Below are 72,089 nucleotides of genomic sequence, written 5' to 3' on the forward strand. Positions count from 1 at the left end.
CTAATGGAAATCCTATCTGAAGAATTATTATAGAACAGTGCAGCTCATACTTTAATTTGCACACAAATAACGTGGAGATCTTGTTAAAATACAGATTCTAACTTAGGAGGTCTGGGGTGGGGCCTTGGAGTCTTGAACTTCTGACAAGCTCCCCATCGATGCTGATGCTGCTGGCCCATGGACCACACTGCAAGCTGCCAGGCTCCAGAACACTGTCTAATATGACTACTGAGCACTTGCAATGTGGCTAGTCTGAATAGGGATGTAATGTACGTGAATGAATGAGAGAATCTAAGTGATGTCAGTGTAAAATATATCATAGTTTTCAAAGACTTAGTACAAAAAAAGAACACGAAATAATTTTTATATTAGTTGCACATTGGCATAATAATATTCTGTGCTGGGTATGGTGTCTCACGCCTGTAATCCCAGAACTTTGGGAGGCTGAGGCAGGCGGATCACTTGAGACCAGGAATTAGAGACCAGCCTGGCCAACATGGCAAAACCCTGTCTCTACTAAAAATACAAAAATTAGCGGCCGTGGTGGTGCACGCCTGTAATGTCAGCTACTCAGGTGGCTGAGGCACAAGAATCGCTTAAACCCAGGAGGTGGAGATTGCAGTGAGCTGAGATCATGCCACTGCACTCAAGCCTGGGCAAGAGAGCAATACTCTGCCTCAATAATAATAATAAAAATATTCTGGACACATTAGATTAAATAAAATGTATTATTTTTAAAATTACAAGTTTTATTTGTGAAAGAGACTGGTAGCACCCCTCTCTCAATTATTCAACTCCCCTTTTTCCTTAATAACAGATTTCCAGCTGGGCAAACGGTAGCCACATGGAATAAAGACTATATTCCCCAGCTTCCCTTGCAGCTAGGTGAGACCATGTTATATAGTTTAGACATTTACCCCAGCCCAAATCTCCTGTTGAATTGTAATTCCCATTGCTGGAAATGAGGCCTGGTGGAAGGTGTTTGGAGCATGGGGGCAGATCCCTCATGGCTTTTGGTGCTGTCTCCATGAAAGTGAGTTCTCACGAGATGTGGTCATTTAAAATCATGTGCTCCCCCTCCCCCCGCCCACTCTCTGTCTCTCGCTCCTGTTTTCTCCATGTGAAGTGCCTGCTCCACCTTTGCCTTCTGCCATGACTGTAAGGTTCCTGAGGACTCCCCAGAAGCAGGTGCTACTATACTTCTTGTATAGCCTGCAGAACCATGAGCCAATTCGACCTCTTTCCTTATTATAAATTACCCAGTCTTGTGTATTTCTTTACAGCAATGCAAGAACAGCTTAATACACTGTGTGACTAATCACTGCATGAAACGGAGGGAGAGAGTTGTGCAGCTTCCAAGAACCTTCCTTAAGAGATTACGTCAGTTCACCCCTTGCCTTCTTCTTCTTCATTCCTTCCTCCATCCTGCTGACTAGAATGAAGAGATGTTGTCATCTTGGACCATGAGGTCAAGGCCATGAGTGGACCAACAGGATGTAAATGTCATGAGGGCAGGGATTTTTGTCTGTTCCCCACTCCCCAACTGCCGTGATCCCAATGCCTGGTTGGTGCTAAATAAATATTTGCTAAGTGAATGAATGAATGAACAAGCCTGGGAGTCCGATTCTGGGGAGGCAATGTCAGCCCCAGACCACCCACCTGGACTTTTACATGAGTGAGAACCAAACTTCTACCTTGTTTAAACCAACTCTAATCCTATCAATACAATTTTTAAAAGTCCTATAATTGTTTTAGGCCATATAAAGTTTACCTAAAATGTTAAGCTAAACCTTGGTAAATTGAATCACATTTCCAATGCATTGTGATATTCATTTTTTAATGTTGTGGATTATTTTACAGAGCCAAAAACCATCCACTTTTATGTTTAATAAGTTGAAGTTTTAGTAATTTGGGTTTCTAAAACCAAAATACACTTCCAAGAGTACTTTCTTACTAACAGTGCAAAGCACTGTAAAAGTTTAATCCAGCAATGATTTTCTTAACAGCCCTAGAATGTAATATAAGTGTTATTAGAATGTAATATAGGAGTTAGTATCAAAGGCAGCATCTTATAAGATAGAGATGAGCTAATTTCCTTTCCCAACTCAGGGAAAATTTTCCGTTTTCATTCTGTGCCCGTTACACTTCACCGCTCTTCAATTGAATAGGAATTTTACATCGGAGAGGTTAGGAGTGGCAGATTTTAAGCAAAAACAAGTGTCTTTTTCTACTTTTTAAGAAAAACATTTCATTTCATTCTCTCAAGTTTTCAGCCCTGCTGACCTCTGAGAAGAATTACACCTTTATACATTGCTTTCTTAAAGGAAAAAAAAAACTTTAAAAAAAAAAAGGACTTGATTAATTAACTTTGGTATGCAAACAGGTGCGGGTAAAACTTCAGTCAACACTGTGCAGAGCACCATGTCCTCGTCTCCTATTCTCAGAACAAGAGGAGCCGGCACGATTTCAGTGAACCTGCAGAGGGCAGGTTGGACCTACTGGCAGGGCTGGGGGTGGGGGTGGAGAGACGAAAACAGAGAGGCCAGGATGGACCAACCCTAGGTGTCTGCACTTGCGACCTTTCTCAAGGGCAATGAGAGTTACTATCACCTGTCATAGGAGGACAAAGAGGACACCAATGTGATTTTTCACCCTTCCTAATAGCCTGGAGGCCTTGTTCTTCATTCCAAACTCACTGGGCTGAGGGCTTTGAAGTCGCAGAGGCCAAAAAACAGCTGTGGGTCATGTTTGTCTCATGAGTGGTCACACAGTGACACGCCAGTGAATGCCAGCTTCCACTGAAGGCTCCTGGGCCTTCAAGGCTCTGTTCTGTGACACAAGAGGAATTCCGGAAGGCCACTTGACTCCAATACAGCATCCTTACTTGCCATGCCATTACTCTTCCAGGCTGGAAGCCTCATGTTTGCCATGAGCCCATTGCCTGGGTATTTCTGATGAAGGAAGCTTTTTATCAGAAGGCATCTGATACCTAAGTTTCCTTTTAGTTGAAAAAAAAAAACTTTTCTCAAAATATACCATTGGTACAGATTTTCAGAGCTGAATTCCAAACAGAACTGAGTAACATGCCTTTAAACAACGTGTTTAAAAACTCTGGAGTCACAAGATACATTTAATGACTGATTTGTGATATCTTGGAGAAGACGGAAATTCTGGAAGGGAGACGAGACATAAATAGCATTAAAGTGCAAGAGATAAGAATGTATATAGTGAGATACATCTGCGAGGCTAAAAAACATGTGCCAAGCAAAGAATGCCAAAGGATGGAGCTGGAAAGACCAGTGGAGAAGGCTCTGGACATGAAACTGGACATTGGCCTACTGTGAGTGGGGAGCCATTGATGATTATAGAAGCTGAGCAGGATAGGACCAGATTTGTTTATTGAAACATAAATCAAATGACAAAGTGGATAAATGGATGGCGTAGAGAGCTACGAGAAGCAGCTACTGCAAGCGCACAGATGCAAAACTCGGAGCAGCCAGGATCATGGAGCTGCTCGGAAATGGTGGCTACTTTGATGGTTGCTGGTCCTGAGGTGGAGGGAGCAATTCTGATGCTGAGGACATTCCGGTTTCTGGCTTGAGACCTTGGGAGATGGAGAAGAAAGAGCAGTTTGAGAGGTGGAGCGTGGAGATGAAGAGGTTACTTTGGACAGTGTGTTTAGGTGCCTACAAGAGTGGCAATGGAGGAGACACTTCTGTAAGACTGGATTTATAGGAGCCTCCTTTTTCCAGATTAAGGGCTATCTTTCCACTTATTCCCACAGTATCTTCACGTGTCACAGGGCAAGAAGATGCTGAGGCCCAACCTGGAACTTGACCCTCAGCACAAGTGGCTTTCAGTAGTAACAATGCATTCTTCCAGGTGGCAATTCCCACCATCTCATCAGCACCTACTGTGCACCCAGCCCTGGGCCCCAAGCTTTCCACTCTCTGTTTATCCTGTGACAACCCTTTGAGTGAGGTATCACCGCATATCTCAAATGGGCAAACTGAGAGCTAAGACTGAAAGAGCCAGTTACATGCCCAAGTTTTCACAGCTAGAAAGTAGCAGAATTGGTGCTCAAACCAGGCCTATGCGTTCCCTTCATGAGACTGCACTCACCACATTATATCACCGCAGGCAAAGGTCAGAACTGAAGCCTAACCAGTTCTATGACGGTATCATTTGCAAAACTCATTCATTCATTCATTGAATTAACACTGAACTCCTATTAATATATAGGAGCTATAAGGGTATATGTACTGATATATATACAAAATATAAATGTGGTCAACCTGACATGGGTGCTGGGGTAGAGATAATGCTTGCAGTTGCATAAGCAAAAATAACAGTTTTGGCCTTCGAGGAGTTCTAAAGCAGTGGTCAGCAAACTATGGCCTGGGGGCCAATTCTGGCTCATTACCTGCTTTTGTGAATAAAGTTTTATTGGAATCATAGCCATGTTCATTCATTTACATATTGTCTATGGCCACTTCTTTACCACAATGTCAAAGTTGAGTGGATAGTGTCCCACAAAGCTTAAAATATGTATCTATCCCTTTATTTTAAAAACTGCCGATTCCAGGCCTAGAGTCAGAACCACAGAGGCTATGGAGTACAATAAAATGTAGATTTTTAAAAAGGCACAAATAAAGAGCTGTGACCAAGTCGAGGAGAGTGACTAAAGTCACAGGCAGGATGTACTCAGGAGGAGGTTTTCAAACTGGGCTTTGACAAATGAATGGGGTGTTAGCAGCAGACTCCAGTCCGGAGCGCATCCTCCAGGCGGGCCGGTACACGAGCCAGAATAAGGTGGAGGATGCTCAGATGCGTGGGACGCAGTCATTCAGTTCTCTTTCCAGAGGAGCGGAAGTCATTGTGGTGGGCGGGACTCTGCCACCACTCAGCTATGTGACCTTGAGCCAACCCACTTACCTCCTTGTCCCCTGACACCAGCCATCTCTCACTGGCCTAGCAGGCTGTGAGAAGCAAAGGTGAGGGAAAAAAATACCTGAATGACTTGTGAAAAGTTTAAGCTGTCTGCAAACCTGGGGGGTGTTCATGGTGGTTGTATGGGCTGTATGTGCACAAGACAGCCTCGAAGATAATCATGCATAGAACCTACAAGCAAAGGCCGAGTGTGGTGGCTCACGCCTGGAATCCCAGCACTTTAGGATGCTGAGGTGGGTGGATCAACAGGTCAGGAGGTCAAGACCATCCTGGCAAACATGGTGAAACCTTGTCTCTACTAAAAATACAAAAATTAGCTGGGCGTGCTGGCGCGTGCCTGTAATCCCAGCTACTCAGGAGACTGAGGCAGGAGAATCTCTTGAACCTCGGAGTCAGAAGTTGCAGTGAGCCGAGATTGTGCCACTGCACTCCAGCCTGGGAGACAGAACGAAACTCCGTCTCAAAAAAAAAGAACTTAAAAGAAAAAATGTCAGCCCTGGATGGAAAGCTGCGTTTGTCCCTGGCTGAGCACATACTATTTTAAATAAATTCATTCAGTGCAGCTCGGTAAGTTTCAAAAGCGTCCTCCCTGCAGAGGAGCCGTCCTTCAAGCTGGGCATGTGTGGATGTCCTGCCCCACAGGACCGCAGTGTGTGCTCCCTGGCCCGGGGTCTATGCTGGAGGACTGCAGTGTGTGCTCCCCAGGGTCTATGCTGGAGGACTGCAGTGTGTGCTTCCCGGCCCGGGGTCTATGCTGGAGGACTGCAGTGTTGCTCCCCGGGGTCTGTGCTGGAGGACTGCAGTGTGTGCTTCCCGGCCCGGGGTCTATGCTGGAGGACTGCAGTGCGTGCTCCCCGGGGTCTATGCTGGAGGAATGCAGTGCGTGTTCCCCGGGGTCTATGCTGGAGGACTGCAGTGCGTGCTCCCCGGGGTCTATGCTGGAGGACTGCAGTGCGTGCTCCCCGGGGTCTGTGCTGGAGGACCGCAGTGTGTGCTCCCTGGCCCGGGGTCTATGCTGGACGACTGCAGTGTGTGCTTCCCAGCCCGGGGTCTATGCTGGAGGACCGCAGTGTTGCTCCCCGGGGTCTGTGCTGGAGGACTGCAGTGTGTGCTTCCCGGCCCGGGGTCTACGCTGGAGGACTGCAGTGTTGCTCCCCGGGGTCTGTGCTGGAGGACTGCAGTGTGTGCTTCCCGGCCCGGGGTCTACGCTGGAGGACTGCAGTGTTGCTCCCCGGGGTCTGTGCTGGAGGACTGCAGTGTGTGCTTCCCGGCCCGGGGTCTATGCTGGAGGACTGCAGTGCGTGCTCCCCGGGGTCTGTGCTGGAGGACTGCAGTGGGTGCTCCCTGGGGTCTGTGCTGGAGGACTGCAGTGTGTGCTCCCTGGGGTCGGTGCTGGAGGACTGCAGTGCGTGCTCCCCGGGGTCTGTGCTGGAGGACCGCAGTGCGTGCTCCCAGGGTCTGTGCTGGGGACTGAGGACTGGACCAAGGAACACATTTTGTCCAGCGCCATCACAAAGGGGTCTTTGCGCATTCTCAGCCAGCTGGCTTCGAGCTGGTAAACGCTGTGTACCCTGCTCCCTCGCCTTTCCTCCAGGAAGCACCTCCTTCTGCCCCAGCCTGGATGATGCTTTTCCGCTCACACCCTTGAACCCACATTCCCAGCCCAAGGGGGAGTCCGCGGCCCCGGCAGTGCAGCCCGCAGCACCTGGCTCGCCTTCCTCTGCCCTGGGCCAAACCCTCAGACGCAAGAGAAACCAGAGCTTGCTCAGCTGGCCAGCACTCGGGTTCCTGTCCAAGTGTTTGTGGCTGGGCTTCCTGCTGACGGAAGGGCGGCCTGCAGCTCTCCTCTGACATCCCGAGAGGTGGCTCCCAGGGCCTGGCCGCCAAGCACGTCCAGCTGGCACCCGGCAGAGCTGCCGCGGCGGCTGCACTCTGCGCAGCTGTCCGTCGACATTCACAGGGACGCTGAGGTCAGGCTGCGAGAGCTGTAAAGGGGATTCCTTTGGGAAGAAAGGAAGCTGTGAATCAGAGCAGAAATGCTGGAGCTCAGGCTTGTCCTGGGCAGATGGCCAGAGCCTGCCTTACATACACCCCACCTTCAAGACCAAGGGACCCCCTTGCTCCACTGAAGCCCGCCTCCCTCACCACCTGAGAACCTTTGCCGGTGTCCCCTCACGAGTGTCTACCACACAGCTTCCCTCGGCCCCAGGTGCACCAGAAACAGAGCCCAGGCACCCACATTAGAGCCTGTCCTGGGCTATCAGGACCTCACGAAATTTAACTTCATGGAGAACCAGCTTCCCTTTCATAAGTGCAACTTGGAGAGTGAGAATACTTGCTGGGTATACTGTGTTTATTTTCCCATGTTTCAAGGGCTGTGACATAGGAAACGGAGTCAGACTTATTCTATATAGCTCCAGGGGTCTGAATAAGCATAACAGAGACAGAGTTTAAATAAGGAAAAGCTAACTCACAAAATAGGCTGTCCCAGAAGGTAGTGAGCATCCTGTTATCAGGGGTATTCAACAGAGATTGCTTGCAGAAACTTTCAAGTGCTAGACTGTAAACTCTGTGAGGGGAGCACCCCACATCTGTCTCCATTCACTGCTGCAGACACAGCACCCAGCGCAGTGCCTGACAGTTGGTGAGCCGAAGTATGTGTGGAAGGGAGGAAGAAAAAGAGGGAAGGGGATAGAAGATAAAGATGGAGGGAGGAAAAGAGTCTGAGTACTTTGGAGAGCAAACCCTTCCTTTAAGGGAGAGGTTGGACAAGCTGGCTCTTGAATCCAGCTGTCTCTGATTCCATGGTTATGAGGTAAGGTTTATAGGTGTCCCCTCCAAAGGGTGTTGTGATATTAGCTGCAAAACAGAGCTTAGCAACTCTCCTCAGAGAGTGCTTGTTTCCAGGCAGAAGCCTTCTATCAGAGCACTCTCCATCCGCAACCTCCCTGTCTTCCATCTTGTCACTCACTTCTACAGAACCCTGAAAAACGCAGAGTCCCCTTTGAAAGATGCAGAGCCCGAGGCTCCAAGAGGACTGAATGGTCTGAGCTGGGACATCCTCAGGCTCTGGGTTCCAAGTCCAGCACCCCCTCGTCCCATGCCTGTCAGTCTGTGTCACTGCTGGCCACAGGTCCTTCATCCTTGAAGACTGATGTTGTGGTATAACAGAATACCTGGTGTTTGCTTAAGCACCAGAAGTTCCCCTATCTTTTGAGAAATGCACAGAAAACAAATAATCCTCCAAAAATTATCCTCTTTCTCTGCCTCACTCTGGACAGAGAAAATGTTTGGACGTTACCACAAATTGCAATCACCAATAGAGGATTTGGGACTATCTCCAGAGGTAAGTTTCCTTTTCAGGGGCTAGTCCTCTGGATCGCCCCATTGGAGGGATGCGACATTTTTTTCTCCGCCCTGGGACATTTTTCTTTTTCTTTTTCTTTTTCTTTTTTTTTTTGAGACTGGAGTCTCACTCTGTTGCCCAGACTGGAGTGAAGTGGTGAAATTTTGGCTCACTGCAACCTCCACCCCCGGGTTCAAGCAATTCTCCTGCCTCAGGTCTTTTGTGAAGGTCTGACTAGCTGACGATTAGGTAGCTCCTGTGCTTGTTTGGCCTCAGATCCATGCCCTACCTTCCCTCTGCTCTCTTTCGTCACAGGGGACCCACCCCTGCAAGCTACATTTGCCAAGGTCCCCATCTCCCACTGCCAGGAGACTGTGAGGAGGAAGAGGGAAGAAGCTCTCTCCATTTATCTGACTGCTCCTCCTCTGGGGTCCCAGCTCCTGCCAGGGAATCTCGTCCACGGTTTTAGCTCTCACTGGGTTCTGAAAACACCACCTCCTCTCTCTGTCCACAGCCCAGGAATAGTGGCTGTCCTGTGCTCTCTAGGTCACCTTTCCCCATGTTTGCACTTTCATCTTTCAGTACCTTTCCAAGCAGTTTCCCTCTATTAAGGTCTCCAGAACGAATTATGTTTTCTACCTGGACTCTGCCTGTCTCCGTGTCGGAGTGAACTTGTTGAGGCCCAGCCCAGAAAGGGTTAAAATGGCAGAAGTATGGGACAGTTCAGTCTGAACCACTGCACTGAGGGTCAGAGAGGCAGGGCCAGGAAAGAGGTTCCAGGAAGGAAGATCAGGTCTGTGTTGGCCTGTGCATGCGGAGGCCGCCCAAGTGCAGCCTTGGCTCTGTGTGGGGACCAGGGGGCCTGGAGCCGGCCCCAGCTGTCCTCCCACAGGCCCCTTTCCTCTCACGCTCAGCTGCACGAGGCCCCACCAGGCCTGGCCTCCTCCGACGCTATGACGCAGTGTCGGTGCCTCTCACGTCCATGGGCCAGACCGTGTGACTCAGACTCTCAGGGCTCTGCGCGGGCCAAGCTTCCAGGTCCGCGTCACCTCCATCAAGGCAGGAGAGGAAGGCCAGGTCCGCGTCACCTCCATCAAGGCAGAAGAGGAGGGCCAGTCCGCGTCACCTCCATGGAGGCAGGAGAGGAGGGGCTTCCTCAGCGACGTCAGCAAAGGAAGCAAGTGTCCTTCCTCTCCACTCCCAAACCCAGGCCATCTGGGATGCAGGGGAGAGAGCCACAGGCTCTGCCTTCTCCTCTTCCACCCACCCCTAAGGCCTTTCACTCCCTCAAGCTGATGGGGTCTGACTGAGACTTTTTCCTCTCTCCTATTTTTTTTTTTTTTTTTTTAGGTGGGAGTCTTGCTTTGTTGCCCAGGCTGGAGTGCAGTGGCGTGATATCGGCTTACTGCAACCTCCAACTCCCAGGTTCAAGGGATTCTCCTGCCTCAGCCTCCCAAGTAGCTGGGATTACAAGCACGTGCCACCATGATCGGCTGATTTTTGTATTTTTAGTAGAGACGGGGTTTCGCCATGTTGGCCAGGCTGATCTCGAACTCCTGACCTCAGGTGATCCGCCCGCCTCGGCCTTCCACCGCACCCAGCCCTGACTGGGACTTTTAACAACTTTACCCAAACCGGGACCCAAGGAGAGGCTGACAGTGTTATTCAGGAGCACAGATGCACCAGGTAGGAGGGAGGAAAGCTGCACCTTGGCTTCTGCTACGTGCCAGCCACTGAGCTAAGTTCTGGCACGCATTTCATGTCCTTTCATCAGTCTATAATGGGAGAGAGTCAGGCCCCTAAAAATGCAGCAGGCCCCATTCAGTACATCTTCACTGGCTACTATGCATTCTGCAGGGTTGAGTAAACTATGGGTCCTGCCTTCCAGGAAAGTTAAGGACATAAAGTTTGAAATCACCCAAACCTGCCTGGGTGTGAATCCAGACTCCTACAATTAGTGTTTACGTGACCTTGGGCAAGTGATTCTTGTCCCCCGAGCCTCAGTTTTCTCATCTATGAAATGGGCATCATCATAATCTCATCTCATTGAGTTCTTGAAAGATTCTCTGTTTTCTCATCTATGAAATGGGCATAATGTTCTCATCTCATTGAGTTCTTGAAAGATTTGTGTAAGTAACAAGCTTAGCATGGTGCCCAGCACATAGTGAACACTCTTCAACAAGTCTGGGCTGTTTCTTGTTGAATTAATGAGTCTAGGATACACGTTCAGTCCTACGGTAGCACCTGGGAGTAGGAAAGCATTCGGGAAGGCTACCCCACTACTTCTGTCAACCCTGAGAAGCCTTCTGATCCTCACATAGGATAAAACGCAGCTCTTCCTTTCTTATTGGAAATCTCCAGTGACCTGACCTGAGAGGCATCCCACACGCCCTCAGTCCCCCGGCGGGCCCTGCCACCACCCCTCAGCATTGCCGGATGTGCGGCTGAGGTCCAAGGTTTGGAGAGTTTCCGGGACTGGCCGGGTCACCCTGCGGCTTGGCCGTGTCTGGCAGCCCCACCCTTCCTGGCAGCCAGGCCCTCTGAAATTCTGCCAGCGCCGGGGGACGGGGAAGGTCTTGCTGGGATGGGGGAGGGCGGGAAGAGGGGGAGCACGAGCCGACTTTGCCCTCCCATCCAGCCACGCCGAGAATCCATCCCTGGCAGTGCCGACTGCTCCTCCTAGTGGGGAAGGAAGCTCTTCCCGGCACCAGGACAGAGCGCCTCCACCAGGCCTGCTAGAGGATCACACCTCCATCTCATCATAAAGCCCCCCACAGCCGAAAAGGCCCTCCCACATCCAGTTCCCCCAGACACTTGGTGGCTTTTCAGGAGACACGGTTCTAACACCCATTTCACAGATAAGAGCACTGAGTCCATCTCTGGCCGTGAGGCTATGGCAGGGCTGGGACTGGAAGCAGGGCCTTTCATTTGACTTCTCGTAGGTTTCTTCCGGGGCACCACTTTGTTTTTGTTTTTTGTTTTTTGTTTTGTTTTGTTGAGATGGAGCTTCACTCTTGTGGCCCAGGCTGGAGTGCAATGGTGCCATCTCGGCTCACTGCAAGCTCCACCTCCGGGATTCAAGCGATTCTCCTGCCTCAGCCTCCCGAGTAGCTGGGATTACAGGCGCCCGCCACCACGCCCGGCTAATTTTTTTGTATTTTTAGTGAGACGGGGTTTCACCATGTTGGCCAGGGTGGTCTCGAGCTCCTGACATCAGATGATTGTATTTTTAGTGAGACGGGGTTTCACCATGTCGGCCAGGGTGGTCTCGAGCTCCTGACATCAGATGATCCACCCACCTTGGCCTCCCAAAGCGCTGAGATTACAGGCGTGAGCCACCGTGCCGGGCCCAGGGCACCACTTTGAAAACTGTCATAGAGGAAGAAATGGCCACCTTCTCACCCATTGCCCACCCCTTTCCGCCCCCACCCCTCACACAAGCCTGACACCACCTTGACAAGAGGACTGCTTCATTCCTTTGCCCTGGGTCGCTAGAGCCGAGTGCCCCAGGGTGCCTGATTAAAAGCGTGTTGACTGGCTCGCTCCTTTCCTGCCGGATCATCCTGCTTCTTCAAGCTCCACCCATCTCAGGATCAGCCTTCCCTTCCAACCGCAGGCCTGACCCCACTGCTCTACAGGAGGAAAAGGCGCTCTGCGCTTTGTGGCCGGATCCGGGGCTCAGCAAGTCTCATCCTGGAGCTACCTCCATCAGAGACAAGCTGTGCAGAGGCCCGGGGCAGCTCAGATGCTTGGGTAGGGGTGGCGAGGCACGGCTCCTGCCCTGTCAACAGAACCCGCAGAGGTCTTCAGGCTGCCCCCTTGAGAGCAGACTCTGTCACCCCTGCCCTGGCAAAGACCAATTGGAGAGAAGCCATTTTGGAGCCAGTCACTCATTAAGGAGGGGGAGGTGACCCTTGCCCTGACTTCTTCCCTGAAAACAAAGTCCTTCCTTTGAGCTCTCCAGAGGCTGGCCTCCTGCACTGAATGCAGCCACAAGCAGCCCCCGGGGAGCCCCAGGTCCTGGGGACAGGCCCCAGAGACCTGGCTTGGAGACCCTGGCTTGGAGGCTCTCCCAGGCCTTGGAGCCTGCTCTCTTCCCTGGGATAGAGGGGAGGGCCTGCCACCCGCCACCCACCGCCCGGATCCTGTCATGGGACAGAGCTGGGCCTGAGCTCAAGGACAGAACAGGCAGACAGTGATCTGTGTTTTCTGGGAAGACAGCCAGTCCTCGTGCCCTCAGGCTTCCGGGCACCGAGGAGTGTGGCTGAGCAGTCACCCGCCGCCCTGGCTCAGCCCCCTCCAGGCCCAGGCTGGGTGGGCACACCCCGTCCCTGGTATCCAGGCCAGAGAGCTGCAGCAGGAGGGGCCATCATGCTGCTCTCCCCCTCGCCTGTGTCTTCATAAACTAAACAGTACAGCATCAAGGGGAGCGGGCAAGCAGCCTGAGCTCTGAGCCGTGCCAGCCTGTGCCCCAGGACACACAGAGGCATCGTTTGGTGGGTGCACCCTGAGCATGTCTCATCTTTTCCCCCTCGACAAGGCTGAGCTGCTCAAGGGCATGGGAAAAGCACTGATTTGGCCTCAAAACAGCACTGGGTTCCAGTTCCTGGACAGTGCTGCCATCCACCCGTGGGACCATGGCGAGTCATTTCATCCCCTGAGCCTGTTTCTTCAGCTGTGCCATGGGGTAGTAACCTCCGCTGTGCACCTTCCTAGTTGCTCAGTCTTATGGTGTCAGGCAGCTGTGAGAGCACCCAAGGCATGATACTCCTACGAGAACTTCTCCCTACTTTTTTTTTTTTTTTTGAGACGGAGTCTCACTTTGTCTCCCAGGCTGGAGTACAGTGGTGTGACCTTGGCTCACTGCAACCTCCCCCTCCCAAGTTCAAATGATTCTCCTGCCTCAGCCTCCCGAGTAGCTAGGATTACAGGCACCCGCCACCATGCCTGGTTAATTTTTTTTTTTGTAGAGACAGGGTTTCAACATGTTGGCCAGGCTGGTCTGGAACTCCTGACCTCAGGTATCTGCCCGCCTTGGCCTCCTAAAGTGCTGGGATTACAGGCATGAGCCACCACACCCAGCCTCTCCCTACTAGGGTTTCATAAAATCTTATTGACCTGGTTTCACAATTCAATTTCACATATCAGGAGAAATGAAGGCCAGGGAGGGTGTAAGTCACTGGCCCGCAGATTGGGACTGTCCTCAGGCATCCCTGGAGGCCCAACGAGCAGCCCGGCCAGGCCCGTTGTGGTTGACAGAGTTGGTGTCTGCCCACCTGAGGGCAGGACAAGTGGGTGACCCCGAGCAGAGCCCCAGGAGGGAACTGTAGGGGGCCTGGAGCTCACCTCTCATTCTCTTACTTAATGGAGAGACCTGCCCACCTCTCAGAGGAAGCGAGGCACTCTCCTGTCCCGCTCTCCCTGTGGGCTACTCAGAGCAAACCGAGGGAACCATGTTTCTAGGAAAGTAAATGGAGCTTGAACAGAATGGGGAAGGGGGTCAAAACCAGGCTCAGGAGAACCGTGTCAGGTGGTTCAACCCTGATGGCGAGAACTATCTTCCAATAGCCAAGGGCAGTCCTATAAGAAGGGATTGGACTCGATCTGACCCCAAAGGGTCTGATGAGGGCCCTAGAGCAAACATCTATGGAGGGCAGATTTTGACTGCTATAGGAACTTTCCAACAGAGGACGGACTGAGTCCTTGGCCAGCACAACTCCAGTCACTAGAAGTGTCCGTGCTAGATTGGACACACATGGTGGTGGGGAGGTGATTCTGGAAAGGAGATCATGAGTTAAGGATATCAGAGGATCCTCCCACTTCCTGAAGATTCCAGGCTTCTCTGTTCACCACGGGCTGTGAGGTTATCCCTGGTATTAATTAGCAAACGCTGCCTAAGAGGGTTATTTAGAACGTAAGTGCTTGGCCAGAGAGTGCTGCTGGTGCCGCCCCAAGCGCTACACATCTTGTACACATTATCTACATGTAGGAGCGGCCTGGACGTCCATCAGGACAGGCAGTTTAATGGGTTATACATGGTTCTGTTCCCACATAACTTTCTGCGTATGCAAAAAAAAAAAAAAAAGCATCTCTTTACCCTCGCTAAGAGCCCACGGAGGCGCCTCACACTTACTGCTACGAAGTTAGCATGTGGCCTTGCAGTGCCAGGAAAAACAAGTCCGCGCAAGAAAACCACCACCCTGAAATGCGGCGGGCCGACTGCTCAGGGCTGGGTGGTCCCCAGCTGCCACACACGAGTTTGGTGCGTGGCATTCACTGGCCAAAATCCACACCCCAGCCACCCAAGGCAGGAGGGGAGGAAGGTGCCAGGCAGTGGCCCGTGCCTAGGGAGGCTGCCATCAACTCTTGAGGCTGGAACTGCAAGGCTGCTGGAGCTCCCTGCCTATCCAGCCACCCCATCGGCCTGGAGCTAGGCCAGCAGGCGGCCAGCTGTGGACCGGCTGCAGGTGTGAGGAAAACCAGCAAGCAAGTGTCAGGAGCGTGGAGGAGCAGCCTTCGTCTTAAAAGGGGGCCCAGCCCAGGCCCCCAGGAAAATGCAGCTCTAAGCCACAGGGTGCTGGGCTCCTTCAGGCAAATTAATGTCGTCAGACCAGGTTACATTTCATCCTGTTTTCATCTGAACCACAGTGGATGTGCATGGGAAGGGCTGCAGGTGCTCAGATGTCACCCGGAAGAAGTGAAGGACAGTATCTCACAGGACCTGGAAAACAAGAGCGGGAGAGCATTGTGCCCAGGGCCTGTCCTGGGACAAATCAGTGGCAGAACTAGATCTAGAGCCACATCTCCAGAGTCCCCATTCACTTTTCACCAAGCTCCATGCCACCTGAATGACAGGCTGGAGGAGGTAAGCCCAATCTGATACCTGCTGCCTCTGGGACCCACCTGATGTGGTTCTCTCTCTCATCCCTCTTCAGACCTTGGAGCCAGTGCTGTGCCCTCTGCCTGGGATGCTCTTCCCGTCTCTGCAGCCAGCTCCTTGGAGCATCTCCACCTCCGCTCTGATGTTGCCTCCTCCAGGAGGCCTTTCCTGACTGAGCTCTCTCTGCATCACTGCCTCATGCTAATTTTCTGTAGAGCACTCTCTGATGTCTTCTTGTTTGTTTCTGTGTGTGTTTCATCTGTCTCCTTACCTGAAAATTTAAGTACCAGGAAAGCAGGCACCAGTAGGGGCTCAACAAATATAGTTGAATGACCAAAAGAGAATTTCATGTTGAATTGCCGATGGCCCAGAGTGCATGGGGATTATGAATACTGGTGGAGATATTGTTAAACCTTACATTTTGAACCATGCGAGTTTCTCCCTCTGGTGACTCACAAGGTCCCTGCCGGCACCTCCAGGCTTTGTGCTCACAGATCCTGAAACTTCACAGGGAAAAGAGGACAAAAGTGGTTTCCTGGTCCCTTAAAGAGCAAATGGGATTTTCTGAGAAGAATCTTTCTTTGTTTTCCTTCTCACTCAAGAGAGAGGGTTCACAGCCTGCTCTCCCCTCCCTCCCGCCTCTCATAATTGCTTCCCTCCCTTCTTCTTCTTCCATCCTGAGTATTTGTCATTCTCTGCTTGTGGCAAATTGCTTTTCACCTTTGAAAACCAAGAGTGGTTGCTACCCAAGACAGCCTGGAAGTTTTTTGCAAGCAGGGAGGTGTTTAGCAATAGAAAACACTGTTGATGACTCTCCCCAGTTGTGGCATCACTGGAATTCGATTTACTAAGCATTTATGGACAGCCTATGAGATGGGTACGGTGAAGGATAGCCTGGTGATGCAGAGGTGGGTCCTGCCTCTTAGGGACTCTCAGGCCAGTAAGAAAGAGATCATTTTTCCTCAAGAGATGTTTTATTAAGTGCTTGCTAAAGGCTAAATACTGGTGGGCCTACAGTGAATGAGGACTCGCCTTGCCCTCGAGGAGTTCATTGTCATGTGAAGGAGAAATTACGGACAATTTCAAACTTCAGTTTTACATTCTGTGAAGGGAGGCATGCGGATGAAAGGAGAAAGTGGCAGGGAGCTAAGGGAGCAGACGGGAAGACCAGCTGCACGGGGAGGTGGGAGCTAGGCAGGACGAGGTGGGGGGTCGTCATTAGTGGGAAGGGGCATCACGCAGAGAAACTCCAGACTCCTATTACATCTTCCACTGTGCGGGGCAGAGGTGGGAATGAGCTTGCTTGGTCCAAGGACTGAAAGGAGATTCGTGTGGCCGGAGAGGAGGGAGGAAGTGGACAGCATGAGCCAAGCCAAGGCTGCAGAGGCTGGCAAGGGAAACACGGAGGCCAGGAGGCCGGGAGAAGGTTTGCAGAATGGTTAGTGTTCTATCGCAACAAAAAGCCAAGGGGGCGGTGAAAGACAAGGCTGAAATATCTGTTAGGCCCAAGATCACACTAGCAAGGGGAGTCCAGGGAACCTGAGGCTGAAGGGGGAAGGCTGTTGGTGCGGACCCCAGTCTAGAGGCTGTTGCAGAATAAGTGATAAATGACAAAGGCCACAGCAGAGTGGCAGGGGTGGGGTGGGGGTAGGGTGGGGGTGGGGTGTCATTGGCAACTGCAATAATAGTAACACCATGTCCACCACATGAATCCCCCATTTCAAATGCCCTTTCAGACCCCTCCCCAGGTCTTCCTGACTCCACTCCTCTTTCTGCTCCCCACTGGAGATGCTGCCAGGAAAACAGAGGTTCTGGAGAATACGTTCACTCAGCTACAGGGAGAGGAGGAGGCTGAGAAGCCAGAACAGTCAGCTCATCCTGAAAGTAGAGGCCTATGAGGTCCCTTTCTGACCCAAAAGATTCCCACCCCGAATGAGTCTGAGCACACACACGTGTGATCACACACACACACACTCATCCACTCACTCATAGCCCAGAACTTGCCCCTTATTATTTTACCTGAAATTTTAGCATCTGGAAATTAACTGGAATAAGAAAATCCTTTCAATAAATGCCCATCCTGACTCATGCCTTAGAAAGGAATGGTCTGGCCGGGCGTGGTGGCTCACACCTGTAATCCCAGCACTTTGAGAGGCTAAGATGGGCAGATCACTTGAGGTCGGGATTTAGAGACCAGCCTGGCCAACATGGTGAAACCCCATCTCTACTAAAAATACAAAAAAAAAAATACCTGGGTGTGGTGGCAGGTGCCTGTGATCCCAGCTACTCCGGAGGCTGTGGCAGGAGAATCCCTTGAACCTGGGAGGCAGAGGTTGCAGTGAGCTGAGATCCTGCCATTGCACTCCAGCCTGGGTGACAGAGTGAGACTCTGTCTCAAAAAGAAAAGAAGAGAAGAGAAGAGAAGAGAAGAAAAGAAAAGAAAAGGAAAAGAAAAGAAAAGAAAAGGGAGGAAGGGGAGGGAAAGGGGGAGACCCTTGGGAACGGGGAAGTGGAGAAGCCAGGCCCCGAGGCCCTCTGGCATGATCATGAAATATTTTTTTTCTTTGAGAAATGCAGCCCTGGCTCCAATCAGCTAATTTTCAAACCTTTGATCCATTGATCCTTTGGGCAGTCTGGGCTTGCTTGGTTCAGTAACAGGCAGCAGAGGGTGAGAGAGATGGCACAGGGCTGAGAGCCGTGAAGTCACTGGGTGAGTCCCTTCCCCTTGCCAGGCCTCAGTTTCCCAGTCTGTAAAATAAGGGGGTTGGAGGGGCTGACTCTAGGGCTGACTCTGACCTTTTCTCTCCAGGCATAGGTGAATGGTGTGACCACACCAGGCCAGGGAAGAAACACGTGCCCAGCCTGCCATCTGCCCTCCTGTCCTGGAGCCAGGTCTTTCCACCAGCTTCCTTCATCTTTTAACACTTGGTGAAAAGGAATGACACGTCAGTCAAAGCCACTGGCCGGTGCTCATGGAGCATCTGGCAGGAGGAAGCCCCTTCCTGGCTGGCCTCCCATTCATCAGTCAGTGCCGCAGGCTGGGCCAGGTAAGGTTTCAGTGGCTGCTGATGGCGGCTGCCCGGTAAGGGTTCTGGCCAAGTCCGCCCCCTCGTTCCTTTCTAACTGGGCTTTGGGCAGCTTTCAGGACTTCCCAACTCGGCAGCATGCCCACTTCCACAGTCCCCACCCACCCTGCAACATGAGGAAGGCACAGAAGCCCAAGCCAGGCAGAGCAGCGCTCCCTGCATCACCCACAGGCAGCCCGGGGAGCACGGGCCTCCCGAGAGCCAGCCCAGGCCTGGACGGCCCACTGGGGAGGGCAAGGAGGGGAAGAGGGGAAGGGAGGCTGTGCCAAGGGCTGTGCCTGTGTTTCAGGGATAGCTGTGGAGCCTGAGCTGGGAGGCAGCTGAGAAAGGCAAGAAACAAGGAAAGGGGACAGAAGTCACCCAGTCGGTGAGCCAGCTCTGTGGCAGGCAGAGAAAGCAAGAGAAGGGGCCTCTCCTGCCCCCATCCTAACCTCCCAGGTCCTCCCCAAAGGCTCCCAGCCCTCCCCCAGACACTCCCCAGTCTCCTCCCTGTCCCCACCACCTTCCCTCCAGCCCTGATTTACAGCTGGGCAGTCACGGGACAGATTCTGGTTAAGCCTCAGAAACATACACCCAGCAAGGGGTTTGGATTTTCTCCTTCCTACCCTCCCTCGAGACTCTTCCGTGGAGGAGTAAGAGAAGCAGATCCAGCCTGGAGAAGCCAGGCCCCGAGGCCCTCTGGCACCCTGACTCCAGCACCCTGGTCTAACATGCAGTAGGAGAAATGAGGTCTGGAAGGGTGAACAGGCAGCTGGCCCCCCATGAGGCCTTGGCATCAGGCCCTGGCTGGGTTGGCAACAGCTCTTGGCTCATACAGGCTCCCTTGGAAACAAACCTCTGTTACTCACTTCTTTCCTCTAGTTGGCTGACAAGGGAGCCGAAGCTGTTGGCTCAAATCTTTTTTTTTCTTTTCAACCTCTCCTCCATTTTTTTTTTCTGCTACTAAAAAATTTGTTTTGCAAGATATAGTATAAGGCTCTTTTACTTCTTGAAGTTTCTTTAAGAAAATAATGGTGCTTACAAGAAAACTGTGATGACTCCCGGCGTTTGCACAGGACTCTGCTGTGCGTAAAATGCTTTCCTGGGTCTTTGCAACAGCCCCAAGCTGCAGACAAGGCAGGTAGTTATCCTGTGAAATCCCAGGGGGACTCTGAGGCTCAGAGAGGAGAAGAAGCTTCCCAGGTCACACTGCTGGCAGGGTGAGGACCCAGGGACCTAGATTCTGCCAAAGAAGACCTTGAACAAGTTTCTGTTTGGCCCCTCTTGGCCCCAGCAGCACAGCAGGGAAGAAAGGCCATCATCCCACAGCCAATCCCCCTTTATCCCCTGGGCAACCTCAGAGAAGGGGAAACTGGTGGCACATGGATGTAACTAGAGTTGAGGAATACTAGGGAATGAACTCCTTCTTAGGCCCCACAGGGACAAAAATGTATCCCCTTGTCCCCGCCGACAGAGAAGGGGAATGCCTGGGGCTACACTACTTCTTGAGTAGCTACTATGCATTCAGGCAGTCTGCAAACATTACCTCTTTTTCTTTTCTTTTTTTTTTAAGACGGAGTCTCATTCTGTCACCCAGGCTGAAGTGCAGTGGCGTGGTCTCCGCTCACTGCCACCTCTGTCTCCCAGGTTCAAGCGATTCTCCTGCCTCCGCCTCCAGAATAGCTGGGAATACAGGTGTGCGCCACCATGCCCAGCTAATTTTTGTATTTTTAGTAGAGACGGGGTTTTGCCATGTTGGTCAGGCTGGTCTCGAACTTGTGACCTGGTGATCACAAAGTGCTGGGATTATAGGCGTGAGCCACTGCGCCTGGCCAAACATTACCTCCTTTTAAACATGACAGCAAACTTCATGGTGTACATTATTCCCTTTTTATAAAATAAGTGAAACCCAGAAAGACGAAGTCATTGCCAAGGCAACACACGGGAATATATGGAGCCATATTCAGACTCAGGTCTTTTTGACTCCAAAGCCTACGCTATTTCCACTGCCCCTGGGTTGCCACTCCCTGAAACCACCTGGCCCACCGTGCACAGTCTCCCCTGCGGAGGGAGAAGGCACAGACCACAGAGTGAACATAGGCAGACAGCTCCATGCGGCCTTGGGCAAATCTTGTCCTTGACCCTCAGATAGACTCATGCCCAACACGAGGCTGGGCTCATCGCTTGAGCTCGAAGGTCCTTCTGATGTTTGGCCATCCTTTAAGTCTAACAATCCTGGGCCGAATAGTAATAATACACTCTATTCAGCTCCAAAAATCCTTCTTTGATTCCTGTCCATGCCCTACACACAGAGCTAGGAGTCAGAGCAAACATAAGCCATGCTTGGTTCTTGTCCTCACTGGGCTCCTAACAAAAGGTGGATGGACCATGAGAATGACATATGGGCTTCTTCTGACCTCCCATTGCTGTCGGTGAAAACGGGTCGTGGAAAGACAGGGAGGTCACAGCCAAGACAGCTCAGAGGGCTAGAGGTGGGGACTCACCAATCTCCTCTCTCTAGGAAGGGGCAGGGGATCCAGGATCCCCACTCTCCTGCCTAGTCTAGAAGCCCCTCATAGAGAGTGCCCTTTAAGGCATAATTAACAGAAGTAGTTCCCTCCCAGCTGCCCGTCTACACTGGGGCATGGGCTTCAACATACAGGACTATTCTATATTCTAGGGGCTGGGCTGGGGGTTACACAGACAGTCACACCTCTAAGGCCAAAAGGGAGGTGACAGATGTGAGGAACCCACATGTTGAAGCAGAAGGACCCTCTGGGTACCCTCAGTTTCACGCTTGTTCCCAGAGTACCTCCTCTGTACCATTCCTTGTGGCCGGGCTAGGAGAGAAAGACTTCAGAAGTGCAAGTCCCAGCCTTCGAGGGGCTCCCAGGCCACTGGGAGAGGTGGACTGTCTCTGGTCCAAGGAGAAGTCAAGGGGGCAAAAGCAGGGGAGACAAGATGCCATTGGGCATGGTGGGGAGCAATCGATTCTGCTTGGGGGGCCAGGGAAGGCGACATGGAGATGTCACTGAGAGGGACTTAGAGGGTGGAGGGACTCTGACAAATGGAGTTGGAAGGAGAAAGGCAGGGACAATTCTACAGAAAGAGCAACAGAAAGTGCAGTCCAAAACCCAGCTCAGCCACACTGCAGCCCTGGGCTCACTCAGCTTCTCTGAAGCTATTTCCCCATCTTCAGAATGGAGAAAATAATTCTCTAATCCTGGGAAATACCTTCCTGTGCACGGTCCCCTCACACCTGCCTTCAAGGACTGCACTTTCTGTCTTCTCAGCTACTCTTCCCCCAAACACACCCTTTGGGAAACTAGAAACTTACAGAAGAGATATAAAGCATAGAACACAAATGGTGGGACAACCCTTACTGTCAATCAATCAGTATATCCGGACATTTTACCAATAGGGAAACTGAAGCCTAGAGATATTGCTTGACCTGCCCAGAGTCAGGGACCAGAAGGACTAGAAGCTTCTTTTCTATTGCAGCCCTAACCACGTTTGCAAGGGTGACACCTTTGGATCATCTTTCTTTTGAGGGGAAAAGGTCAGCCTTTGCTGTCCCCTCCATACCCTGGCTCCTCTCTCCCATTCACGGCAAGTTTTTGCATCTACCCTGTTCCACTGGCCATTGCTGTCATGTGTCTGGGTCAGGATTTATGGGCTCAGTCCCCAGCTATGGAAGTCAGTATCAAATGAATGGAATAGCTCCTGCCCCCGAACCAAAGGCCCCAGAATCTGAGGAGGCTTCAGCCTGTCTCATTCATGGGGCCCGAGGGCAGAGGTGAAGGAGATGAGGGTCTCAGTTCCTCTGCCCAAGGCAGCCTCCTCCCTGGGGTGCCTGTGTGGAGGACTGACAGGTTAGGGCTTGCCAAGGGAGCCAAGGAATCTCGGTGACTGGCAGGAGAGGAGATGCGCCCATGACAAAGTGCACCAAGGACAGGTCATCCTGGGCTGTGAACAATTGCTCTCTTGACTAACATCCCTTAAGACCCAAAATTTGAGTGGTAGAAGTCACCAGATGACACCCAGAAGGGCATTTCCAGGCTGAGGCTGTGTCTGTCCGTCATGCAGGGAAGAACAGCTGTCAGCGTTGGGGGTTGCAGCCTGTGTCTCTCTGTGGCTTTGCTTAGACTCCTATTACATCTTCCACTGTGCATCCACCCCTGGATTTTCTAAGGGTTGGGGCTGTTTCTCAGGGGGCAGGCAGTTAGGGGAACTGCTTTGGGGAGAATGTAGACATCCCAGGCCTCAAAGCAAAGCTACAAAGCCAGGAGCTAGCTGCAGCTTGGCTGCTGCCACCTTGCTCGGAGGGCACTGGGAGTGGGAGTGTGAGCGTGCACAGAGCTCAGCAGACATGCCTACAGCCCATGGCACTCTTAGCCCCTCCAACGTGCCTCTCTGTGTTGGATTGACTGGTGCTTCAGCCTTGTTGGTTTTCCCAGGACTCTGGGACTGGAGCCCTGTTTTGGTCTCCGCTCACAAGGGGATTGGATCATGCCACAACACTGTAGGTCCAGTCACCCTTGGAGGAGAGGAGGTCACGTCCAGGGTGGGATCTTGGTGGCACTGAGAGACCTCTATCTGCAGCAAATAACACAAAGCCTCAGACGGGAAAGGACTTCCCAGGCCATCTATCTGGAACTCTTCATCCTATGGAGCCACCCTATGGACCACTCTGAGGTCCAGGATGGGGTCCTGCCCCCCACGACCGAGGAGTGAGGGATAGTTTGGAAACCCCGGGTGAGTCAGGAAGGGTTTTCTTTATTTGGGAGGAAACACTGAATTGGAAGCCCTGGGGAACTGGCCCCCATGATAGGGTGGGCGGATGCAAGAGAGGACTCTGCAAGGCCCACCCACCAGGCGCCTCCTCCAAAGCCCACCCACGGTACGGACCACCCCCCACACCCATGTGATCCATCCTCCATGCACAGTACACATAAAACCAACTCTTAGAGGCCAATCGGAAATTCTTAGCCCTCATTTTGGCCAATAATTGCCAGTGCCTCCCTCGGAAACCATTCCCTGGGCTTCCAGGGAAGCTGAGCAGACCAACGAGAATGGCGTCCTGCCTTTTTCTGACCTGCTGCTGCCGTAGGTGAAAAGAGGTCAATGGAAAGAGAAGGAGGTAGGCGGCCAGGAGAAAATGGAGGTGAAGGCAAGGTCAGTCCAGCTGAGGGCTTAGGCTCAGAGAAACGAGGTTGCTCTTGACAGTCTCTCCAAGATTTTCTAAAACACCAGGCCAATCAAGACGTTTTTCAAAGCTCCAAGTTGTAAACAAGGGGCAACAGCAGAGCCGTCATTCTCCCATTGTAGTGGGCACCAGCATTGCCTGGGGGGCTGTAAAAATGCAGATTCCCAGCCCCTTCTCCAGATTCAGAAGGACTGGGTGAGGGCCCGGCACCCGCTTTCTAACAAGCCCTCTGCTTCTGTGATTCAGGCAGGGTGGGAGAGACCAGAGGAAGACACGCTAAGAACCAGGGTGGCCTGAGTCACCAGGGAAGTTAAATTGTCACAAGCAGTGACATCTTAGGCCCCACATCAACAACGAGGCTGTGCAGCCTCCAGGGCTTGGAGGAGCACAGGAGTGTGCCTACTGCCTCTGCAGCATGAGGAGCCGGGGACAAGCCCAACATCGAGCTGAGGGAGTGTCAAGATGCTACGCCTGAGCATGCAGCTGTGCTCCAACGAGTGAGCCAGGCGAGAAGGCTTGGGTGGGAGAGGAGCTGGGGCAGAGCCAAGGGGTCAGAGAAGCAGGAACGGACAGCAGCAGGGGATGGAGTGAACAGGAGGGTGGTCTGGGAGAGCCAGACACAGTGGGCTCTGAGCTCCCAGCCGCACAGGGCCTGCCCGGGGCACAACAGAACACTTGCTGAGGGAAGAAGGCAAACACTACGGAGTCTGCACAGGCCATTACAGCTGTGCAAAGAATACTCACAAAGAGAGCTTGGAGAGATGTAAATAGCTACATTTCGTGATCATCGGGTTCCTTTTTTCCATAAACTTTGCTTAAGTTCATAATAAAAAAAAATAAACACAGGCAAATTACACTTACTTCACCCAGTCATTTCTGGGTGGTAAATTCTGTATCAAATTCAGAATTCATATGTGTGGGTTAAACTTCCCGTATCAGCCAAAAAGCGAGCCCTGGGGAGAAGGGCAGATGTGGAGGTTGTTATACTCTCAAACAGCCCCTTAAATGGCCCTCTGTCCTCACCAATTCTCTGTCATCACTGTGTCCCCTGCTATGTCCATCCCGCTCATACCAGAAAAATCTGCGTTCACAAGCAGGCAGAGGTTTGCCAAATTCAATTCTTCTGGTTTATTTGTGGGAAATGGGAGTGAGAGGAAGTCTGATGTAGTGGAAAGAGCACTAGACAAGAAGTCAAAATATTTGAGTTAATTTCAAGCACTCACTTGTCCTTTGTGAAATTGGGAAAGTGAGTTTCCCCAGCAGGCCCTCGCTTCTCCCAACTGCAGAGTCCAGGAGGGCATGAGTGATCTGTTGCTGCGTCACGATGGCCCCCAAATGCGGCAGCTTAAAGAGACAAACATCTATCATCTCACAGTTTCTTGGGGTTAGGAATCTGGGAGTGGCTGAGTTGGGTGGTTCTGGCACGAGATCTCTTATGAGGTTGCAGTCAAGATGTGCTCTGGGGCCACAGTCAGCCCGAGGTTACAGTGGGGGAAGATCAGCTTCCAGGATCACACGCATGGCTGTTGGCAGACTCAGAAGATCCATTTCCAAGCTCATGCATGTGGTTGTTGGCAGGCCTCAGTTTCTCACGATAGAGGCCTCCCCCTAGGCTGCCTCATGACATGGAAACTGGCTTTCCCCAGAGCACGTGATGAATGAGACAGAGACAGAGAGATGGAGAACCCAAGACAGAAGCTATTGCCTTTCCATAATCTAATTTCGGAGTTATCCAAGTGACTATTTCCAAGTGACATCCATCATTTCTGCCATATTCTGGTCTCTAGTGGACTAGTCACCAAGTCCAGTCCACACTCAAGAAGAGGATAATTAAGCTCCGCCTCTTGAGGAGTGTAGTGTCATGAATTTGTAGACACATCTTCAGAGCCACCACAAGGAGTTTGATCCAGTGACTCTCAAGGTTCCAGGTCTGTGGTTATGACGCCCCGATCCCTGGTACATTAGGCATGGTAAAGAGAAAAGGACCAGAGGTGTCTGCTGCACTTTGTCTAGGTGGGCTGTGTTCTCCTCTCAGTAGAGGGGGCCTGGAGATGAGGGATGGAGATTGAGGAGGTGTGCTTCTCAGATGGATGCACAAATCTGGAGGGCTGCCATTCTCCCCAATGATCCCCAAGCCTTTGAGTGACTGCCGAAAGGGTTCTATAAGCACATGGCTGGGGCCTCTGACTTGAGTGCCTCCTGCTGCAGCAAGGAACAAGGTTCCACCCCCTCAGTGGATCTGGGGTCTGGCGGCTGGACATGGAACCCTCCCCAGGGACAAGCCAACCAGAGATGTTCCCAGGCTCCGTCTTTATTCCAAAGGAATAGGAAGGACCAATGCCAGGGCATTAGGGGATGAACCAGGAAGGGTGTAAGCCCAATCCTCTCCTACTGACCAAGGAAAGAAGGGAACAGAAAATCACTTAGCATCAGGTTCTCCTAAGAGGTCTTGCAGTGCGAGGTAAATCACCTAAGCTTGGTGTTGGGTACATCTGGGTTTCAATACGGGCTCTGTCACTATTACCTATGTCCCCAGCCACTCCAGGCTTGTTTCCTTACCTACAAAGTGTGCATAATGAGAGATTTCATATCATAGAGCTGGGAAAATTAGAGAATCCATTTAAGACCCTTAGAGTAGTGACTAGCACATAATTAGCACTCAATATTATTATTGTTAAGTTTGCAAAAGATATCAGAGTTCATTCAGCTCCACTGCACACCTTGCATAGGAATTCCCTCCAACTGATGATGATAGAGGATGCTTGGGCCACTGCTTTGAGGACCTGGGATCTCACTACCTGCCCTGGCAGCCTAGGACCACAGAGCCAGCCCACAGATGGGCAGCTCACGCTGGACCCGTAGCCATAATCAGCCTTTCTATGGCTGCCTCCTCCACTTCTGTTCCTTTTCTAACCCAATAGCAAACAATAGTTTTGAATTTAAAGTAGACCTGTAACACATGAAAGGAAAAATAAAAGTGCACCCTCCTATTTTAGCTTAGGTGAAATCTCCTCGGCAATCCCCCAAACATTTGACTCAGCCTCACTTGCATCTTGTTTCATTTTAAAGCCAAGTTATAACTGACACATGTGATCGAAAGCCCGGTGTGTTACAGGGATGGGGAAGGAGGAATGCCTGCCCAGAAGACTAAGTACGACTGTTCAGACTGGGAGCAAGCAGATGCGTGTGCTGTCGAGTATGTTGGCCGGAGAGGTGTATCTATAACTGGAAGGACACGTGTGTGTGTGTGTGTGTGTGTACAGGAGGGTGAGTGGTGTGGACTGTTATGTGAGTGTGTGGATAAGTAGGGGGAGTGTATGCCTGGGTGTAGGTGTGTGGGGGTAAGTTGGGTGTGTGTAGGTATGTGGGTATGGGTGAGGACTATCCTGGTGCTCCCTGGCCAGGGCACAGTGATCCCCAACTGCAGAGCAGCCACTAATTTGGGAGTGCATTTCTTTTCATACCAACGTCCCCACTCTTTTCAGGAAGCTGCATTTGTTGGCCAGGATTTGAGATTTCTTTCACTGAGGCCTCCGGAGAGACATTCCAATGGTGAACGTAGAGCACAGACTCAAGAAATAAAACCACATGTACTGCCTCAAAGGCAACAAGGCAGGAGGGTGTCAAAAACCCCAGGGGGAGATACAAAGGCTCAAAGTTCTGCCACCCACACCCCTTGGAAAGAGAGTAGGGTCAGCTCCTCTCCCACCCCAAACTCCCAGTTTGAATTTTTAAAAAAATCAGCCTTATAAGCAAACATCTGCCACTCTCCGGCTTCTGAATGAAAGGTGAAGATCAGAAAAAGGAATCTTTGTGTTTTCATTAGGTATTTTAGCAAATGCAATGAGGACATTCAGATTTGATTTCCCTGTTTTGTACACACACATAAGTCGGTGCTAAGAGGATTACTTTTCCTGGAGCTGCGTCCTTCCTAAAGGCCCTGGTCAAAAGAGACCCTTGTTCAACAGCGTTTTCTCTGATTCTTCTGGCTTTTCTTCCTTGCCTCAATGTGCACACATCTAGCTTGCTCCTACATCCACCCACCTCACAGACTTTGGGATAACGATGGTCCCGGCACTCCATTCTCCTCCTGCCCCGGTTCCTTAATAAAGCTGGAGATGAACATTAGCGCTTGGTTCAGCAGCATCCGAAAGGGAAACGGTGGCCTCCTCGAGCCCTCGATGCCCCATAGAAAAATGTAGCCTTTTTGCCTCTGCTCCGATGAATGGCTTTTCGAGGGTTTTCATTAGGACCGGGTCTGCTGGTGCAGAAAGCCTCACAGATGTTGACATTTTTTCATCCCTGGGTTAAGATGTCTTCCATAAGCTTTTATTCCTCATTTGTTACTTCTTTATTATCCGGGAGGTTTTGCCTCCTCCCTCTTCTCCTTTCTCTGAAGAGAGCAGCGGTAGCTGAGCCCGTCATTATCTCGGCCCTTTTCTCCTGCCTCCAGAGGCAGCCCGGGACTCGGGTCCCATTGTGGCAAACAGCAGGTAGCTGAGGCAGGCCGGGTCACTCCCCAGACCCTTTTGTGTGGCCGTCCCCTCCTCCCTGCAGCTTGGTTCTGGGGATGTAAAAGGTCAGGAGCAGCCAAGCTTCCATACCTGAGCTTTTGTCTGGGGCTGGAGGCAAATGATTTTAGAAGCAATTTCTTGGAAAGCAGCCTGGAGACTCCCGTCTCCCTCGTTAAAATGCACAGCTGTACTCCTAGCCCACTCCTTGGGGCTGGGGGTGAGGGGACAGGGGGATTAGCTCAGATCATCTGGATCCAAAAATGCCCTGAGAAAAAAACTTTCTACCCAGAGGATGGTTAAGACAATTCAAATGGAAGCCTAGAGCCCCTGAGATGCTAAGCAGTGTTTTGTAATAAACAGAGTGTAGTGTTCTGTCACTTTTGACTCTTCTTTGTTTTTAGTCATAGCAGCCTGCAGCCTCCCTGCAACCTCCCTTTCCTTACCTGTCAAATGGAAATGACCCACCCTCCCTACCTGCCTCACAGTTTACTAGTTATTCTGTGGATCCAAGGAGGTGATATAGAAACTGTTTTGCAAGCCATAAGATTCCATACGGCATTCACCACTTTTGCCCTCTACTGATTGTATGGACCCTGACTTGAATATAAGCCATCCCATAATGCAGTTAATTTTTCTGAAAATTATAGAGCAGAGATACAGACAGATTTAAGGGCCTTAGGCCATGTGGTTCCAAGCCCTGCCTAAGCTTATGCTTTGCAGGTGAGGAAGGTCTCGGGGCAAGACAGGCTTTCACGGTGGTAGATTCCTTGAGGTTTGATGTTGCTCCCCTTAGAAGGTAGCTATGGGAAGCCACCTGCAGAAAGCTGGTATGCGAATTTATGTAGGGAAAGATAAAAAGGGCCCAGGGGTGCTCAGCAGCCACCAGCTTAATATAAGCCTTTGCAACATGGCTGCCAGAAGAGCCGGTGGGAGCTTAAGCTGCCTACCGGAAAGAAGGGGGCCCCCAGGCTCCACCCAGGGTGCTGAGACCTTTCTGGGCATCACATCTGGAGAGAGCTGTGCAGGTACAGAATTTTGCTCAAGGGAAAGAGACTAGAATCACGACAGGACTAGAAATCTCACTCTTACAAACACTGGCTGGGGAAGCTGAGGCTGCTTCCCCTATTTGAGAGTTCTGGGATATTCGTCGGGAAGGGGAATCGGGCTCATTCTGTGTGGCCCTGGGGACAGGCACTGGGACTGCAGAGCAGAAGCTGAAATGAAAATGTTTTGAGCACATGAGAGGAAAATATTTCAAATGCCCAGAATTGTCTAAAATGGAATGGGCTGCTTTAAGAGAGAGTGAACAATCTGTCATTAAGGGTAATCTAGCAAAGTGGGATACTGGGGAAAAGATTCATCATCCCTGAGCATTCATTTAGGGCTTACTCTGTGTCAGGCCCAACATGTCCTTTCTAATCATGAAATTACTCCATTCTTTGATTTATTAAGAAATATAACATTCATTTTAAACAACCAGGTCTCACAACTCACTATCACGATGGCAACACCAAGGGGGATGGTGCTAAACCATTAATGAGAAGCCAGCCCCATGATCCAGACACCTCCTTCCAGGCCCCACCTGCAGCACTGGGGATTACATTTCAACATGAGACTTGGGCAGGGAAACAGATCCAAACCGTATCAACAAACATAGGCAAATCACACCTATTTTAATATACTAGCAATGAATACATGGACACCAAATATAAAATATAACATATACTCAAGAAAGTGAAATATTTAGGTGTCAATATAACATATAATCAAGAAAATGAAATATTTAGGTGTAAATATAACTAAAGATGTCCAGCACTTATGTGTTGAAAACATCAAAATGCTAACGAAAGAAATCAAAGAAAAATCTAAGTAAATGGTTGACATATGGTAGTCATGGATAGGAAGACTCAAAATAGTAATGATGTCAAATTTCCCCAAATTGATATACAGGTGTAACACAATTCCAATCAAAATCTCAACAAGATTTTTGTAGATGTAGACAAGCTTTTCTAAATGTACATGAAAAAGCAAAGGGAGTTGAATAAGTAAAACAGTTTGGAGAAAATAATTTGGGAAAAATTATATTACCTGAGTTAAGACTGATTAGATAGCATCAGTAATCAAGTAAGCATGAGGAATAGATACAAAGATCAATGAAACAGAATAGAGAACCCAGAAATCGGTTCTAGATATTCTAGGTATGAGCCCCACACAAGTAGGGCCAGCTCATTTTTGACAAAGGTGCAAAAGCAATTCAATGGAGAAGGGATAGCCTTTTTAAGAAACAGTACTAGAGCAAATAGATATTCTTGGGCAAATAAGAAAGAAAAAGAAAGGAACCTCAACCCCAAAATCATACCTTTTATAAAAATTAATTAAAAATGGATGATAGCTTTAAATGTAAAACATAAAACTATAAAACTTTCAGAAGATAACATAAGGACAAATCCTCAGGACCTGTGGTTTAGTAAAGAGTTCATAGACAAAAAGCAAAAAAAAAAAAAAAAAAAAAAAACAGAAAAAACTTTTAAATGATAAATTGGACTTTATCAACACTAAAAACTTTTGCTCTATAAAAGACCCTCTTAAGAGGAAGAAAAGACAAGTTATAGACTGGGAGAAAATATTTGCAAACAGCATATCTGAAAAAGGACTCATATCTAGAATATATAAAGAATTCTTAAAACTGAAGAGTAAAAAAATCAAACAATTTAAGTAGAAAAGTGGTAAAAGACATATAAAGAGAAATTTTAATGAAGAGTATATAAAAATAAAAAATAAGCAGATGAAAAGATGTTAAGCATCACTAACCAATAAAGAAATGCAAATAAAGACCACAATTAGATATCACCACATATCTATTAGATCAAGTAAAATTTCAAAATAGCCACAATACAAATCATGGCCAGGATGTGGAGAAACTGGATTTCTTATACATTGCTGGTGGTAACGTAAAATGATTCAGTCACTCTGGAAAACAGCTTGAAAGTTTCTTTTAAAATTACCATACCTCACAGCAATTGCACCTCTAGGTATTTATCCCAGAGAAATGAAAACGTATGTCAACATTAAAACCTGTACATAATTGTGCTAAGCCGCTTCATTTTTTTTATCCCCAACAGGAAACAACCAAAATGTTCTTCAGTAGGTGAATGGTGAAATAAACAGCGGAACATGTATACTGCAGAAAACTGCTCAGCAGTGAAAAGGAATGAACTATTGATACATGCTATAGTTTGAACTGATCTCAAAGTCATTATGTTAAATGAGGAAAAAAAAAAAAGCCAAGTTGAAAAGGTGACATACTGTGTGATTCCATTTATATAACACTCTTGAAATGACAAAATTATAGTGTTGGAAAACAGGTCAGTGGTTGCCAGAGGTTAGGGATGGTTGCAGAGAGGGGGATGGGTGTGACTATAAAGAGGTAGCACAAGAAAGATTTTTATGGTGATGAAGTAATTCTTCATATTGATTGTGAGGTGCTTACAAATATACACATATGATAAAATGACATAGAACTATACACACACATTGTACCAGTGTCAAATTCCTAGTTTTAATATTATACTATAACCATCTCAAATGTAACCACTGGGGGAAACTGAGTGAAGGGCACATGGATCCTCTTTGTACTATCTTTGTAACTTCCTGTGAACTTGTAATTATTTCAAAATAAAAAGTTTAATTAAAAATCAGTTGCATTTCTGTATACAAGTAATGAACAATTGGGAAATAAAGGTTTAAAAACTTCATTTATAAATAGTACTTAAAAATACTTAGAAATTAATTTAAAGAAAGATGTTCCAGAACTATAACCTTAAAACTACCAAATATTATTAAGGGAAATTAAAGAAAACCTAAATAAATGGAGAGGCATACCATGTTCATGGATTTGAAGATGCAATATTGTTAAAAGTTTTTTTCTAAAAACTGACCTATAGACTCAATACAATCCTCATCAAAATCATAACAGACTATTTTGGAGAAACTGATAAGTTGATTCTAAAATAATATGAAAAAGCAAAGAGTCAAAAATTGCCAAAATAATTTTAAAAATAAAAGCGAGTTTGAAATGCCTGCATTACCTGATTTCAGGATTACTATGAAACCACAATAATCAAAATTGTATGGCATTGGCATGGTTATAGATCAGTAGAACAGAGTAGAGAGTGCAGGAATAGACTTGCATTTATATACTCAATTAATTTTTTTTACAAAAGTGCCAAGACAATTGAACGAGGAATGTATAGTCTTTTTACAAAGTGGTACCGGGTATCTTTATGGGGGGGGAATTAAGTTTTAAACCTTATTTCACATCATATGCAAAATAATCAAAATAGACCATAGACCTAAACATAAGAGCTAAAATGGTAAGAATTTCTGGAAGAAAACAGGAGAAAATCTTTGTGATATTGTGTTGGTAAAGATTACCTAAACATGACACACAAAGATTATCTAAACTTGACACAAACAGCATTAATCATAAAAGAAAAATATAATAAAATAGATTTCATAAAAATTAAAAACTTCTATTCACTTAAGGACACATTTAAGAAAATGAAAAGATAAGCCAGAGACTAGGAGAAAATATCTGTAAAATATATATATAGTGAAAGGCTTGTATACAGAATAATAAGAAAGCAAACAATACAGATTTTAAAAATGGACAGAATATTTGAACAGACACTTCCCACAGAAAATATATGGATAGCCAATATGAACACAACTAGGCAACAAGGAAATACAAATCAAACCTACAGTGAAATACCCAATATACCCATTAGAATGCGTTTTTTTTAACTGTCATCGCAAGGAGTTAGTGAAGGTGTAGAAAAACTACACTCTCAAAACTGCCAGTAGAAATGTGAAACAGTACGGCCCCTTTGGAAAAGTGTTTGGCAGTGTTCTTAAAGTTAAACATACACCCATTACACAGCCCAGAAATTCCACTCCTAGGTACTTACCCAAGACAATGAAAACATAGACTTGTATGTGAATGTTCACAGCAACATTATTCACAACCACATATTCATAATAGCCAAACTCTGGAGGCCGGGTGTGGTGGCTCATGCCTGTAATCCCAGCACTTTGGGAGGCTGAGGTGGGTGGGTCTCTTGAGCTCAGGAGATTGAGACCAGCCTGGCCAACATGGTGAAACCCCATCTCTACTAAAAATACAAAAATTAGCTGGGCATGGTGGCGGGCACCTGTGAACCCAGCTACCAGGGAGGCTGAGGCAGGAGAATCGCTTGAACCCCGGAGGTGGAGGTTGCAGTGAGCCAAAAACGTGCCATTGCACTTCAATCTGGGCAACAAGAGCAAAACTCTGTCTCAAAAAATAAATAAATCTGGAAGCAACCCAAATATCCCTCAATTGGTGAGTAGACAAATTGCAGTTATCCTACAAATTACATCAGAGCAGTTTTTCAGATTTTTTAATGGGCTGGGATTGAAGGCAAAAGCAAAAGTGGAATTGATTTAAATAAATAAAAATAAAAGATTTTGTCTTTTCTTCCCCTCTCACAATCCCTTCAGGTCACTCTCTGACACACAAAGGAATGGCAAAAATGCAATCCAACATTGAATCATAAATTACTAGACACCAGCAGCTGTGCTAGGTGCTGGGACACCAAGAGGGATCACACCTGGTTTCTGCCCTTGAGAAGCTCACAATGTAAATGGGGAGAGAGGTGAGTGGACAGTGAATGCTCATGTAAACCAGACTGCAGCGCAGCAAAGCACAAGACAGTGCTTCACTCGGCGGGGGGGATAGTCAGTACTGACTGTGTTAGGAGTTTGAAGACTGTGGCCTCACAGAGGAGGTGACAATGAGTAGAACCTTGAAAGATGAGACTTTTTTTTTCTTTTGAGAGACAGGGTTTCGTTCTGTCACCCCAGGCTGTGGCAGGAGTGCAGTGGCACAATCATAGCTCACTGCAGCCTCAAACTCCTGGCTTAAGTGATCCTCCCACCTTAGCCTCCCTAGTAGCTAGGACTACAGGTGCACTGCCACGCTCGGCTACGTTTTTTATTTTGTGTAGAGATGGGATCTTGCTGTGTTGCCCAGGCTGGTCTCAAACTCCTGTGCTCAAGCAGTCCTTCCACCTTGGCCTCTCAAAGTGCTAGGATTGCAGGAATGAGTCACTGCACCCAGCCAGGATAAGACAAATTAAATAAGCAGAGAAGGTGGAGAGATGTGGCAGAGGAAACAGCAGAGGGAACATCCCAGCAGTGTCCCCTGTGACATTTGGGGGAGTCATGGGTATTTTGATGGGGCAGGTGCTTAGGAGCAAACTAATGGGAAAAGAAGCAATGCAGAGCATTTGGTCCCTGGTTTAGCTGTTTGCTGTCTGACGGTTTCTGTGTTTGGGCATCAGCATCCAAGCCCTGCTCATGCCCACTGGGCCAGTCTCTCAGGAGAGCAGCAGGGTACCCTATACCTATTCATTCAGAGCCAGCAGCCAGGTGATTACTCAGCATAAAGAAACTTCTTTTGAGTCACATCATCCGTGACATTGGATCCAAACCGCCAAGTCCACAAGGCTGCAAAATTTCCCCAATGTATTCATTTGGGTTCCAGTTAAATGGACAATAATGATCCTTTAGAAGTGTGTGTTAAAGTGTAAACATAACCAGCACCTTCTGCTTTACAAAACACTTTCTCACCTGTTGACCAGATGACTCTACCCATGCTCCCACCAGTTAGGGAGGCAGAGAAAATGTACCTCATTTGATAGGTGAGGAAACAGGCTGGAGTGGCCAACTAGGTTCAAGGTCGATGTCCCCTGTCACAGTGGCTGAAGGACATAAACAATGTGAAGGTCAGGAGTGGGAGAAGAAGTGATTTATTGACCAGGTCTCCATCCAGCTTTTTGGGATATGAGTCTTTCAGCAGAAGGTCAAAAAGTCTAATTTTCTGTGGACTCCAGAAAAGTTGATTTTGATCAGATCAACAAGCCACCTCAGAGTGTTGAAACCATACCCTCTGGCTTTTTCTGCTAATGACTATGAAACTCACATTCAGTGATGAACCTCTTCTCAGGATGGAATGCTTTTATAGTAATGCTAATTAATAACTTTCTTCTTCTCCTAGCCCTCTTTGTGATGTTGAATCATAGGGCATAGATGCTGGCAGGGCTTTAGAGACACTAGTAATGTGGTTTTTAAATTTTTTTCATTGACTGATCAGCATCTTTCATCTCCTTGGTTCATAACCTGTGAAGTCGGCAATAGCCTGGATCATTATCCCCATCTTATACACGAAATAACCAAGCAAAAAAGCGGCTAAGCCACTTCCCCAAGTTGTAGAGCTAGGTCTAGAACATGTGTCTTATGACTCCCAAACAATGCTCAATCTACTACATCAAACTTCCTTTCTCTTCCACCCTGCAGATTAGATGCAAATTACAACATCCTTGAGCTTCACCAAGAAGGAAACCAGCCCAGAGAGGAGTAGAGGTCTGGCCTTGATGGCAATGTGGGAGAGCTCCTTGACTCTTTCCCTCCCTCCAGAGAGAGAAACAGTTTCCCTTCAAACCATCATGAGGATTGTTGCACGCCAGCTCTGTCTTAACTTAAATACGACTCTAAGCCAATATCAAAAGAAGGTGACAGTGTCCACCTACCCATTCCCCAGTAGCTGGCCACATTGTGCCGTCCTAGCCACAGCTGAGCCTGCTCCAGGCCATTCTCTTGAAACACATAATAGCATCCTCCCCCCAGCCCAGCTTTCACTGACAGGCAGGCTCTGAAGCCAGCAGGCTGCTGCCTGAAGCAGCTCCCAGCAGGAGCTAGATGGAGGCCGGCAAGGTTACAGGTGCTTTTCATCCAGCCTCACAGGAGAGCACCAACTTCCTGCTGCTAGAAATTTGTCTGCAAATTTTTGTCTTCATTCAAATCGATGGATAGAAGCCGGGAGACACTGGGGTGATATGATAACTTGATTAAGCCCCAGAACAGATGACACGGTAGCTTAAAGGCCGTGTGCTCTCCTCCTTAACCTCTCCCAGGGAGACCGCAGGCTTTGCTAGTAATTGGCCCATTGTCCTTCCACTGCGATTCCTGCACAAGCCAGGAATCGCCTGGCTAGGGGCTCCTCTCTGGGGCAGCCTTAAATACTCTCAGACCGGTCAGGCCTACGGAACTGTGAAAAATACCTGCGCAATGGAACATACCAGAGTCACATTCTGAGAAGCTAAAAATGACCCTTACTGAAAACAATGACCTAAGATATTCTCCCATCCTCAAGCACAACTGTAAACTGCAACACACGCAGGGATGAAAGCCCAAGACTGTTAAAAGGTGTTCAAACTTTTAGAATATTCTGTTCTCTTGGGGGAAAATCCCCCTGACCTTTCATTTTTGTCCAGGTTTGTGTCTCCTGTTGGACTACACATTATTGAGAATGTTTTTGATCAACCACTTCCAGACACTCTGGCGTTCACTGGTGTGAGCCCGTCTTGGGTGAGCTAATGTGGATACTTGTGTGTGTCATTGCTTCTGGAAAAGAGATAAGTGGGTTCCAAGCCAGAAAGAAGAGTGCTAAATAGAAGATATAAGTAGAGCTGGGCACGGGGGCGTGAACAGTGGCTCAGGCTTGTAATCCCAGCACTTTGGGAGGCTGAGGCGGGCAGATCACCTGAGGTCAGGAGTTGGAGACTGGCCTGGCCAACATGCCAAAACCTCATCTCTACTTTAAAAAAAAAAAAAAAAAGGCCGGGCACCGTGGCTCACGCCTGTAATCCCAGCACTTTGGGAGGCCAAGGCGGGCGGATCACGAGATCAGGAGGTCGAGAACATCCTGGCTAACACGGCGAAACCTCGTCCCTACTAAAAATACAGAAAAAAAAAAAAATTAGCCGGGCATGGTGGCGGGCGCCTGTAGTCCCAGCTACTCGGGAGGCTGAGGCAGGAGAATGGCGTGAACCCGGGAGGCGGAGCTTGCGGTGAGCGCACCACTGCACTCCGTTTAGCCTGGTCGACAGAGCGGGACTCTGTTTCAAAAAAAAAAAAATAGCCGGGTGTGGTGGCGGGTGCCTGTAGTCCCAGCTACTCGGGAGGCTGAGGCAGGAGAATGGCTTGCACCTGGGAGGAGTAGGCTTAGGAAAGAGGAGGCTTCAGTGAGCTGAGACCGCATCACTGCACTCCAGCCTGGGCGACAAAGCGAGACTCCATCTAAAAAAAAAAAAAAAAAAAAAAAAAAAAGATATTTGCTGTGATGATAGTTTTGCATTCTATTTTAAAATCTTCTGTCAGCCTCTGTTCAGTGATAGACTTAAGACATTTTAGAACTGAGAGGGAGCTGAACACGAATCCCCTCAACCCATTTTTTTTAGGAATATGTGAGAGGAATAAAATTCACTACTGTCTGCTCAAAGTTTGAGTTGGATCCTTGCTGGGGAATGTGAAAAACAAAGCTGTTAGTGACGCTTTGAAAATAAGCAAGGTATACTATTAAAGGTTAAATAAATGCTATTTTAAATTTTCATTCATTATGATTTATTGCTCAAGTCTCCCTATAAGAAAGAGGGCTACAGTATGCCAACATCACCCCTTTCTGTCTTTGTCATGGGAATGGAATGTCTTTTGAACTGCTAAAGTAGATAATTCCATGCCTGGAAGAAAAACGAAGGGAGGGGGAGGGGGAGGGTAGAAGGAAAAAAGATCCTCTCATTTCCTAATAACTGCAAAGGCCAGGAATGTGCCACAGCGGCATTCAGGAAAATTCGGCGATGCGTGCCACAGTTGGGTGCGCGCCCCGTCCCTCTAGTGCCAGGTAGGGGACTCGGAAGCCGCCTCTGCCATCTGCCAAGGACCCACGCGGCCTGAGCGATTTACCCATTCCCTGCAATGGCGAGATTTCTTTCTAAAAAAAAAAAGAAAGAAAGAAAGAAAAAGAAATCTTTGTTGTTTCACCGTTGGCCTCTTGGCCCCGAAGGGCAGCGCGCGCCCCGCGTGCAGTCCCCCGGCCCTCGCGGCGCTTGGAGCCTCTAAGCCCGGGCCGCGCGGCTGGAAAGGCCTCTCTAAAGGGGGCGTTTCGCTCTGCCCACTGCGACTCCGGCCATTGTCCTCTTTCGCCCCGCACGGGGACTGAGGAGGGGGCTTTTTAAATAGTTCTCCCGGAACAAAGGGGGCCCAGGCGCCGGGCTTCATTACGGGCTCATCGGCCACACCAGCGGCCCCGCCTCTCGCCACAGCCTCGGCCACAACCAGCCCCAGGCAGCGGCTCAAGGCCGCCGCCGCCAGCTTGCTGGCTCCTCCCGGCCCTTCCCCTCCTGCCCCCTCCGTCCCCTCCCCTCCAACCCGGGCCCCCGCTGCGCCCACGCCCCGCCGGACCGCTCCCGCCTGCCAGGTAAAAGCAGAGCGCCGGGATCCACCCGGCCCCGGGCCCCTCCGGACCTGCCCCACGCCCTGGCGCGTCCCTTTCCCGGTGGGGACCCTCTAGCAGCCTGAGTTTGAGAGAAGATCTAACCTAAGCCGCCACAGCGAGGGACCACATTTAGAAGATCCGAGCCTGCCTGGCCGTTGTGAGCCTCCTCTCCTGCGGCTGAAAAGACCTAACTGACTACAGCCAGGAGTGGGTCATTCGAGGGTCAGGAGAGGTTTTAGACGTAAAATACACACTTGGGTGACCTCAAACATACTCTCTGAGCATCTTGTTGAACAAAATGGAGCTAGGCAGTTTGGGGTTTCTTGTTTGTTTGTTTTGACATGGAGTCTCACTCTGTCGCCCAAGCTGGAGTGCAGTGGTGCAATCTCGGCTAACGGCAACCTCCGTCTCCCAGGTTCAAGTGATTCTCCTGCCTCAGCCTCCCAAGTAGCTGGGATTACAGGCACGCGCCACCACGCCTGGCTAATTTTTGTATTTTTAGTAGAGAAAGGGTTTCGCCATGTTGGCTAGGCTGGTCTCGAACTCCTGACCTCAGGTGATCTGCCTGCCTCAGCCTCCCAAAGTGCTGGGATTACAGGAGTGAGCCACCACGTGGAGCTAGGCAGTTTTAAGAGTGATCAATAATGTATGAGACAGGCTCCTTTCTAGTAGGTGCTGCTTAAATCATAATTACAGTGTCATTGTCGCATGGAACCTACAGCATCCAACGTAAGAGGCTTTGAAAAGTGCTTCTGGGCCAGACAAGGTGGCTTCCCCCTGTAATCCCAGCAACTCTCGGGGCTGAAGTAGGAGGATTGCTTGAGGCCAGGAGTTCAAGCACAGTCTGGGAAACATGGCAAGATCTCATCTCTAAAAAATAAAATAAATTAGCCAGGCATGGTGATGCCCACCTGTAGTCTTAGCGACTCAGGGGGCTGAGACACGAGAATTGCTTGAGCCCAGGAGTTTAGGGCTCCAGGGAGCTATGATCACAGCACCGTACTCTAGCCTGGGCAACAAAAGAGTCTCTTTTAAAAATTTTAAAATAAAATAAGAATGAAAGTGCTCTGAAGTGATGAGGACTGCAATGGAGCGTCAACAGCAGGCTAGGCAAATCATAGCACATGCTCCTCCACTGAGAGAAACCTCCTCCGTGTGCCCCCTGCTCCTGCCTAAGCTCCTCTGCAGAGGGACCTTCAAAGCCTGGGGCAAGCTCCCTGGCAGATGCTGCACAATAATAAATCCTGATGCATAAGACCCCCAGACAAGGCTAATGGGCCACGCGTGGGAAGCCAGGAGGTAATTGAATGGAGAGATTTCCCTGGGTGGCTGGGAGGGCTGTTCCACGTTGAACCATGCCGAGCTCCATTGCTCACAGAGGATCTGGCCAGCACTCACAGTAAGTGGGTGAAAGAACATTCACTGGTAGAAAAGAGTGCAGCCTCCCAGGGGAGCTTCCCATAGGGCCAAAGAGCTCACACTCCAGCTCCTCGGTGGCACCCCGGATTAGTCAAAAGGCTGACCTCATTGGTGCCTACCCAGAGGACTCCTGATACATCAGATGAGGCCTGGGCAGGCAGGTGGGAAGGGCAAACCCACAGGCAGCTGAGAACAGATACAAATCCTCTCCTCCATCCAAACAGAAGACCATTTATTCCTTCTCCGTTGGGGTGGGCACTGAGGAAGGCAGTCTGTTGCAGAGTGGAGCAGACAGCAAGCTGACTGCTGTCCCCAGATTGCCGCCCACACCTAACCAGGACTAGCCCTGGGAGCAAGGAGGGAAAACGTAGGACAGTGACCAACCATGGCCCTGCGGATGGGTGAGCACACTCCTACTCCTTCACACAGCTCATACCAGGGACCAGATCCCAGTGATGCTGTGTCATCCACAGCACACCAGCGGTTACACCTGAGTTTCCCAAAGAAGTAATGGATTTGGCATTTTCTTTTTTTTTTTTTTTCTTTTCTTTTTTTCTTTTTTTGAGACAGAGTTTCACTTTTGTTGCCCAGGCTGGAGTGCAATGGCACGATCTCGGCTCACGGCAACCTCCGCCTCCTAGGTTTAAGTGATTCTCCTGCCTCAGCCTCCCGAGTGGCTGGGATTACAGGCATGCGTCACCATGCCCGGCTAATTTTGTATTTTTAGTAGAGACGGGGTTTCTCCATGTTGGTCAAGCTGGTCCCAAACTCCTGACCTCTGGTGATCCACCCGCCTTGGCCTCCCAAAATGCTGGGATTACAGGCGTGAGCCACTGCGCCTGGCCGGATTTGGCACTTTCTTTTCTTTTTTTTTTTTTTTTTTGAGACAGAGTCTTGCTCTGTCACCCAGGCTGGAGTGCAGTGGTGCAATCTCCGCTCACTGCAAGCTCCGCCTCCCGGGTTCACGCCATTCTCCTGCCTCAGCCTCCCGAGTAGCTGAGACTATAGGCGCCCGCCACCACGCCCGGCTAATATTTTGTATTTTTAGTAGAGACGGGGTTTCACCGTGTTAGCCAGGATGGTCTCGATCTCCTAACCTTGTGATCCGTCCGCCTCGGCCTCCCAAAGTACTGGGATTACAGGCGTGAGCCACCGCGCCCGGCCGGATTTGGCATTTTCAAAGCACACCATCGTTGTCTTGCTGGATTGATGTCTGGCAAGCTTGCCTGATAACTGGCCTGGGTGTACTTCCTTCTTTGATTTGTATATATTTTAATCTTTTATTTACATGTCGTGCCTATTTTTTTTTTCATAGTGATCATGAATTAACTGGAAAAGTTTTTTTAATTATTAAAAAAAGAAACCGAACCCATTGAATAGTATGAGAACTTAGATCTAGCAGTGAGAAAAACTGCTAGTTGAGACTAAAATAGAGCTTTAAACTACCAAGAGATGTAGAGGCCCGGGGCGCTTGTGGGCAAGCACGTGTCCGCATGCGGAGGAAGGGGCGCAGTCGCAGCCCAGGACCCATGCTTACGCCCTCACCACTTTCGTCCTCTCAGATAAGATAATTTCACCCCTGAGAGAGGATCTTCCCTCTCCTAAAGCCTCCTAAACCTCACGGCCCACACCCAGTCTGTCCGACGTGAAGGGACGCTGTCCTAGGGGCGCCGGGGAGCCAAGTGCAGTCTCCTGAGGCAAATGTGCCGCACAAGTTTCTCCCCATCTGGGATCGGGGAGCAACTGAAGGCCTGGCTGCTGGAATGCTCCTGAAACACATTAGGTGCAGGCCTCAGGCAAGGCGGGATGAGGCCCAGGACAGATGACGCAATCTTGGCCTCCGCTAGAGGGTTGGCTTGGGAAGGAGGTGGAAAGCTTCCATAATGAGATTCCCAGCCCGGCTCAGTCAAGCAGAGGCAGTGACATTAGACAAGGGCCTTGCTCTGGCTGGAGCAGAATCCTACGGGCTGCTCTTGGGAGAACTGGTTTAATCTAGAGCAACAGGGTCTCAAAATAAGGGTATTTGTGTACGAGAGGGATACTTTGGGGGAGAGGAGAGAATATGTAAATATTTTTTGGTGGCGGTTTTAAAAGTCTGGGAAGAAATCTGCTAAATGAAAAACTTAACATACATTTAATATTCACATGCATTGCATATAATAAAACAGTCCATTTTAAGTCTAAAGTTTTGCTTTTTAAAAACTCTATGAGAGCTTCGAAATCAATTTTGTTCAACCTCCTCTCTTAACTCGACACTTAAATATTAACTGAACAGTTTCTGAACTCCGATTTTGAACTAGTTAAAAATCTTATTTCATTAGACATTTCTGAAGCCCATAAGATTTCTCCCCAGTGGGGTATGGCCCACCTGCCCGTTGCAGATGAACCAGTACCCTGGCGTGTGAGCGTCCTCCACAGCTCATATACGGCATGTATATAAAACCAGTGTTTAAGTCAACATCACTTTATTTTTTTAATGCTGGTTTTCAGTCTAATTCACAATTTTTTGGAAGCTATAATATATTTGATGCTTTTACAGGCTCTCAACATTGATAATACTTGAATCATTGTGGGTGACCTTGGGCCTCTGGAGCTTCAAGGAACAAAGTTAAGTGACACACCCCCTTGCAGAAAAAGGTATATTCTGTATATCCTATATTCTATATAACTATGGACTAGTCACCCTCATTATTCTGATTATTATTCAAAAGCATCACCACAATAACTATCATACTCTTTCGGCATGGCATAGCACTGTATATGATATCGGTTCTGTTTCATTGTTGTGCCTTTAGCAAACACTTACTAATTTCCTCCAACGTGCCACGTTCTGTGCTTTCTGTTCTTGAAGCCACATTCAGTAGAAGATACAAACACGGAACAAATAAAGATGGTATTATATTGTAAGTGTTAAATTAAAGAAATAAACAGAGAGCAAAAAGGAGGAAGGTACAAACTCTGCTCAGAAGAGGGAAGAGAAAGTAGGGAAGGCTTCCCTAAGGAGGAGGCATTGGGAATGGCTCCTTGCTCTTAGGGACCCTGTCTGGGACTGTAACCACAGCCTCCTGAATGGTCTCCAGCTCCCACATTTCAAGCAAGAGGATAAGTAAAGTTCTAACAGTGTGCTGGGGGACAGCCCTTACCACCACCACAACCCGCCATCCCGCCCCCGCCAGGCCTGGAGCTCTTCAGCAGGAGTGGGGAATAGCCATTCTGATTAAAAGTGACAGCCAGACCTCTGCAAGATGTCAACAAGGACCCTCCACCAACTAGTAATAAAGGAACACATTCATTTACTAAGCACTGACATTTTGAAGGGTAAATTCTGGTGAACGACACCCACTTATCCCTCTGACTCCTACTCTTAGCTAATGACCCTTAGCTCAAGTTGCTTTTGTACCTGCTGTTCCTTCTGCCTAGAGCACCTTCCTTCTCTTTAAGGACAGGCAGTATAGATACCAATTCATCCAGGAATCCCTCCTGATAACCCCCAACTAAGGGAACGTCGACATCCTCCACTTCATTCATTCAACTAAAGCTTACTGAGCACACACCGTGTGGCAAGATACGAGGGACACAGTGGTGAACAAAACAGTCAAAATATCCTGCCCTCGCGGAGCTTACATTCTGGTGCATGGAAATGAACAATAAGCAAAATAAACAAGGGAAACACGTAGTGTATTAAGATAGAGGAGAATCGGTGGGAGCGGCCCACCCTGGCAGGAAAGTGTACTGATAACGGAATTTAGAATTGCTGGTGTGCGGGGCTCATAAAGAGCAAACCCACTTTGAGTTTATTTCACGATTATTTTTAAATTCTCTACAGATGACGCACCTCCTTAGGTCCTGCTTCTGGTCACCACTGAATCGGAATGCCACTGGATTAAAGAGTGACAGGTCAAATGGAGGAAGCAGAGCAAGGATAGAGAAGGAGGAGTGGGTGTTGAATGGGTTGCAATTTTAAATAGGATGGTCAGGGAGGCAGCCATCACTAAGGTGACATGTGAGTAAAGATCTTGGAGGGAGGCCGGGTGCGGTGGCTCATGCCTGTAATCCCAGCACTTTGGGAGGCCGAGGCAGGTGGATCATGAGGTCAGGAGATCAAGACCATCCTGGCTACCATGGTGAAACCCCGTCTCTACTAAAAATACAAAAAAATGAGCTGGGTATGGTGGCTGGTGCCTGTAGTCCCAGCTACTCGGGAGGCTGAGGCAGGAGAATGATGTGAACTGGGAGGCAGAGCTTGCAGTGAGCAGAGATTGCACCACTGCACTCCAGCCTGGGTGACAGAGCGAGACTCCGTCTCAAAAAAAAAAGATCTTGGAGGGAAAGAGTTCCAAGCAGAAAAAACAGTAAGTGCAAACGTCGTGAGGCAGGAGAGAGTGAGCACAGAGGAGAGCAGTGAGAGAACCAGAGAGAACAAGGACATGGACCACACGGTCCTTTGGAATGAATGTGGCTGACAGAGGGAGACCGGAGGGAAAAGATGGGATCTGACTTACTTTTTGAAAGGATTACTCTGGAAGCCGTGTGGAGAAGAGTCTGAAGGCAGGGTGGGAACTTACTGGAAAATGATAAGAACAGGGAGAGCCGGCTAGGAGACTCATAGAACTCCAGCCAAGAGCCAAATGTGGGTTGGACAAGGGGAGGGCAATAGTGGTGACGAGAAGTGTCTGATTTGGAAATGATGCCTCAGTTGAAGGGAGATAGGAACCTAAGAATCAAAGAGGACACAAAGGATTTTTGGACTCGCCATTGGCTAAGATGGGAAATCTGTGGGCAAGAAGGGGTCTGTGTGTGGGTGGGGTGGGCAGGAGCTCAGCTTAGGATGAAATGTCTGTTACCTGCCAAGCAGGATGTCTTAGAGGCAGGGGATTCTCAGCATACATAACTCTGAGAGTCAGCAGAGAAGTCTCATTTAAAGATGAGTGATGCAGAGTTCCAAGGATTGAGCCTTGATGTTCTTTGTCACTCCTTCGCAGGAATCTGAAGAGAAGATGGCGAAAGAGTCTGAGAGGCAGTGGCCAGAAGGAGAAGGAAAGCAGATGGATGTGAAGAAAGTGTTCAACGTGGAGGGAGGAACCAGCCATGTCAAATAATGCTGACAGCCAGGCAAGATGAGGACCAAGAAATGTCCACTGCATTTAGCAAAATGAGGACATTGGTGACCTTGACAAGAACAGTGTCAGGGATGACAGTGTGATTGGGGTGGATTCAAGGGAGAATGGGAGGAGAGAATTTGGAGATGATGAGTCCAGACAATCATTTTGGAAAGCGGTAAGAACTGGGGCCATTCTCCTGGGGGAGGAAGTGGGGTCAAGAGAAGGTATCTTTACATGCCAGAGATGGCAGCATGGTAGCATGCTGCTAGGAGAGACCCCATAGAGAGGGAAAGATTGATGGTGCAAGGGACAGAAGGGGGACACTGCAGCAATGCCCTTGAGCACCCAGGAGGGCATGAGATGAATGTTGCAGGGGAAGGGGCTGGCCTGAGCCACGGCGTGAAAAGTTCATCCACAGAACAGGAGAGGGACAGACACAAAACGAGGGCATGCGGTGAGGCGGAGGGTGAGGTGGGGACAGATGCTCATGAGCATCTCTTCTGATTGCTTTTATCTTCTTCATGAAGTAGGAAGTGGAGGCATCACCCGAGAAGAAGGCTCAGCAAGTCCGTGTAAGGCAAGTGGGACTGTAAGCTCCATGAGGACAGGAACCTTGTCTCTTGTTCGCCATCGCCCCGCTGTGTTAGCACAGTGCTAGGGATGTACTAGGTGTTCAAAAGGCATCTATTGGATGATGAGCTAATGAATGGCAAAATGGGCAGACTATCACAGTACCTGAAACCACAGGACCTCACCCTAAATGGGCACAGGCCAGATGCCCAGTGCTTTTTTTTTTTTTTTTTTTTTGAGATGCGGTTTCACTCTGTTGCTCAGGCTGGAGTGCAGTGGTGCAATCACCAACCACTGCAGCCTTGACTTCCTGGGCTCAGGCGATCCTCCCACCTTAGCTTCCTGAGCAGCTGGGACTACAGGTGCGCACCACCACACCCAGCTAATTTTTGTACTTTTTGTAGACAGGGCTTTGCCATGTTGCCCAGGCTGTTCTCAAATTCCTGTGCTCAAGTGATCCACCCACCTCCGCCTCCAAAAATGCTGGGATTACAGGCGTGAGCCACCGTCCCTAGCCTGCCCAGTGCTCTCCTGATTCATACACTTATATTTATAGCCATCAAATCCTAGGGCTGCCTTGGGGCCCTGGGCGACCTCTGGCCAGTCTCTTTCCTGCTCTTGACTCTCTCACTGAGCTTAGAAGAGGCTAGGCTTAGGTCTTCTTGTAAAATGACCAGTTTTCTCTAATTGAAGACCAGGGTACCCTATCACATTTGTATCTATTCTTTGGTCTTTTTCTCTTTCCTAGTGACCCTCATGTTGTCATATTTGTTGCCAAGCTCACGAAGGAGGGCACCACGGGACCAGGCTTGTCACCTCTAGCAGAGGGGAAGCTTGAAAACGACAACACATGGCCCTAGGATGTTCATAGGCACCATCACAATTTAACTGCTTCATCGAGGCCCAGGGAATGTTTTTCTTTGCAAACTACTAGTATTCGATCAGTATGACTAGTAGTTTAAATTGTTTGGAATCTTCCGGTCCAAGGCAGAGCTGTGGGGCTGTGGAGGCAAAGTCCTGCCTGAAATGGGACCCCCTGCAGGGTGCCTAAAGTCTAAGGGTCTGGGTCCTCAGCCATGGATCACACAGCCTGAAGCCTGTGAGTGAGGAGCCCCTACCACACTTCCCTCAGCCGGAATCCTAAACCCACAGGAGTCCCGGAGCTCTGCGACACTCTCTAGCCCAACTCTCTTCAACACCAAACCCCTTATGCATCTGTCAGATGGTCTTTCAACTTCTGGGTGAAGTGCCAGTTTAAAAGTGAACTGCCAGAGAAGCAGTCACTCCAGATGTCTTCAAAGGCCTGTGTCTGTAACCCCATCTGTCCTTACCTCAAAGGCCAGGTTCCCATCCATCATGATGGGGAGAGAGGGGAAAGGGCTGGGCTGGTCCTGTCAACTCCGATAAACAGGTGAATCACTGGCCAGGTGTTCCTGGAACTAGGATCTCCCCTTTTCTCTCTCATGCTGAGCTGCCTCTTGGAAACATTCACAAGAGGGTGACAGTCTTCCCTCCAGATCTCTTCTTCGTCCCCAGGGCACCAGAAGAGCAGCTGACAGCCCCAGCACAAGCCCTTGAATTCTTTGTCAGGTTTAAGAGGAGGCTGGAGGGTGGAAGATGGGAGAGGAATCCAATTATTTAGTCAATAAACATGTATTGAGAACCCAGTGTGTGCCCGGCACCCTTCAAGATGCTTGAGATATGTGAGTGAATGAAACCCACAGGATCTGCTGCCTGTGGGGCTTGCACTCTAGTGAGGGGAAAGGTCAGAGTTCAGGCAGTCTTCCTGACACAACGGGCTTCCCTTCCCCCAGGGCAAGAGGGATCAAGCCAGGCTCCTCCTGGGCCGGTGGATGAGTCCCCGATCCGCTCCCAGAGCAAGCAGCCGCACTCAGCAGAGACCCCACCCTCCAGATCTGCCAAGCACATCGGCTGACTCCAGCTCCCAGAGACACAGAGCCACTCAGCAATCAATGAGAGTAGCTCCCAGCCACTGTTGGTGGCAACCCCAGGGCTCGCTGTGGGGGATGCCGTGGGTCCGCTCCCTGCCACCTGCTTCCTGCCTGTGTAGCCACAAGGGAAATACCACCTTCTGAGAAGGGGGAGCCTGTCACCCAGATAAGCAGGTTTCACAGGCCACTTCCACAGGAAAACATACTTTCTAAGAAGCCAGTCTCCTTCCTCTCGTTGTTTTCCTGGCAAGCAGAAGCAGCATGAACACCTGCAGATCGCAGTGAGATGGGGTGGATTAAAGTAAACTCTCCTTACTTTTAAAATGCCCAGCATCCCCTCAAATCCTGGGGGTGGCTTCCCAAATATAATCTTTTTAGAGAAAAAAAATGCCCACATCTACCACTGTTTGCAAACAATTCAAACAATTTAGGTGTGTCTTCTCCCTGTTGCGGGCAATAAAAAAGAGGCTGCTGACATCTGTTTCCTCTAAGAAGCTTGTAAGAAAATACTCAAGCAGATGCACACGGTTGCTTGGCTATAAGCAAAGCAGCATGCCATTCCTGACCATCCATGGGCCCCTCCTAACCTGAGCACTTGCTGGAGCCAGAAGACCCCTGCCCCAGGAGCTGGCAAGGGGGTACATGGTTTGAGGGTGGGTTTCCAGCTCCTAGGGTGGACCTTTGACCCAATCAACTCCTAATCAGCAAAAGCCAAATGAGACAAAACCACTTGGGGAAACTTCTCCCTTTTTAAGCCCCAGCTTGTATAAATTAATTCTTTGTATACAACCATGGAAGGAGACTTGAGGTGAAACACAAGTCACCCCAATGGTGTCATGAACTTTCTGAAGCTTAAAAAAAATCATCAAAACACAGAGACAGTTGGGTGAGACGTTTCCTTCAATGCAAAATTAGTTTCTACATCAATGATTCTCAGAATAGGGTAGGGTGGCGGGGGAGAGAGTATAATGAGTTTAGTGGCTTTCTCAAACTACCTGTGTGCCACTCCCATCCTCAATTCTAGAGATTCTGGCACACGCCCCAGGAAGCCTCTCCTGACCAAGAACCCCCGTCATGGTGAGTTATTCTTACTCAGTGGTTCTTAAAGATGAGCTTGCACCAGAAGCACCTGCAGGGCCCAGTAAAGCCCAAACCGCTTGTTCCCACCCCCAGTTTCTGATTCAGTAATCCTGGGGTGGGGTCCAGAATTTGCATTTCTAACAAGTTCCTAGGCGATGCTATTGCTGGTACCAGGGACTGCACCAAAAATCCTCCAGGTGCTTTGAGGCAGAAGATGATTAAGAACAACTGGGTTGAAAAGAAATTATTTGCTGTGTATTGCAAAAGAACAAAATCAAACCTCTTTGTAGCACCTCTGGATGCCGATGGCATGGCGGTACACTGAAGTATTATGGGGGAAATGGCTGAGAACCCAAAGATAGAGATAAACACATGACCCAGATTCTAGCTCCATCCCCCCACCACTTGCAGATCTCGGGCAGGCCAGAAAGTCCCCCCTGTGAGATAAGGTTTGGGGTTGTCAGCTGCTCATTTAGCTAGAGCACAGATGTAAGGAGAATAGGGCATGGATTCCATCTCCACATGGGTCAGGAAGCTTGTCCTGTCCTGTGGCCGTGGGCAGTGGCTTATCAGGGGTCGATCCTCAGGCCACCGAGCAGGAGAATGCAAGGACAGCCACCCCTCACCAATGAGGCTACTCAGTGCCCATGCTCGACCCACCCCAGCTACGGCAGAAACTTTCCACCCAGAAGGAAAGGCCCCATTATTAGAATTCAGAAAGGACTTTGTGGCAACCAAACTTGCAGCGTATATGCCAACGTCATGCCACACCCCAAAGGTCAGTGATGGTGCCAGTCATGATCTAGAAAGAAACTGGGCCTGCGGTTCCAGGGAAGGAAACCCACAGTCTGGAAAAGTAGAATTTGAGAATTAACTTTGATTTCCTGTTAATTCTCATCCCACATGGGATTACACTGTCTGGTTATTATATGTGTGGGGTGGGGAAATAGGTTCCTCTACTTCCTCCACGGAAGGGAACTTGTTTGTCAGAACTTCCAGGGCCCAGCACAGCCCTGAAACACACTAGGTCCTCAGTTAATGATAAATCTTTTACAGTCAGTGCCTCCCAGAGGGGAGAAAATACCATCAAAAGGCAGGACTTTGGGAGCCTGGGAACCTAGTGTTCATCTTAGAGAAGCTCAATGCTGTCTAGCAAGGAATTCTGCAGCCGTGGAGCAAAGATTCCTTCCCCTAATTCTGTTGGCTTGCCTGGCTCTGCTCCTGAATATTTAATTGGAGTAATTAAGTTTATCACCAACAGGCTGTCAGTCCCAGCATTCAGAAACTCTCCTGTTGTTCTTCCAAAGAGTTAATGATCTTCAGGCCTTGAAAAGATCCTGCATTTTTGGCTGGTTATCAAAATCAACTAAAGAGGAGCTGATTCCAGGATGCTGAGAGCCTTGCTCTCTTGCTCTGTGGTGGGGGCTGTGCTGGGCTAGGGGAAGAGGACTTGCATTCATACCCACAGACATTCCCACACACACACACACATGCACACACATACGTGCACATCAACACCAACACTGAAACTTAGGTGTTCACTGATTTCATGAGGCGATTCATTTTCTGCTGGGTGGGGTGGGGGCGGGTGGGGTAGTGGTGTGATGCAGCGTTAATGATTCCTGAGACATATCCTGTCTTGTATGTTTATACCTCTGCAGTTAGCCTTTCTTCTTTTTTGCCCCAGATCCTACTCAAAATACCCTTAAGTATGGAATGCATGATGAACAGGCCAAATGATTCTATCAGTTCTCTTGGAGTTTCCTGTATTCTGTTCTACCCCTCAAGATCACTTTCACTTCCCAGACTAGTCATTACGATGCCCTAAATGCTGGTTAAGGGTCATGACAAAAAAAAAAAAAAAAAAATCCAGCTGAAAACTACTTGGCCATTTGCATAAAACTGGTGTCAACCCACTGGTCTGTTGTATCACTCGACAGGAGCCCCTTAGGAAATCTCTTTTGGAGCTCATAAGCTAGATGAATTTTATCTCTCTTAAGAAATCCATATACTTTTCCCTGTTTTATCTTTGTCTTGGCTGCCAAGAGCCTCAGTTAAATTTAATAATAGTTTCAGGTTTTGTATATTTACTTCCCTCCTTCTTCCTGTGGTCCTGAAAATAAGATAACTATTTTAATAATCTTACTGAATGTATTTTCTTTGTTGTAAGGCATCCAATTTTTTTTTCTTTTTTAGAAAACACAAGCTATCAATGATCTTAGTGTAAAATAAGAATAAGGGCAGGATCCTGCACTCAGAGGGAAAGCCAATTGCATACAGAATGATGACTCCCTATAAACAAAAATTCCTGAATAAGATTAAGAGGGTCATAGTGGGCCACAAGCTGACGGTGCAACAGTAACCCTGTGCAGGGAAGCAGGTGGTCCCTAAGAGACCAGGCTTCTGAGTGTATGGTTACATTGTGAGGGCTCTCCTGTCTCCAGGATGCTATCTTATTTCAGCCCTCCATGAAGCTTGGTGGTTTAGCTTTACAATGGCCCCTAGAGAAGATCTTACTAAGAGTTGTAGAAAAAGGTTGTGTTGTGCTTAACTGCAATCCTTTCACATGTGAGAGCAAGCTAACATACATTCGTTAGACACCTACTGTTTTCAGAATCCTGCCAGAGGAGCAGTAGTCTTTTTCCTCAATGGTTTTCTCTTACCCACAGTCACTAGTGTAGATAGAAGCCCTTGGAACCACGTTCCACAGCAGCACAACAGGTGGGGCTTGGGAAGACGGTGCATCTCCTGCTGGCCGGGCTGCCTAGACCCTGAGGTGAGTGTCCAAATAGGTATTGGACTCCCCTGTTCCCCCAGCTTTTAGAAAATTCTCACCCAATTGGACTGCTGTGAGGGGGACCTGATCTGAACCCTCAAACTCCTGCTCTGCAAAACCTAGATCAGACAGAGGCCCAGCCTCAAAAGCACCTCACTGTTCAGGCCACGCAGGCAAGCTCCCGGAAGCTGGGCGTGGAGCACTGCCACACGGTATGGTCTTAATTCTCCTGTCTCATCCTCCACAGCCTTTGCTCCTGGAGCGGCTGTATTGGGTGTTCTGGCACCAGTGGCCGCACGAGCCATGCTGGCCCCTTTCCCTGATGTTTTTTAAATATAAATTTTTAAATGTGTCTTTGAGATGAAAGCAGGAATGCCAAAAGTAGGCCGACACTTTCTTGTGTTCAATTACAGCCCTGGGGAGTACCCCACACAAGGAACTGCTCAGAGCTCCAGCCAAGATGAAATCTGCTTTTCCAATAAGCACTTCAAACGGCAGGGGATGTTTTTGGCTGGCTTCAGCAACTGGGAGGCCAACAGTTAATAGGGCTGGGCACAGAGGCAGGGCTGCCCGCCATCAGGGGAAATCTGAAGCTGCCTTTCACAGCAGCTTTCACCACAACTGAAGTTACAAGACACTTGTCTGGCTCCCCCAAGCCAGTGGCACGAACCCACCTTTGGACTTCATTGAAAAGAACTTCCAAGATTTAATCTTCCAAGATTAAAGATTTTGATATCCAATGTATGGAGAGTTAATTACTCTCTATACAGTTTTTCTTCATTATTTTCTCAGGCCAAATTCCTTTGCAGTAAGTGTTAGGCATGTCCAAATTATTTTATTGGACTGGAATTTTGTTGGTTTGAATATAGGCCAAACCAGAAATGCTGATATAATGAAATGAGGATACTGATGGTGGTGGTGAGGATGGATGGATGGATGCGTGGATAGATGGATAGATGGATGGATGGATGCATGGATGCATGGATGGATGGATGGATGCATGGATGGATGGATGGATGGATGGATGGATGGATGGATGGATGGATGCATGGATGGATGGATGGATGGATGGATGGATGGATGGATGCATGGATGGATGGATGGATGGATGGATGGATGCATGGATGGATGGATGGATGGATGGATGCATGGATGCATGGATGGATGGATGCATGGATGCATGGATGCATGGATGGATGGATGGATGCATGGATGGATGGATGCATGGATGGATGGATGGATGGATGCATGGATGCATGGATGGATGGATGCATGGATGGATGGATGGATGGATGGATGGATGGATGGATGGATGCATGGATGGATGGATGGATGGATGGATGGATGCACGGATGGATGGATGCATGGATGCATGGATGGATGGATGGATGGATGAATGCATGGATGCATGGATGGATCGAAGGATGGATGCATGGATGGATCGAAGGATGGATGCATGGATGGATGGATGCATGGATGCATGGATGGATGGATGGATGGATGAATGCATGGATGCATGGATGGATCGAAGGATGGATGCATGGATGGATCGAAGGATGGATGCATGGATGGATGGATGGATAGATGGATGCATGGATGGATGGATGGATGGATGCATGGATGGATGGATGGATGGATGGATGCATGGATGCATGGATGGATGGATGGATGGATGAATGCATGGATGCATGGATGGATCGATGGATGGATGCATGGATGGATGGATGGATGCATGGATGGATGGATGGATAGATGGATGCATGGATGGATGGATGGATGCATGGATGGATGGATGGATGGAAGCTGAAATTCCACAAAGCAAATGACTGGCCCAAGCTTACCACAGGTGAGCCTGATGCAGAACCCAAGCCCTCTAAGTTATGCACTCCTCAAGACACCAACTTGTACTTCAGTAATCTGTATCGTGCTGTGACTGCATATCCGTGTCCTGCCCTGGCACAGAGCTTTCCAGACTCAGTCACAGTCATGGGTGCATTTTGCCTGGTTTAGTTACTAAGTATTGGCCAATTATCAAGTCATGAAGGGAATTGTCACCAGGACTTGGGATTCCAGCTTCATTCTTGAATCCCTAAAGCCACTTCTGGATTTGAACAAATATTTCCTGACCCGTTAGGTAGAAGAAGAAGCACCAGGGTAAACAGCAGGGATTTCCAAATTGCGGTGTGGATAAAGGATTTGTTAAAATACGTATTCCTGGGCCTCATTTCCCTGCCAGGTTCTGAATGAGGAGGTCTGAAGCAGGTGCAGGAAATATAGGTTCAATAGCAAAACACTTAACCTCTTTGAAGTCTCAGTCCAAATGTCACCTGCGTAAGGTTTATCCTGACCACTCTATCTAAAATTGCAACACACATACAATCTCGTCACTCCCCAGCACCTCACCCTGCTCTCCTTTTCCCCCAGTGCTCTCACCTGTTAGATATTGACTTGTTTCTTTTTTATTTTTATTTTTTTGAGACAAGGTCTCTCTCTGTCACCCAGGCTGGAGTGCAGTGGCACAATTACGGCTCACTGCAGTGTCAACCTCCTGGGCTAAGACAATCCTCCTACCTCAGGCTCTCAAGTAGTTGGGGCTACACGTGCACCACCACACTCAGCTAATTTTTGTATATTTTGGTAGAGATGTGGTTTCACCATGTTGCCCAGGCTGGTCTCGAACTCCTGGGCTCAAATGATCCTTCCACCTCAGACTCCCAAAGTGTTGGGATTACAAGCATGAGCCACAGCACCCAGCTGACTTATTGCTTATACTTGCTTGTTCTTGGCCTCCCTTGGCCAGGACCTGTCTTCCTCATTGCTGAATCCCATGAGCCCTGAGCCATGCCTAGGTCAGTAACTCCCTGTTGAAAACAACAGAGACTGAATGAGGAAGTAACTATAATTAATGCAGGTGGCTCGAGATGCACACTTGGAGAAATGCTGCTCCAAGAGCATGAAGTTGGCACCAGCCCGACGGGCGTTGGACCCCAGCTCTACCCACCTGCTGTGTGACTTCAGACAATTTAAGCCTCCTGTGCATCAGTTCTCTCTCATCTTTGAAATGGAGACAATTCTTCTAACTTAGGGCTGCAACACAAGGATCCAGTAATATAACCAGGCACAGAGCACGATGCTGCAGCGATACTTCCTCCTCCCTTATCTTCTGGGTGGAATTTTGCAAGCAATGGTGTCTGAGCAGAAAATGAATCTGAAGCCTCCCAGGTGGGAGGGAGCACATTCTGTTTCTCATCAGGCAGAGAGAGGCGGGGAGGAAGAGTGAATGGAGGTCACCCATCAAAGGGAGTGTATAAGTCATCCCTGCTGGCTACCTCTGCAGCGTACAGGACATACGTTCACCTCCCTGCCTCCCTCCTTCCCTTCCCACCAGCAGAAATGAACAAGCAGTTTCTCTGAGTAAACAGATGATAAATCACTGGCTAGAATCAGTACTCCCGCCAAAGCAGCATCATTGGAGATCTCAGGCAGAGCAAGCGCACGTGCTTGGGGACTGCAATTTGGATTTAGAGGCAGCCCTGCCAGGCCTGCACACTGCCGGGTGAGCATTCCTCCCCAAACAGCCCAGCCCGCTTCCCTGGGGCCCTTGGAGTAAGTCCCGCAGACTCTTGCCAGCCCCACCTGGAAGGACTTAAGCTCCAGCGTGGGGGATGTGGGTGAGATGGGAACGAGGATTTCCTGACAGCGATCCTGGAATGGGTGACTGAGCTTGTAGACTTTTTCTCTGAGTTTTATGAAGCAGATAGGATTTGGAGGTAAAGAGACAAAATAAAAAATGTCTACACACACACACACACACACACACACACACACAAAGACAAACACACATTACACACCCCCAAAGAGAGGAAAAGAGAACAGCCCGTGCAGAGGGGGATCAGGGCATCTGTCCACATGGATATCAGGACAGTGGCGGGGACACACAATCCAGAGTCTAGAGCCCATGTCCAAGCTCCAGCTTCCCCACTCACTGTCCAGTGACCTTGGACCAGCCTCTCTCCCGGCCTCCTCTCAGGGTTTCTTCCTCTTGAAGCACGAGCATGCATCCCTGATGCTCCCTGAGCTGATGTTTCATGGGTCTCTGATTTCCAGTTGGGCCCTGGCCAGGCGCATTGCGGAGGCAGTAGGGAAACTTGCCCAAATGTGTGGCCGCCCCAATCTTCTTGGCCAGCCCCCAGCCCAGCTGAGATCCAGTTCAAAGCTTGGACCTTTACTTTCAGAGTCTACACTGGAAGGAGCAGGATTCGTACTGACGTCCCACACCTTTTTCCTGGCTTTCTGTCCCCGGTGGGGGCTCTGTGCCTGGCAGGCTAAACGCCCTCTGAGCTCTTCGAGGCAGTTTCCACCCTCAGCCCCTGCCCCAGCTGTGACAGCCTCAGGGTCAGGCTGAGCCCTGGAACCATATCTGCTCATCTGGATTCAAGGAGAGACTACTGTTCTTCAAAGTAACCCCACTCCCGGTGGAACCCAGCCGCCACTCCCACAGGGCTGCCCAGAGTATCCCACTAGAGACCCCAGCAGGAGCTTCTGAGGAATTAGCATGGAAAGGGATCTGCCAGGGTCTGGTTGTGTGACCTTGAGGAAGTCCCATACCCTCTCTGGGTCTCAGTTTCCCTACCTGGCTGGGCTGGCTCCGTGCCATCTGTCCAGTGCCCTGTCTGACCGCTGGCAGCCTCTCCTTCCCTGGGGCTGTAGGGAATGCTCCCCTCACTGGCCATCCAGGGGTGGGGTTCAAATGGGGGAAGCCAGGAGCAACCCTTGAAGTCAGGGCTCCAGGCAGGAATCAGAAGGGAAGCCTCCCTCTACTCCCCAGCAACATCTCCTCTTCCCCTCTTAGAATTATGGGCTGGCAAAGCCAGGGAGGCTATCAGGCATCATCCAAACCATTATGCACGTGGCCTTCCTCCAAATGAAATCTCACACAAATATCAGATTGGGGGTTTGGGGATGGGGATAAGGGGATGGGCAGAGATGGAATATGGCGTGGAACATTTATGATGAAGACAGCTCTGGGCCAGGCACGGTGGTTCACACCTGTAATCCCAGCATTTTGGGAAGCCAAGGCAGGAGGATTGCTTGAGACCATCCTGGGCAACACAGTGGGACTCCGTCTCTACAAAAAATAAAAAAAAATTAGCTGGGCATGGTGGCGCATGCCTGTAATTCCAGCCTCTCAGGAGGCTGAGGTGGGACAATCGCTTGAGGCTGGGAGGTCAAGGATGCAGTGAGCTGTGCTCACGCCACTACACTTCCAGCCTGGGTGACAGAGCAAGACCCTGTCTCAAAAAAAAAAAAAAAAAAAAAAAAAAAAAAGACAGTTCTGGCGTCCTAGTTGGGGAAACTCCTCCAGCCATGGAAGACCCTTCCAGCCAACTGGGGCAGCTAGACAAGACGGCATTGCTCTACTCGGCTGAGTTCTCTTCTCCAGAATCAACTCCCATCGCTGCTTAAAGGGAGTAGTGTGGCTGTGGGGCACAGAACACCAGAGTTTCATCAACAACCTCCTCACCCCCAACATACAAAATGCTCCTTACAAACGCAGTCCTATCTGTGCTGCTAAAGAAGGCAATCCTCCCTTTACCATCTCATCCATTCCACTTCTGTGCATGAGAACACACAGGCAAGAAGTGTCTGATCCACACAGCTCAGATGAGAGAAAAAGGAGGAGCAGGAACAGGAAAGGAACTGAGCATAGGAGAAACCCAGAAAGGGAAAGGTGAGAGGTGGTTCTTGCGGCTGACCTGGCAAATCCCCAGGCCTGTGGGATTTTCCGGGACCCTCCGGGTTCTGAAAAGGCAGGGGAGGGGCAGAGAACAGCCAGGTAAGATGGAAAAGGAAACTGGTGTCCTGCCGGGTGGAAAGGGGGAGAAACTCCCGCGTGAGTGTCATCAGAGCAGCATGAGCAAGGGCTCGGTCCCAGAGGTGAGCCCGGCGTTCTGCCTGGAGGGAGCGGGCAGCAGGGCTGGCCAGGGTGAAGCAACCTGTGCCGAGCGGCTGCAAAGGCCGCGTCTCCCCAGCACGGAGCACATCACTGACGTCAAGCGCGGCGAGGCCGCGGCCAGCATTAATTAGGTGCAGATGCACGGGGGCGGGCAGGCCTGGGCCAGAAGCCGCTCCCGGAGGCTCCGACCCCCGGTACTTCGCGCCGCCTCCCAGCCCGGAGCTCCTCCAGCCGCGGGCGAGAGGAGGCTGAGCCGCAGCCGGCCTCCCGGCGGTGCCACAGCGCGCCCTAGTGGCCGTCGTCCGGAAAGCGCTGTCAGAAGAATCGCAGGCTCGCGGCCTGGGAGCCCCGCAGCCCTCATCTTCTGTCCGCCCTAAGGCTCACTGACTTCACATTAGAATCACTTGGGGAGATTGTAAAAATCCCGATGCCCGGGAGGCACCTATTCCGATTACATTAGAACCCCGGGAAGCGGGCCCCAGGCCCCAGTATTTTTTAAAACTCTCTCTCGGTGCTTCCTATGCACCGCCCAGTTTAGAAGCTGTTCTCTTAAAGCCGTGGTTCTCAGAATTGAGCTCGTGGGAGTCGCCTGGAGGGCTTGTTAAATCACATATTGCTGGGCGCCACCCCAGAGCTTCTGACCCAATACTTCTGTAGCTTGGCCCTACCCGCAGGGTTCCCAGGTGATGCTGATGCTGCCGTTCCAGGATCACACCTGGAGACCTAGTGCCAAACACTCCTAATCAAGGCACCGACTCAGCCGGCACCACGGGATCACCAGGGAGCTTGTTAGAAACGCAGGTTTAGAGACCCCTCCTCAGAACCATTGAGAATCTACATATTTTATTTTGCTTTTTATTGACCCATAATTGTACGTATTTCTGGGGTACAATGTGATGTTTTGATACACGTATGCATTGTGTAAAAATCAAATCCAAGTATTTAGCCTATCCATCATCTCATCTTTGCTAAAGAAATTGTAAATCTTTTCTACCTACTTTGCAATGTACAATACAGTACTGTTAACCAGTCACCTTGCTGTGCCATAGAACACAAGAACTTCCTCCTCACTGCAACTTTGTACTTGTTGACCAATCTTTCCCCATCCACCCCTGCTCCCAGCCTCTGGTAACCACTATTCTACTCTCTCCTTCTAGAATCTTCATTTTCTCTTGATGCAGGTGATTCACCTGACATTAAGGTTTGAAAGTATTGCTCTAAACACCATTTGTGCAGGCCTTACACAATCAGGCTATGTTGACGGCTTGGAAGACCACTTCACATCCCCCACCTGGTCCCAAATCTCTGGATCAGAGAGCTGGATAGAATGCCCCAGATTATCTGATCCAATTCTTTTGCAGGACAGATGAGGGAAACTGAGGCCCAGAGAAGGGGATGAACTTGCCCAAGCTCCCTGGGTTCTAGGGTGGCCTGTCATCCTGGGTACCCCAAAGCTCATATGCTCATAAACACCCCCCTTCCTCCCCAGGAGGCAGCACGTGAGTTCTGCTCTTGATCCACCTGTCAGGCAGCAAGCACTCCAGGGGGCCTGTAGAGGCCCGGGCTCCATCCCGGCTGCTTGGGAGGACACTGAAGCAGTGAGCAGAGACACAGGACATCACATCAGAGAACATGGTACAAGGAAACCTGTGCAAGACGGTTAGGTTTGAAAGCTAGGTGTCAGTCACTGGGCCTCCACGCTGAGATTCATACTCCCATCTTGTTCATGATTATTCTGAATTCTTGGGAAAAATAGGCAGGTCAGAAGCCTATCTTAGGGACACCAGAAGCAAATCTGTACACACTAAGCATTCTGTCCCAAGAGTGGGCTGGATGGCCACCTTCAGCTGCAGCTTATGGTGAGTTTCTGTCTTTTCGTCCTGTTATTTGTCTGGAGTTGAATGGCCAATGAAGTTGGGCATGAGTATGTGGACCCCAAGCTGTGCTGCCCTCTTAGATAGGTTAAATGAGCCAATGGCAGGCACTTTCTATGGCCATTGTGTTAGTGTATTTGTGCGTTGCTATAAAGAAATGCCCGAGGCTGGTAATTTATAAAGAAACAAGGTTTAATTGGCTCACAATTCTGCAGACTGTTTAAGAAACATGGCGTCAGCATCTGGTCCTGGTAAGAACCTTGGGAAGCTTCCACTCATGGTGAAAGGTGGAAGGCAAAAGCGGAGCAGGCACATCACATGGCAAAAGTAGGAGCAAGGGGTTGGGGGAAGTCCCAGACTCTTTTAAACAACCAGATCTCACATGAACTAACTGAGCAAGAACTCACTTATCACCAAGGGGTGTGCGGTGTGCTTAACCATTCATGAGGGGCCTTCCCCCATGATCCGCGCACCCCCTACCAGGCCCCACCCCCAACAATGGGAATCACGTTTCAACATCATAATCGAAGGGGACAAATATCCAAACCACGTTATTCCCCCCACCCAGGCCCCCAATATCATGTCTTTTTCACATTTCAAAATACAATCATGCCTTTGCAATAGTCCCCCTAAGTCTTAACTTGTTCCAGAATTAGTCCAAAAGTCCAAGTCTCATCTGAGACTCAAGGCATGCTCCTTCTACCTATATGCCTGTAAAATCAAAACAAGTTATTTACTTCCAAGATACAATGGTGGCACAGGCATTGGGTAGACATTCCTATTCTAAATGGGAGAAATTGACCCAAAGGAAGGGGCTACCAGACCCATCCAAGTCTGAAACCCAGTGGGGCAGTCATTAAACCTTAAAGCTCCAAAATGATCCTTGATCCCATGTCCTGCATCCTGGGTGCGCTGGTTCAAGGGATGGGCCCCCAAGGCCTTGAGCAGCACTGCCCCTGTGGCTTTTCTGGGTGTAGCCCTATGGCTGCTCTCATGGTTTGGAGTTGAGTGCCTGTGGCTTTTCCATGCTCAGTATGCAAGCTGTCAGTGGCTCTATCATTCTGGGGTCTGGAGGACATCAGCCACCTTCCCACAGCTCCACTAGGCAGTGTCCTAGTGGGGGGGTCTGTGGCGGGGGGTCCAACCCCATTTTCCCTTCCACACTGCCCTAGTAGAGTTTCTCTGGTGGAGGCTCCACTCCTGCAGCAGGCTTCTGCCTGGGAAGCCACCTTAGGCTTGCTGATACATCCTCTGAAATTTAGGTGGAAGTTGCCAAGCCTCCTTCACACTTACATTCTGTGTGCCTGCAGGCTTAACACCAAGTGGAAACTGCCAAGGCTTACGGCAGCTTGCGTTCTCCAAAGCAGCAACTGGAGCTGTACCTGGGCCTGGGGTCTTTTGAGCCAGCAGGGATGTGGCAAGCAGTGTCCTGAGGCTGAACAGGACAACAGTGCCCTGTACCTGGCCCCTGAACCCATTCTTTCCTCCTAGGCCCCTGAGCGTGAGATGGGAAGAGCTATCTCCAAGACCTCTGAAATGCCTTTGAGAACTTTTCCCCATTGTATTGGATATTAGCATTTGGCTCACTTTTAGTCATGCTAATGTCTCTAGCAAATGGTTGCTACACAGGCTGCTTGGATTCCTCTCCTGAAAATGCTTCTTCTTTCCCTGCTGCATGGCTGGGCTATGAACTTTTATGCTCTGCTTCCTTTTATGTACAAGTTCCAACTTTAAGTAATTTCTTTGCACCCGTATCTGATCGCAGGCTGTTAGAAGCAGCCATGTCACTTCTTGATACTTAGAAATTTCTTCTGCCAGCTGCCATCGAAGAAGTTCAACCTTCCACAAACCCCTAGGACATGAATACAATGCATCCAGGCTCTTTGCTAGGGAGTAACGCAGGTGATCTTTGCTTCAGCCCCCAATAACTTTCTCATTTCCATCTGAGACTTTGTCAGCCTGGACTTCACTGTCCATATCTCTATCAGCATTTTTGTCACAGCCATAGAAGTTCCAAACTTTCCCTCATCTTCCTGTTTTCTTCTGAGCCCTCCAGTATCTTCCACCCTCTGCCTGTTACTCAGTTCCACATCTTTAGGTATCTTTATAGCAATACTCTATTCACTATACCAATTTTCTGTGTTAGTCTGTTTGTGCATTGCTATTAAAAATACCTGAGACTGGGAAATTTATAAAGCGAAGAGGTTTAATTGGGTCACAATTCTGCAGGCTGTAAAAGAAGCATGGTGCCAGCATCTGGTTCTGGTAAAGACCTCAAGAAGCTTCCACTCACGGTGGAAGAAGAAAGGGGAGCAGGCATATCACATGGTGAGAGTGGGAGCAAGAGAGAGAGAAAGGGGAGGTCCCAGATGCTTAAACAATGAGATCTCACATGAAGTAACTGAGCAAGAACTCACTTATCACCAAGAGGACGGTGCTAACCTACTCTTAAGGGATCTTTCCCCGTGATTCACTCACCTCCCAGCAGGCCCCACCTCCAACACTGGGAATCACATTGCAACATGAGATTTGGAGAGGACAAAAATCCAAGCCATATCAGCCATTATTCATGCGGGCAGTCTGGGACACACAGAGACCCATAATAGCCTGTTGTGGGCACAGCATTTAGAGTCCAGGTGGAGAAACTAGACAAACACATGAATAAGGGACAGAGAAATACATATCACAAGACTGACGAGGTTTCAGTGCCACGGAGGCAGTGATGACACCTGGAGCAGGCAGACACTGGAGAAATGCATGGCCATGGGTCAGGGTCGGGAAAACCAGAGCAGGCTTCCTGGAGGTGGTGTGGCTATCCCAGCCTGCATATGATGGACCTTGGACATGAACCCTGGCCTGCCCGAATTTGGACCTCATACTCCTAACCACTCCTTTACCCCGTCCTCAAAGAGGGCAGGAGTGAGACCCACCCCATGGCCCATCTGAGATCTGTAAACAGGATGTCTGGCTGGAAAAGAGGGTTCCCACGGAGACAGCCAAGGTTGAAAAGGCTGAAAAGGGCCAGGAGGGAGGACGTTGAAGTGAAGGTTGATGAGCTCAGGCTTTATCCAGGATCCCGCAGAAAAGCCATCTGTGTTGTGATGCAGGAATCAGACACTGATGGAAGTTTCAGGAAGACATAATCTGTGTAGAGGCCAGCACATGGCTGGCGTGCAAAACCAGCCCTAGGGGCCTGTGATGCAAGTATCATGAATGCTCTTTATATGGTTATATCATTTTTCAGGGCTGGATTTTTAACATTCTGAACTCATTTCCATTCATTCCCAAAAAGCTCTGGGAAATGACTAACTTTTAATTATTAAGTAAAAACGGGGTGGGTATTTGTTTTCCTGCTGTGGGTCTTGGTCTTCTACATTCTCTGCTACACCGCTCTGTTATCAACTTTACAGAAAACAAAGAAACTGGAATTAAACATTAACCAGGATCATCGACAATGTCACAGAAATGCACAGCCCTGGGGTTAGGACAGGGGAGGCTCCTCATTGTCTGGTTGGCTGTTCAAACAGAAAAGGAGCCTGGGAACACGCCCCGTCTCCAAGGTACTGGGGTCGGGGGTGAGGTGATTTCAAGGAGCACTTTCCACTCCAGTCAACATTTCCCGAGTTCCTGTGTGAGGGCTGGCCTCGGTGCTAGGAATCTGGGTACACGAGGGCTGAGACAGGGTCCCAGTCCTGGAGACATTCACATCGCCTGTGAGAAGGTCCCTCACAGAGGCAGGGATGTAGGGCCAAGAAAAGCAGAATGGGTAGCGATGTGTTTCATCCTAGAGGACGCAGCAATTGCTGTAGGTCTTAAAGAATCAAAAGAATCAATAGACTTTTTACTAGTAAGAAAGAGAGGGCCAACCGGGCATGGTGGCTCACACCTGTAATCCCAGCACCTTGGGAGGCTGAGGCGGGCGGGTCAATTGAGATCAGGAGTTTGAAACCAGCTGGGCCAACATAGTGAAACCCCATCTCTACTAAAAATACAAAAATTAGTTGAGCATGGTGGTGGGCACCTGTAATCCCAGTTACTCAGAGGCTGAGGCAAGAGAATTGCTTGCACCTGGGATGCAGAGGTTGCAGGGAGCTGAGATCAATCCACTGCACTCCAGCCTGGACAACAGAGTAAGACTTCATCTCAGAAAAAAAAAAAAAAGCGGGGGGAGGCAGTTCAGGCAGAGGGAACAGCATGAACGAGCAGGCAGAGGACCTGCTGCCATCCTCCTAGAAGGAAATATATCACCAGGGGTCCACCCCAACAGGAACCCCACTAGTATTGCAAACAGAGGGAATTTAATCCAGGGGACTGGCTGCATAGATATAGGTGGTACAAAAACTGACAAGGCAAAGCAGACAGCGAGCAGACCAGTGTGCAGGGTGTGTTTGGGAAGTGACCGGTAGCCTGGTGATGGGGTGTGGGGTGTACAGCAGGAGGAGGGGTGTGTAGAGGATGGCACAGGGCTGGAAGGCAGCTTGGGAGCAGAGTGGAAAGGCTGGCCCTACGGTGCATGCTTGATTTGCAAAGTTACAGAGCCTCATCTAAAGCATGGCCTGGTGGGCTTGAGCAGCCGTGGGAGGGTGGGCTGCTGGGCTGGCCCTGGTGGGAGGCTGCGGGGGTTGACCAGGGCAGGACTCGCCCAAGGCTGCTGCCAGAGAGGAGAGGTGGGATGGGCTCAGAGACATTCCCGAGGCTCAGTCTTCTGGCTCAGTGACGAACTGAGTCGGGGGAGGGACGTCAACAAGTCTGAACACTCTGACCCGGTGCCGTCCTCCTAGAAGGAAGTGTATCAGCCAGGGGCCCGGCCCATCAGGAACCATGCTAGTATTTCCAACAGAGGGAGTTTAATCCAGGGGACTGGTTGCATCGGTGGTATAAAAACTGAGAAGGCAAACGAGATGGTGAGCAGCCCCGAGGTGAGCAATGGGAGGACGGCGCTGCACCATCTGGAGCAGAAGGGACAGAAAAGGGAAGCAGGTGGAGCCCGGAGGCCGGGAGCTGCCGACCGGCAGAAGCCAGGGCAGACCTGCGCAGTGGGAACTGGCGCCGGGGAGACGCGAGCCCTGCTAGAGATGCTTCCTAGAGCAGGGACCCAGGGGAAGAAATGCCCCGGCGTCTCCCCTCCGCCCACCCTCTCGTCACCTGCTATTGGCCAAACCTACTTGGAGCAAGGGACCTGGGGAACGTAACCCTGAGATACAAGCCAGCCCGAGAAGAACGGGCACGTGTGTGGGAGCAGCGGGCCGACGTGAGCACAGGAACACCAGAGGAAGCAGCTGCAGAGAAGAGACCGTGCGTCCTGATTTGAAGATGGGAAGCGAGAGGTCCCTCCAGGAAGGAATGTCTAGTTTGCAGCAGCATACAGAGCAGGATGGCTGGAGAGGTAGATGTGGCAGGCGCGATTGTAGCTCTGTCTCAGGTTTTCTCAACCCCGGCAAAAGCTGATTAATGCCTGAGTCACTCTGTACCGGAGCTGAGCCTCCTGGGTGGGGCACGGCAAGGTGGTATCGGGTGATTCGGTGATGTGCCAGGCCTCAGGGAGGGGAGAGAGGATAGTGTGCGGGAAACAGAGCTGGCCTGGAGAGGCTGTCACACCCACAGCATCACCCCAGTTCTGACGGCAAAGCTGTGTGACTTTGAGCAAGTGAATGATGCGCTCTGGGCTTCGATTTCCTCGTCGTCACCAACCCCTGCCTCCAGCACAAGCTGCTCCACACCAGGGAACCGCTTGTACTTGCCCAAACTCTGTGCTTCCTCAACACCCAGGCCTGCAGTAGACGCCACCCCCCACCTGGAATCTCCTTCCCCATTCCCACAAGTCCTACTTTCTCCAGTCTTTCAGATTCAGTCCTAGCCGACTCCCAGCACTTTGGGAGGCCGAGGCGGGCAGATCACGAGGTCAAGAGATTGAGACCAGCCTGGCCAACATGGTGAAACCCCGTCTCTACTCAAAACACAAAAATTAGCCGGGCGTGGTGGCGCACGCCTGTAGTCCCAGCTACTCAGGAGGCTAAGGCAGGAGAATCGCTTGAATCCAGGAGGCGGAGGTTACAGTGAGCCAAGATCGTGCCACTGCACTCCAGCCTGGCGACAGAGTGAGATTCCCTCTCAAAAAACATAAATAAATAAAAAATAAAAACCCACACACACGCAGCAAAAACAAACCACAAAGACAAAAACAAAATCCCTTCAATGTCCATTTCCTGAGCCAATCGCATCCCCCAAGAACTGCTTTGGGATTTTACTTATTATTTGGGATTATTTGTGCTCATTTCCCCTGTACCAAAAGTCAGAATCAAGTTAGCTGCGCTGTGTCTCTGTCACAAATGTCTGCTTGTATAAATAGGAGGGGGTACAAGCATGTGTCCACACACGCACACACTCCTCTCTCCGGATAAAGAGGTCTCGGGGTGAGGATTCTGGAACCTGTCCTTCCACACCTACTGCATCTGGTCACTGTCTCCGAAGCTGACATTCCTCACGCCGAGGGATGGGCAGGCAGAAGGCTGCAGGCAGTGCGCCAGCCAGGTCAGCTTACAGCGAGCTGTCAACCCAGTCACTGACGCCTCAGCTAGGCCATAAATAACGGCGGCGAAGCTGCAGCAGGCCACCCGGGCCTCCCCCAAACCACTCCTCTGCCATCAATCTCGCCTAATGACTGCTTGGCGTGCAGGCTTCCGCGTGACCCGACCACGGCCCCAAGCGATCTTTGGGGCGCAGTGTCCCTTCCCAGGCACGGAGTGGGTCAGCCAGGAGCACCCTGCCTCGCAAGGTCCCCGTGTCATGCCAATGTACTTTCTGGATGCTGGAGACAGGCTGAAAAAGACTCCCATCACTCAAAACCCCACCCCTTTCAAGACCGGCTCCAGAGAGCTGAGTTCTGTCCCCGTTGTTCATCCGGTCATGGTGGACTCTGTACCAGAAACGATGCCACACAGCAACTGCTGCCCTCCGCCATACAGCAGCGACCCACCCTGTGCCCAGGCTGGTCTTGTGTTCTTTGCAATGTGAGTGGGCAAAAGCCGACATATAAGGCAGCTCTTCTGCTCAGACTCCTTCTGTCCTGCCCTCAGCGGCAGGGACCTTTTGTCCACACCCTTGGTTCTGAGGCTTCAACTCTCACCACCCTAAAACATCCACCTAAAATCACAGACCACCACACATACACCCACACATCACATACACACACACCACACACACCATACACCCACACACCCGACACACAGACCACACACACACCACATACACACACGCCACACACACCATACACCCACACACCCGACACACAGACCACACACACACCACATACACACACACACTACACACACCATACACCCACACACCCGACACACAGACCACACACACACCACATACACACACTACACACACACCATACACATACACCATACACGCACCCACACACCACATATGCACACACACCACATGCCACATACACACACACCACACACACCATACACCCACACACCCGACACACAGACCACACACACACACCACATACACACCACACACACCATACACCCACACACCCGACACACAGCCCACACACACACCACATACACACACACTACACACACCGTACACCCACACACCCGACACACAGACCACACACACACACCATAGACACACACACTACACACACCATACACCCACACACCCGACACACAGACCACACACACACACCACATACACACACACTACACACACCATACACATACACCATACACACACCCACACACCACATGCCACATACACACACACCACACACACACACTAGACACACGCACACTGCACACCACACACACCACATATGCACCCACACCACACACCACATACACAGGCACACTACACACACACCACACACACACCATACATCCACACACCCGACACACAGACCACACACACACACCACATACACACACCACACACACCATATACCCACACACCCGACACACAGACCACACACACACACCACATACACACACACACTACACACACCATACACCCACACACCCGACACACAGACCACACACACACACCACATACACACACACACTACACACACACCATACACACACACACCAGACACACGCCACACACACCCACACACCACATATGCACACACACCACACGCCACATACACACACACCACACACACCATATACCCACACACCAGACACACAGACCACACACATACACCACATACACACACTAAACACATCATACACATACACCACACACACACACACCAGACACATATGCCACACACACCCACACACCACACACGCACATACAACACACACACATCACACACACACACTAGACACATGCACACTGCACACCACACACACCACATATGCACACACACCACACACCACATACACAGGCACACTACACACACACCACACACACACACCATACATACACCCACGCACCCGACACACAGACCGCAAACACACACCACATACACACATGTGCTACACACACACCATACACACACGAGACACATACACACAACACGCAACACACACTACATACACCACACACCACACACCACATACACACACGTCACACACACACCACACACACACCACATACACACACACCATACACACACTACACACACACCAGACACATAAACGCCACACACACCCACACACCACATACGCACACACACCACACACCACACACACACCACACACCACATACACACACCACACACACACCAGACACATGCATACCACACACCACACACACCACATATGCACACACACCACACACCACATACACAGGCACACTACACACACATCACACACACAGCATACATACACCCCCACACCTGACACACCACACACACACTACACACACACCACATCCCACATACCCACCACACACACAGACTACACACACACCACATACACACACACTACACACCACATACACACACACTACACACCACATACACACACCACACACCAGACACATGCACATCACACACACCACACACCATACACACACACCAGACACATATATGCCACACACACCACACACCACATACACACACACCACACGCCCCACATAGACACACATAGCATACACACACACCAGACACATGCACACCACACACCACACACCACATACACACACTACACACACACCAAACACATACACCAGACACACACACACACAATACACCACACACACACCACATACATACCACACACATGCACACTCGCATACCACACACATGCACACTCGCACACCACACACATACACACCACACATACCACACAACACACACACATACACCCCCACACACATACACCACACACCACACACACCACATACCACATACACCACACACCACATGCACCACACACACACCATACACACACCACACCCATAAATACACCACATACAATACACACACACCACACACACTCACACACCACACCCCCCCCACATACTGCACACACCACACATATTTACATGCACACACACACACACACTTCCTCACTCACAAGCTCTCTCCTGAACTCTTGGGATTAAATTTCTGTAAAATGCTCACGTGCCCCCACTGTACCAGCTAATGAGATAATTCCATGACCTCATCAGCCTTCTAATAGGATTTTCATCACATCTCTCTGGATAAAAACTAAAGGCTCACCAAATGGTCACTAAGCATTGCACTCTTTATCAGTACCCCCACTCCATCAAGTTAAGCTTCTGTGGCCACAGGGTGGCAGGAGGGAGGGGTCTTCCAGAGTCAAACTCCCTCACATATGGGGAACTGAACTCCAAAGAGGCAGTGACTTCCAAAGGTCACAGGGTCAGATGGGGGCCCACCCGTCCAGAGTATGGTGCGTCTGGGGAAGAAGTAACCAAATCCAGTCCTTCCCCGAGGGGACAGAGGGCACACATGGGGAAGCCACGCCCCAGTCCAGGGCCACACAGAGGGGGCCTGTGGTGGACCCTGGTGGTGCTCCTGCAAGCCCCCCACCGGACCCCTTCCTGCGTCCGGCCCTTCCCCAGCCCCGGGGGGTTTCCATGGCTAACCCAGGCGCCTGTGACTTGCTTTGGGGCCCTGTCCTCGGGCCATTGCAGGGAAGTGGGGAGCAGCCTTTAGCCGTGGCGGACTGGGGAGGGGTCTAAAAGCCCAGCTCCCTTGCCTGAGTTGGGGCAAACTCTGAGAAATAATTAATACTCCAGAACTTTCCTGCGGGATCTGGCTAGGGCTGGTTCTTCCCAGGAAACCGCACCAGCTTGGCTTCCCCCAGCCCACCCGGGCTGCGCACTCCCGGCTTCCTTACCATTTCCTCGTGGGATCATCTCCCTTCAATAAATCACCTGCGTCTGGGCCCTTAACGACTGCCTCCAGGGAGCCTGACCTAAGACACCGGGAAACGTGTGTGGAACTAACCGAAGGGCTCTGAGGATAACATCAGCCAGGGGGAAGAGCCAAGTGGAATGGAGCGCGGAGCACATGGTTAAAGGAAAAGGTCAGGGCAGAGGAGGAGCCTTGCCGAAGGAGAGCTGGAGAAGACACTGCACTTACACATCCACACACACAGCACACACCACACAACCACACACACAATCACACATACCACACACACAACACACAACACACAACCACACACACCACACACAACCACACACACAATCACACATACCACACACACAACCACACACACCACACACCACACAACCACACACACAATCACATATGCCACACACAACCACACACACACCACACACAACCACACAGCCACACACAACCACACACAACACACACAACCACACACACCACACACAACCACACACAATCACACATACCACACACACAACCACACACACAACACACAACACACAACCACACACACCACACACAACCACACACAATCACACATACCACACACACAACACACACAACACACAACCACACAGCCACACACAACCACACACAACACACAACCACACACCACACACAACCACACACCACACACAACCACACACCACACACACAGCCACACACACCACACAACCACACACAACCACACACCACACACAACGCCACACACAACCACACACACCACACACACCACACACACAACCACAAACAACCACACACACCACACACACAGCTATGCACACCACATACACTACACACACAACCACACAATGGTGTGGCTGAAGCCAGCAGAAATGAAAAGTCCTCTGGTACCTCCCCTTCAAACAGCTCACATTCATGCAAGTCACTGTGGCACGGCGCCCTCCCACACGCATCCGCAGAGCGCACCTGTCCCAGCGTGGCCAAGACCACCTCTGTCACCCAGGGCCCTCTGTGGACGTTAGTCTGCACTGAGTCACCCCTGGATAACTGAGGACTTGCCTGTCAAGTATGAAACATTTAGCACGTACACTTCTTTGAGTGGAATTAGAGTGGAAGAGTGTAACTCAGCGTGTAAGAGTTGCCTGCTGCTGCTTTGAACAGAGGGTACTTGCAGCAGATGCCTTCAGCCCCCGCTCTTTTCAGCAGCCACTGTACAGGGCGGTTCCACCCCATCTCCCACCTCCCGGCCCAGCTCTGTGCTGTCTCTGCCCGGTGGCGTTCCCCGATGCCCCTTTGCCTGAGCGCCGAAGCGTGGGGAGTTGGAAGCTGGCGGTGGGAGCCGGTGGAGGCATGCGCGCCTCCTGTGCTTCAGGAAGGCAGCCCTGGAGACCTTCTGGATGCTTCCCAGGAAGGCCCCGCAGCAGCCACCACAGCCAGCACGTTTCTCTACCGGTTTTCCCCCTTCCCCATCTCATGGTCCTGCTCCCTGGGATCATCGCCCAATTAAACTGCATCCAAGTCCTTGCACCAAGGTCTGCTTTCATGGGAATGCAAACTGAGACAGTATTATACCTGATGTTACATTTTCCAAGGTAGCTGGGGTCATCGTTATTTCCCTCAGCTCTTACCTGTGCTGGAGTAGCGTGCTGCCCTCGGAAGCTACCAGGTACCCTCCGTGAAATGGCCCAGCTGTTCTTTGGGAGTTCGTGTCCAATTTTGCCATTTTTCTATCAGTTTCTTAGTTGTTAGCAAGTCTTCCTCCAGCAGGACCGCTACCTTCCTCCAACTGATCATTTTTGTCTTTAATCTGCTATCGCCTGGAAATCACGTGACCAAACTTGATGGCCCATGTCTGTCGTGAAGGTGAACAGATTCTGAAAGGAGGAATGTTCCTTGGAGCGGATGCATGAGCTTTCATTTCAGGCACTGGAAATTCATTTTGGCTGCTCAGGAGGTATTTTTATTTCCCTGGTTTAGAGCTCTACTGAGGAGAGGGTAGAGGTTGGATAGTCAAACGTCATATTGAGTTTGTTCTTATATTTTAATTTAGCTATGGGATGTGTTTGTGGGTGAATGCAGTGGGTCTAATAATACTTACCGCAAATGCCCTAGGGCCGTGGCTTGACATTTATTAGCATACGCCGATTTCCAACTTTTAGATCCAGTTTTTAAGACTCCAGGAGACTTCACAAGTGTGCCAGCTGCACAGATGTGAAAACAATATCACACACCAAAAAAAAAATGGTGGCTTACATATTTCAGAGCAAAACTAAAATCAGTCCAGGGGTTGAATACAAATCCGCCCCCATTCAGCCCCCAAGTCTCATCCAGATGTCCCCTCTCCTCTCTGGAGAAGTTGCACGTCCCCTCTTGCGGGCAGGAGGAGGTACGTGTCCGTTTTGTCCTAGGAGGACTCCCTGGGATTCCTTGTGTAGGAAGAGTTCTGTGCTGGGGCTTGCTCCCTCCCCTGCAACTTTCCTGATCTCTGGGGCTCAGGGGCAGCCTCTGGTGCCTGGCTGATGGGCACAGCTGGCGAAGGCCACAGAGCAGCTGAGTGCTGGGGACAGGTGCAAGAGCAAACTCCAGCAGGTGTGTTGACTGTAATGACAGGGTCACTGATGCTGTCTCCCAAGTGTTTTCTGTGCTGCTGACAACTGGGGCAGGCAAAAGCAC

At 49.8% G+C, this 72,089-nt stretch overlaps 2 long non-coding RNA genes across 2 annotated transcripts; one reads left to right on the forward strand and one right to left on the reverse strand.

The window, feature by feature from the left end:
- Positions 1 to 17,792: 17,792 nt before the first annotated feature.
- Positions 17,793 to 19,223, forward strand: LOC129058362 (uncharacterized). The gene is made up of 3 exons (XR_008523475.2): positions 17,793 to 17,886; positions 17,986 to 18,223; positions 18,552 to 19,223. It is a non-coding gene; the product is annotated as an uncharacterized LOC129058362 (long non-coding RNA).
- A 22,977-nt stretch (positions 19,224 to 42,200) lies between these two features.
- Positions 42,201 to 54,440, reverse strand: LOC112132732 (uncharacterized). The gene is made up of 3 exons (XR_002914448.3): positions 54,234 to 54,440; positions 46,756 to 47,027; positions 42,201 to 44,738 (listed from the first exon to the last, which is right to left on the reverse strand). It is a non-coding gene; the product is annotated as an uncharacterized LOC112132732 (long non-coding RNA).
- Between the last annotated feature and the right edge of the window lie 17,649 nt (positions 54,441 to 72,089).

The sequence above is a fragment of the Pongo abelii genome, chromosome 2, assembly GCF_028885655.2.
Source record: "Pongo abelii isolate AG06213 chromosome 2, NHGRI_mPonAbe1-v2.0_pri, whole genome shotgun sequence".
In the NCBI taxonomy this organism is placed as follows: Eukaryota; Metazoa; Chordata; class Mammalia; order Primates; family Hominidae; genus Pongo; species Pongo abelii.